The sequence below is a fragment of the Chelonia mydas genome, chromosome 1 (genome assembly GCF_015237465.2).
Source record: "Chelonia mydas isolate rCheMyd1 chromosome 1, rCheMyd1.pri.v2, whole genome shotgun sequence".
NCBI lineage: Eukaryota > Metazoa > Chordata > Testudines > Cheloniidae > Chelonia > Chelonia mydas.
In genome coordinates this window covers 335,379,345-335,451,433 of record NC_057849.1, presented here as the reverse complement: position 1 = coordinate 335,451,433, position 72,089 = coordinate 335,379,345, and the positions used below count along the sequence as shown (strand labels likewise).

The window sequence follows — 72,089 nt, the reverse complement described above, 5'->3', positions numbered from 1 at the left end:
GCAAATTGAAGCTATACTCGGAGGACTGAATCCTGCCACCTTTTCTCAATCCGTACCAAGGCAACGCTGGGAGATGTGCCAGAGGAAGGAAGGTAGTATTTAACCCACCGTGAACATCCATTAACTCTGTAGGGGTCTTGCGGTACATGTGATTTCAGCATGAGGGGCCCACTGTCTGTAGACATGAGCTGGCTATTTATGAGAGCACCTCTCTAGGACATTATCGCTGCGCATGGAGCAGTGATGGCCTCTAATGCAGTGTGACGTGAATGCAAACCTACGCTATCTAATGAAAAAGGGATTGAATTTTGCTAAGCCTCCATCAGTGCCAGGCTTGAAAATATTAAGAGAAATAATGAAATATAATTAAAAATAATTATCTTCTAATGAAACAAAATGAAACGCTAAGCTGGTGCTGCTGTGTGGGAGACTCAAGCGTGAAAGCATCAAAGTGATGATGGTCTAACTCTCTGGGGAGAAATGAAGTTGTTCACTCAACTCGGTAGCACAGGCTTGTCGCCAGGAGCTGCCAGAGAGAGGTGGAGGTGAGCGGTTGAAGAGAGTCTGTTCATGGAACACAGTGTGATGTAGGGGGTAGGGCACTACGCTGGAAATCAAAGGACTTGGGTTCTAGCCTCACCTGTACTGGGGCTATGGCTCTTCCCATGCTGTTTAGACTGTCAACTTTATCTCCCACTATGTGTTTGTACAGCGTTTGGCTCAATGGGTCTCTAATCTCATCTGACACAGATAGATGCCACTGTAATTCAGAGAATAGTAAGTGGGAATTCCAAAGGGAAATAGAGTATGTGGCATTATCATAGTTTCGTGGCCCTGAGCCGAAGATTCTGGTAGACCTGTGTGTCCTCATTCTCTGTACTGCTGGTTTATTTTGTTTGTCCCATTATTTCATAGAAGCAGAGATGGAAAACACCTATTTCCTAATAGCAAGGTCTTCAGGGAAAGAACTGTCTCTTCTCATGTGTTTGTACAGTGCACAGAACAATGGGGCCCTGATCCTGATCAGGACTTCTGGCTACTACTGCAATACAAATAATAAATGATAGTAATACTAATACTTAAGTCATCGAGTCCATTTCGCTTCCAGTCCAGGGCAGGAGTGCTCCCTGCTGCACTAGTTTTAAATGTTCCAAATAAACTACCTTTAGAACAAAACAAACTTTCATCTGACAGATGGCGAACTCAGCAGAGTTGAGGTGCAAGCTCAACCAAACCAAACACAAACTCTTTTCAACATCCTCCTACTTCATGTGTTAAAAAAAAAAAAAAATCTGCATGACTTGGATGGAAGTGTTTCTCTTCCCACACTCCCTTAGATCCTCAACTGCAGGGCCTATGGGACTACTCCAGACTTAGTAAGGATTTAAGTTCCAAAATGCATCACTAAATCACCATTATTTCTACAAACGATACTAATAACACAATCAATTATACCAGTAATGAAAAGGTCAGGCTGTCCAGGGTAAAGCTGTTCAGTGTTGCTTTGTAAGCCATAGCTTGGAGCCATAACTCCTCATGAGACAGCATGTAATACAAACAGAATTACCCTCAAGGCACCACAATACATTTCCATGACATGTTCTCCAGTTCCTAAGTGCTGTATAATTAAGTGACTTAAGGATAGCGTTTCATCCTTAACTGGGAATCTAGTTCCATTTTAGTCAAACGTTACGTTTGTTGGTTTGTTTTTTTAAATAATGTAATTATTGCGAGTTTCAGCTTTCTGTAGCTTTCTTTTTTGTTTTGTATGATGCTTGTTAGCAGAACTCCATTATGTCTGACTGACTCCCTGATGTCCAAGCAAATCGCACTTGTTAAAATATTTAACATAAAAATGAGCCAGCGAATCATTTAAACTGGTTTTATATGACACAGAAACATCAAAGTAAAATATGGTTCAGAAAGTTATTAAAATTATTATGGAAAATGAGTACCAGCCATTCAAACACCGTGCAAAGAAACTGCACACGTGGCATTAATCAAACTAAAGACTATTATAATATGTGGTACTTTGTATTTCCTTCTAATTTTTGTCCAACAAGCCATCTAGATGCATGGTTTACAGCACAAATCAGCTTTAAATGCATGTAATAATTCTAGCGTGGGGTATGATCCAAAGACTATTGAAGTTGATTGGAAGGCTCTCTGACTTCAGTGGGCTTTGGATTATGTTCCAGATGCATGTAATAGAGGTCATTCTCCTGCTTTGTGCTCACTGAAGCCAATCAGAGTTATGCACTAAGCCTTGATCCTGTATCCATTGAAGTTAATGGCAAAGCATCCATGGAATTCAATGCTGCAGGATGAGGTCAAAAGGAACCCTTCCAAACTATGACCATGCACTCCTGTGCAGGTATGGATTTGTCCAACATGAGTGAGGAATGAACTGCTGTTTCCTTTATTCTATTATTAATAGTGATAACAGTGATACTTTTCCATTTACATAGAAGAATCTCCCACATGTTTTACAAACAGTGGGCTAAGTTGACAGAAGTGCTATACTGTTATCTGCCTTGCTCTTGGAACTTCTATCAGGGTTCAAAGTTGCAGCAGTGCAAAGCAGACACAAACTCAGTTTGCGGTCGGGGTTCTATATTGGCAAAAGTCCAATGATTATACACGGACAATGCAAGACTTGCAAGGATCAGTTATTCCAACTTTAATACAAAGAGAACAGAAGGATAGTGCTGTGCAATCATAAAAACGGATACACTCCTGCTCCAGAGAGCTTACAATCTGCATTCTCACCAAGAGTTCAACAGCCTGGTCCTGTATATTAACACATGATTGTTTCTAAGCTACTGATTCCAGTGTGCTTTGGATCAGGCCATATTAGTCCTAGGATTCATTCATTAGAATTTTCTTTTTTTTGCAGCTCTCAAGGTTTTCACTGACAATTATTCAACCGTTTATCATCACATCTACCCCACCACATTAACTTCTGACTTTTTGGAATTTTTAGGCACCAAGATATATAATATGAAAAGTATCTAATTTATGGTTCCCATGACAGCTGTGACAAAAGTGCAGCTTTACTGATGATATACAGCAATATTTCAAATTTGGAGGCAGTTTCTAGTGCGGGGTCACTAGGGATGTGTGACAGAACTGGTCTTATTTTACCATAATTAATGATCGGGAGAAGGGTGAAACAATGCAAAAAGCCCTAGGAAATGGAGAGATATTGCTGGGAAAAGTATGACAGTGAGATTACAGAAACAGAAGCTAATATATGGGGGAGGGATAATAAAAAAATGTAGGTATAAAATAGAGGATAGTGCTCATTAAGTTTGAGAAAAACTTGCATAGTAGCAAAAAATTAGATGTTTCAGAGTAACAGCCGTGTTAGTCTGTATTCGCAAAAAGAAAAGGAGTACTTGTGGCACCTTAGAGACTAACCAATTTATTTGAGCATAAGCTTTCGTGAGCTACAGCTCACTTCATCGGATGCATACTGTGGAAAGTATAGAAGATCTTTTTATACACACAAAGCATGAAAAAATGGGTGTTTACCACTACAAAAGGTTTTCTCTCCCCCCACCCCACTCTCCTGCTGGTAATAGCTTATCTAAAGTGATCACTCTCCTTACAATGTGTATGATAAGCAAGTTGGGCCATTTCCAGCACAAATACAGGTTTTCTTCCCCCCCCCACACACACAAACCCACTCTCCTGTTGGTAATAGCTTATCTAAAGTGATCACTCTCCTTACAATGTGTATGATAATCAAGGTGGGCCATTTCCAGCACAAATCCAGGGTTTAATAAGAACGTCTGGGGGGGGGGCGGGTAGGAAAAAACAAGGGGAAATAGGTTACCTTGCATAATGACTTAGCCACTCCCAGTCTCTATTCAAGCCTAAGTTAATTGTATCCAATTTGCAAATGAATTCCAATTCAACAGTCTCTCGCTGGAGTCTGGTTTTGAAGTTTTTTTGTTGTAATATCGCAACTTTCATGTCTGTAATCACGTGACCAGAGAGACTGAAGTGTTCTCTGACTGGTTTATAAATGTTATAATTCTTGACATCTGATTTGTGTCCATTTATTCTTTTACGTAGAGACTGTCCAGTCTGACCAATGTACATGGCAGAGGGGCATTGCTGGCACATGATGGCATATATCACATTGGTGGATGTGCAGGTGAACGAGCCTCTGATAGTGTGGCTGATGTTATTAGGCCCTGTGATGGTGTCCCCTGAATAGATATGTGGGCACAGTTGGCAACGGGCTTTGTTGCAAGGATAGGTTCCTGGGTTAGTGGTTCTGTTGTGTGGTATGTGGTTGCTGGTGAGTATTTGCTTCAGGTTGGGGGGCTGTCTGTAGGCAAGGACTGGCCTGTCTCCCAAGATTTGTGAGATTGTTGGGTCATCCTTCAGGATAGGTTGTAGATCCTTAATAATGCGTTGGAGGCGTTTTAGTTGGAGGCTGAAGGTGATGGCTAGTGGCGTTCTGTTATTTTCTTTGTTAGGCCTGTCCTGTAGTAGGTGACTTCTGGGAACTCTTCTGGCTCTATCAATCTGTTTCTTCACTTCCGCAGGTAGGTATTGTAGTTGTAAGAATGCTTGATAGAGATCGTGTAGGTGTTTGTCTCTGTCTGAGGGGTTGGAGCAAATTAGATGTGACCTTTGGGCAGCAGAGGCAAAGAAGAGACATCACATTTAGAGATGGGTGACATTTTTCAAACAACTTTTTTTTCCGTGCTAAATGTTGAATCAGCAACACAAAATGTTAAGGAAATTTGTGTCAACTTTGCCAAATTGTTTCAATTGGGAATGAATGTCAAAATATTTTGTGTTGACCTTTTTGAAACAGCCCTTTTCGGTTTTTGGTTTGAAATGGCTTTTTGTTTCCAAACTTTTTTTTTTAAATTGAAACCAATACAGAACATTTGTAAATAGCCAAAATCAAAATGGAATGTTTCAGGTTTGTCAAAACGAAATGTTTAATTCAACACCAAACTATATTTTTTACTTTTTGACTTGCCAAAAAATTCAAAAACATTAGTTTGTGTACCCTAAGCAATTTTTTTCTTTAGATTTTTCAAATTGCCAGCAAACTGAAAAATCTATTATTCAGCCAACTGTAATCACAACAGAGAGAGCTGAGACGTCCTCTTTATATAGTCCAGCCCTTTGAGGCCTGATCTTTACAAATTCTGATAAATAATTTGGGGCATATTGATACTAGAAAGATATAAATTGGAAGAAAGTTCAGGGGAGAGCAGAGATCTGACATAGGTGAGAAAATATAAAACAGGTAATCACGGCTTAGCTAAATACTGTCTATAAGAAGTCCTGGTAACTATTTGAAGGGAATAAGCTATTCCCAGGCAGGAAAGGAGTTGAGTAATGTAGTGTATAATGGTGAGGAACGGAGTGATACAGATAGAGGGAAAATTTAGGACAAATATCAGAAAACCCTTCCTTACATCAAGTTCCAGCAGACTGTAGAATAATTTCCCATGGCTAGAAGCTACATTATTTGAGATATTCTACTTGTTAGTGCCGCTATACTTAACAGTCTGTCAGCATCTGTTATGACTCCCATTTTTAAACTTTATTTGGTATTGTGAACGGCGCTGGATTGATAGCCTTGAAGACCCAGATCCTTTCACAGAATGCAGTGGCAGCATTACCTTTCTATGCTCTGTGGGACTTTTGCCAGGTTAAGGATGGAGTAAGGATGGCAGGATATGGCCCTGTATCAGTAGCCAGGATGCTGAGAGACAGACTCAGCTGTAAAATGCAGCTCTACTCTGCGTAGGGAGTCATTCGGCAAAGGAATTGGACCCTTGGTCTCCTACCTCCTGGGTGAGTGCTCTACCCACCAGGTTACAGAATCATTCTCATATTTGTGGTCTCTCTCTGTCTTGTGCTTTCTCTGGTCCAAGAGTCTTTCACTGTTTAGTCACATTAGAACTGCTTTAACAGGAGAGATGGCGGAAACCCCAGATCAAAACATCCCATTGCCCAGTGGCTGGGGCGTGTACCAGAGACGGGTAGATCCCTCTTGAAATCATTTCTCCCCTCCAGTGGAGTGAGAACTTTAGCGAGAGGTCTCCCATATCCCAGGTGAGTTCCCTATCCACTGGGCTAAAAGTTATGAGGGAGGTCAGCCTCTTTTCCCCCTACATTCCCCCCTTTCCAGCCTCTGTACAAACAGCATAGATACCTAATTCTGAGAGGGTTTGCAGCTGAGAATCCAAGTGGAGGGAGGCACCTACTTGCAGCTTGGCTTTATGAGCTGAACACCCTTACAGGAGCAGGATTTAGGACACCCCCTGAGTCACTCTGGGTTCTTTACTGCGTAGTGAAGATTCTGCAGGCCAAATTAGGCTGTCAGTAAGCCCCTGTCCTGCTGTTAATGGGACCTTCAGATTCTCAGCACGTCTGCTATGCTCAGTACTCCACTAGAATTGATATGTTCAAATTTGGCGGTCAAAAACTAGGGTTACGGACCAAACTGAGTTGCACTCATAATTCATTTCAAACTGAAATTCTACAAAGTTAACAAACAGCCCTGCTTAAATATTTTAAGTCAATTGACTACACAAAAGAAAGGTACCAAAATCCATATGAAGTGGAAACAATACTATCTGTTTTATCTGACCAATGATGACGAAGCACCCCAATCTAGTTTTTAATATTCTCAGTCAGTCCACAGCGTAATACATTTGACAAGAGCGTCATTAAAGAAATTTAAATAAATGATAAATTCAAGAAAATTGTGATCCCCTTGTGGATATTCTGTGAGCAGGAAAACAGGCTACATTTGTCAAATAAATTAGTTATCACAAATTATTTGCTCAGCTCTAGCTCATAATCTGAAACACAGAATAATTTTGTTGTTGTTGTTGAGAACCTTAAACAACCAAAGAACAATATAAGGATATTTGTGTGCCCATAATACCAGTCACATAAAACAGCTTATTCTCTCGAGGTGACTCAGAACACTTGACACAATATACTTAATAATGAATTTGCCTGTTTAAGGATGGAGAGGGGCTGCTGGACAACTGTTGGAAACAGTCCATTTAGGAAATGTACTTATTTTTGAACCAGAAAGCAAGGAAGGATAAATGGAGGTAATTTACCTTAAGTAAGGTTTCTTAGTCACTGCTCAAGTACATAAAACTAGAATTCCATAGGGTGGAATAAAAGCTAACTCATTTACGTAGAATATGTACTAGACTCTGTATATTCCATGAATGAGCTACAAAACCAAGGAGAGGTTTCAGAGTAGCAGCCATGTTAGTCTGTATTCGCAAAAAGAAAAGGAGGACTTGTGTTGTTAGTCTCTAAGGTGCCACAAGTACTCCTTTTCTTAAAACCAAGGATATCACCATCAAATTAAGCAAGAAGTGATAGATGTGAGCAAAACTCCCACTTTTGGATTCATGAATACTTGCTTTTAAAAACAGACATTTTCATTAATTGTTTGAAATCAGACTCGGTTAAAAATACCATTTTATCAGAAATTTTGCTATTTTAGGAGCTAAGGTGGCTTCTGCAGGGAACAAAATAGCTGTATGAATTTTGTATTTGGAAAAAAGCTTAAAGAGAAAATGGAAAATTATTCACAATTCTGTAAATCCATGGAAAAGTGATTGCTAATTTTGACTGGGTAAGAATTATTTTGAATTGCCTTGCCATACTTAATGCCAGTGACAGCTCTTACACCTTGTCACAATTCAGGAATATCCGTCCAAAATCAAGTTTCTGAGTTCCTTTCTTATTATTTTTTTCTGGGCCTGTTAGTAAACTAAATAACTTTTTTAAACATTCATTGCCACTTGGTTAAACAGATTAGTGGAACTGTCTAGAAGAAAGCCATTATCTGAGGCCTTGCAAGAGGAGGAGTATATACTGTACACAGTTTTAAAATATTGTTGGGACAGAGCCTTTTCAATTACATAAAGGGGCAAGGGAATGTGTAACTTATGCCTTAAACCAGAGGTGGGCAAACTTTTTGGGCCAAGGGCCACATCTGGGTGGGGAAATTGTATGCAGGGCCGGGGAGGGAGTTGGGGTGCAGGAGGGAGAGCGGGCTGTGGGAGGGGGTGTGGTGTGCAGGAATGGGCTCAGGGCAAGGGATTGGGGCAGAGGAGGGGTGTGGGGTGTATGAGGGGGCTCAGGACAGGGGTGCAGGGTGCAGCAGGGGGTGCAGGGCAGGGAGTTGGGGTGCACGAAGGGTGTGGGGTGCAGGCAGGGGGCTTAGGGCAGGGAGTTGGAGGCTGGGGTGCAGGAGGGGTTCGGGCTCCAGGGTGGCAGAGCCATGCACCGGGGCCAGGGCAGGCTCTCTGCATGCCTGCCCTGTCCCCACGCGGCGCCGCTCCTGGAAGTGGCCAGCACCACGTCCCTGCGTTGCCCTTGCCACATCTCCAGGTACCTCCCCTGAAGCTCCCATTGGCCGCGGTTCCCTGTTCCCGGCCAATGGGAGCTGCGGGGGGCGATACCTGGAGGCAAGGGCAATGCACGAAGCCCTCTGCCCTCTCCCCCCCTCCCTGAGCCACAGGGACATGGAGCCAGCAGCTTCTGAGAGTGGCGCAGGGTCTGCAGCACCATGGGGAGAACCCCGCAAGCCAGATCCAAAGCCCTGAGGGGCCGGATCCAGCCCACGGGCCATAGTTTGCCCACCCCTGCCTTAAACGGAACACTGGGTCATTGAATGGCCTTAAAAAGATGAATCACCTTTAATGCTTGTGCATTCTTCAGCCACAAGATAGATTATGTACTATCGGATAGAAAGAATTTGACAATAGTAGCACAATGTTTAATTATTAGGAACTAATTTCAATTACCCACAATTGAGCTTGTATCTTGAGAAGAAATAGACGCCAGAACCAAAGTCTAACTGAGAGTCTTTCCATTATCTTCAATTGACTTTGGAATAGGTCCTATATGTTTTGATTAGCTCTCGGATAAGTTGTATGGGACTTTCAGTATTGATTGGTAGGCCATTATAGCAAATACTAGACACTGAATCCTTCCTGGAAGAACCCCACTAATTGCAACATTTTGAAGGATACGCTTGGCCAGAAATTCAGCTATTAAAATGAACTCCAGGGTTCAAAGGAAAAGGAAATCCTTTCCTCATGCTCTGTGCGGTTTAAACAGTGCAGAATGGGTCACCTGTGGATACAGCCGTAGAGCAGTCAATATGCAAAGAATCGCCCCAATGTGTAAAAGCTATTTTCCAAACCCGAACGGTCTGTAATACGGTTTCAAACAATGGTTTCATCTCGCTCAGTTGCTGCAGGCCACCCATTAAACCCTAGAGGAAAATAGAAGAGATTTAATACCTTCCCTGTCTAACTAAATCCAAACTAATGTAGCTGATCTTTATGCAATAAAGAGTCTTTAATTTTTCAGGACTGTTGCCTAAGATTTTACAACCCACATCTGACAGCTAAGCACTCACAGGGTATTTACAATACAATTACCAGAGGGTATGGAGCCATTACTATAGATTAATGTAGTATATCTGCATGAGTGACTAACTGAAATATTTCATTGGGATTAAGCAAGGTGTAACGTCAGCTCAAAATGACAAATTAGCCTTTGTAGGGCTTTACTGCCTGTGATAGGGTGCTCAGAAGGCCAGGTGGACTACTGGTTAGCACACCTGACCTCTACCATCTGTCTCTCTCACAGGGAGCAATATCAGTGCCTGGCAGCTGCCTGGGCTACTTCCTACCTATGCGCTCCTTCAGTGTGGGGTACAGTCCCTATAATACAAACAGTCAATAGTTTCACAAAATGGGCAGGACCCTGCCATGCCTGTTGGTTATCAAAAGGGGGCGTGGTTGGAGAAGGCACTGTCTGGGGGCCTCACCCACTATGTGGTCCCCTCTAAGGTGCCACCTTCTGTCCAGCTTCCCAGAGAAGGATTCTTCGCTCCTGCAGCCTGTTCACCAGCACTTGCCTGGGCTTCTGAAATCCTTTTAACCCATTCCTCCAGCTGGAGCATGCTCCGCAGGCCCAGAGGCATGGGCTACCTGGGCCCAGAATTGTCTTTTAGCCCCTTCAGGCCTAGTATGGGGTTTATATACCCCATCACACACCATCATATAGGCAAGAGATGTGACCATCGAATTTGCAGTCAGGCAGTCTTCCAAATTATTTACCAAAAAATTCATCCCTGCAACAGTAGCAGGCATGATCTTACTAAACCCACTTGAATAAAGACTCTACTTGGGCAGAAATGGTACAGCAGAAACCACAACCAATGAGAGAGGTTGGATCCTGGAACATGTGTACTGGGTGGCCAATGAAGTTACTGTTACCAGTAACCTCACTCTACTAGGGATGCCATTTTGCCTCAACAAAATTAAGATGTAAGAATGAGTCTTGGTGGAAGTTATGAAGCTGCACAGGAGCTGACAAGGTTTCAAAGAGTCCACAAGAGGACTGAAAATATCCCTGTGTGTCCTGTTGCCACAGATTCATGATGCGTTTGATGTGGGGCAGTCCAGTAAGGAGCTGGGATGTACTTAATACAACCTGTATTGATGTGCATTGACATATCAATTGACTATCCCAAATATTGCAGAAGACTCATTAGCTCCAGACAGGAGCAGGATCCATGACATCAGAAACAATTCTTAGCATTGCCGTTAAGCTAATAATTCATAAGGTCGTTGAATTGAATGAATTTCATCCCTTTTTCTGTGTGTGGAAAGTCTGGGAATAGATCACAGTTCTTAAACGTCTTCATTCTTTGACAGTATTTTTGTCAATGTTGTTCATTCTCTGGCTAGTTATTCAAAAATTAAATCTTCCAAAATTTGAGTCGTGTGGCTCAGTTATGATTACATTATGTTCATCATCATCATCCTTCCTGCACCATCAGATGCAGAAGGCACAAGTCGAACAGTTCTAATTTTCCCTATCCTGGAATTGTTTTGCCAGGCATTTTATATTCGGATGTGATGCTGGTGCTTCGGCCATTATTGTGGCTAAACTGTCTCTAGGTTGGCTTTTCTGTCCCCTGCTCTGAGATTGCCCAAAAATGCTTGTTTAGGTAGCCTATTATTAGGCATTCTTAAAAGATGTCCCAGATATGTCCATTTCTTCTTCCATACTATTTGTATTTTTGTAGATACCTTTCTTCAACCTTTTCATTGCTTATTCTATCAGTCCATTTGACTTTGAATATTTTATGCAGATAGATGATTGGATGAGTGTGGCTTTTAAATATAATCAGGTTTCTGAATTAATTCTCATGGGAAGCTAGATTCAAATGAACTTCTCATAAGTATTCAGACACATGGGCTGAAATTTACTTCTTGCGTATGAGTGTTCAGGAGCTTTTTGCGAGCAAAATTCAATCACACAAATGTTCACACAAAGTGAACACACAAGGCTAACAAACGTGGCTGGAGCAAATTCAATTGAAATTTAGAATGAATAGTTGCAGGGAAAATTGCTGTATTCACCACCTTCTGTATAACATCAGCTCCCTTTATGTACTCTATTTGCAGGCGTAGAAAAATACATTGGTTCATATTCTCAGCTTCTTGCCTGTTTTTCTATATGCTCATGAAGATAACGAGGTGCTTGGTGCAGAGAGGATCTCTCACTCTGAAAATGACATCCTGCTCCTCTGGTACAGGTCAAAGCAACTGCTTCTGTTCTTTATTGACTACTTGTCTTCACTTTCAGGGCCCTTCACAGTCTATCCCCATGCTACCTATCATCTCTCATATGCTATTGAGATGTCAGCTCCTGCCTCTGATCTGCCAATGATGTTAGCCTTCACTGTCCACTTGTTAAATTTCCAAACACGTACCTTCATGTTTTCTCCCATTCTGCTCCTCACACATGGGAGGAGCAACCCATAAACATCAACAAAGCCAGCTCGTTGTTTTCATTCAAATCCCTCCTCAATATTCCCCTTTGCTGTGATGCCTACAAGATGTTTGCCAACAGATGTACTGACGTATTGATGTACTGAGACAACTGCCTATCATGCCGACTAATATTGTTTTTTTGTTTCCTAGTGCTCAGACTGTCTGTATCCACCTGTCTTTCATGTTATACTTAGATTGTAAGCTCCTTGAGACAGGGACCATCATTTTGTTCTGTGTTTGTACAGTGCCGAGCACAGAGGAGTCCTGGCCCTTGACTCGGGTTCCTGGATGCTACTGCAATGAAAATAATGAATATTAATAATTTTATCCAACTAGATTTGAGACTCCACTTTTGTCAGGATCTGAACTTCATTGTTCAATCATTTGAATTCAAGCTGGACTTAAAAAAAAAATCCTCCAAAAATAAATTAAAATTAAATCATTATTTTGTAAAATTTAAATCAAATTATTGATTTACATTTTATACGTCTTTACTTTCTTCCCACTTTATAGTCTTAAATTTCTAAAGTGGAAGTTTTGTACTTGGTTCTTTAATTAGTTTCCCAATTGTCAACAGAATTTCAGACTTTACATAGACATTTTTTCTACTAAGAGTTTTCACACTTAACAAGCTCATCCGTGCTGAATAAGACAAGTGCGGGACTTCATTAACATCCTTACTGTGAGAACAACATGAACTCAAACACAGAACTCATAAGCAAACAGCTTATTCTATATTTGTAACCAACATGAACTTCTAATATGTTGAACTTACATAAGTCAAGAAAAATGAAATGCTTCTACCAGACTGTTCTCCTCCATCAGTATTCCCACTCCTAAGTCATTATGGAGCTTTGGCTTTTGGAGCTTTATGCCTACATAGGGGCTTAGGAGCCTATCTTTATGGTCCCTATTTTTGAAACTTCTGTCCTGTGTACATGAAAACGTTCACAATAACTTTGTTAATATATGGAAAGTCTAAATAACTTTCTCTTCTTAACCCTGAATCAACTTTTTAAGTGATACAGATTTTATGCCACTAAGAAATGTTTTGAACAAAAATACTATGGCTGCAAACACTTAGGTGTTTGAAACACAGGAGTAGTCCCACTGACGTCAATTAGATTATTCATGCAATAAAGTTTACATACTGCCTTGTGCGTTGCAGGATCAAGGCCCCAAGTTTTTTGCCTTTAGCAGTTTCATACGTTTCAAATAAGAGACCTCACCAATAGCGTCATTAAAAAGACAGCATTGATCATTGAGTTAATAATACATTTTAATATAAATAATAACTCAATTTTGAAAATTAGTTTTAGAAATCTGATTTACATCAATGATTTTTTTTTTAAATGATGGAAGTCGTTGAATTATTGATTGAATTATTTTACTGGCTTTCCACTGTGCTGCACATCAAAATGAAACTTTTCGTCCTTGCTTTCCAGGGTCCTTTCCTTCAAGCGTCAACAATATGCAGCGCATACCTATATCTCACCATGTTCTCCACTGTGCCAGTGATACCAAACTTGATAGCCACTTCTTTTGCTAATATTTCTGTGCTTTCTTCCATGCTAATCCTTATATCTGGGGGGAGACAGGGGAGGGCAAGTCCCAACCTGTTTGCCAAGTCACCTCATACAAATCTCTCCTAAAACCTGGCTTTTGCTGTAAAGCCCTTGAGCACTTAGGAGAAGGAAAGGCAATGCACACATATACATGAAGAAAGAATTGAGCCATCTTAATATGAACGTGCCAGCCTAAGTAATCTTGTGAGTTTTATTTTTCCCCAATGTTCAAAAAAGTGTGAGGTGCCTCGTAGAACATGTAAAAACCCCCTTCACATTTTCCTAGAGTCGAAGGCCAGAAGGGACCGTTGTGATCATCTAGCCTGACCTCCTGTATAGCACAGGCATAGAGCGTGCCCCCAAACAATTCCTAGTTAAACTAGAGCACATCTTTTAGCAAAACACGCAATACTGATTTGAAGATTGCCAGTGATGGAGAATTCACTGCGCCTCTTCATAAATTATTCCAGTGATTAATTACCCTCACTGTTAAGAATGTGTGCCTTATTTCCGGTTTAAATTTGTCTAGCTTCAACTTCCAGCCTTTGGATCTTGTTTTATCTTTGTTTGCCGGATTGAAGAGCCCATGATCAAATATGTGTTCCTCATTTCAGTACATATAGCCTGTGTTCAAGTCACCCTTTAACCTTCTCTTTGTTAAGCTTTATACATTGAGCTCCTTGAGTCTATCACTATAAGGCAATCACTGTTTTCTTCCCCAAAGCACTTGTAAACTAAATTCAATATGACAAAGCATGTGAGAGCTATAAACACACAAGAGAAGGGTCAGAAAAGAAAAGTAGATGGTGACAATAATTCTGGGACATGATCAAGGAGACAAAAGTGTCTGTGCTGAAGGATGTATATAGTCTGTATAGATGAAGCTGTGCTTATTCTGTGTAGTTGGAATAGCAGTTAGGTAGATGTGATTGATGTGACAGTGGACCCCAGGGAAAACTGTCTTTATGAGTGCCTGGATTTCTCATTGAAACATACCTGAAACTTTTGATTAGAGATCAGCAAGCTAACCTTTGGTGCTATCCAGCATGACAGCAGTTCTGATATTTTCATCAAAATTCTTATATGACATAAAGTCTCATATGCAGCTCCTGGATCAATAAAAACCTGCACCAATCTTCAACTTTGATTGAAAGCCATTCTCTATGTGAGTTTTTAGTGGGAAACCCTGTTCAGTGGTACTGTGCGGTGGGCAGAAAAAAGCTTGCTATAAGAGAAATTGACTATTCATTAAGAGCAGGATTTGACTCATTAATAATCATTCAAGAGGTTGGTGGCTTGAAGACAAAGTGATGCGAGAGAATCGCTGACGTGATAGATTGGCTTTCATCTCCAATTTGGATAGAGCGATTATTAAAGAGCCCCACCATGACTTTGGAATGAACGCTTTTCGCAGGAAAAGTGTCCCCATAGCAAATGCCCCATCACATTACAAAGAACCCTAAAGCGTCTCTCATAAGAATCTTTTCACTTTATGCCATGTCTCTTCCTATGAATGGAATGGCCTTTCCAAACTAGCCCATAAAGCCGCTATCATCTCCTCCTTCACATCCCTCCCCAAGACCCATTTCTTCAACCATGAAGCTTACAGGAATCGCCAACTCCAACAGCTAGGTAGCGGGATCACTGATATTTTCGTTTACTAACTTTAAAAACAATGACTTCCGATTGAGTTAGAATATCTAGTTTTGCACATAGGATCTGATTCACATTCAATTCAGTCAGCAGAAAGATGTCACTGACGTCAATCAATGGAAGGATTTCATTGTCTGAAATGTCTTTTGTATCAGGCCCATGTAAATATGTTTTTTATTTTTGTTACCTTGTCTTGGGTTCTCACCTCATGCAGGCAAAGGGCTAACGAAGCAACTGCCTGCCTGCTCACCAGAGCTGACTGGCACCCCCACAGCAGCTGTGAGGATAAAAGAGCTGCATGACAGGAGGGCAGGGTGGCTACCAGAAAGGCAGAGGGATTACACAGAGAAGATCCCTCCAGCAGACTGGTGAGAAGTAGGGTTGCCAACCCTCCAGGATTGTCCTGGAGTCTCCAGGAATTAAAGATTAATCTTTAGTGAAAGATTATGTCATGTGATGAAACCTCCAGGAATATGTCCAACCAATACTGCTAACCCTAGTGAGATGCTATCAGACAAACTAACACTCCAATGAGGAATAGCAGGACAAGAGGCCCGGGAAGCCAACAGTGGAGGGGAGGTTGGAAGCCATTCAGGGAGCAGCAAGGGACTGAGAAGGTAGGGTGACCAGATGTCCTGATTTTATAGGGACAGTCCCGATATTTGGGGCTTTTTCTTACATAGGCTCCTATTACCCCCCACCCCTGTCCCAATTTTTCACACTTGCTGTCTGGTCACCCTATGAGAAGGACTGGCTCTGATTCTTCCAAACAAGGGCACTGAGTTCTCCTACCTACTCCAGCCAGGGGCTTTTGAAGAAGAAGTTTTTAAACCCAGGGACCTAGGGCTAATTATCCCTTGCTAGAGCCATCGAACTTCTGACTCCCCACTATCCTGAAAGGGACAAAGACTGTTGAGGACCTAGTCACTATGAGCTCAGGGCATAACAAAGACTTGACAACCATAGACTTGGGCATGGGAGATGGACCCAGGTTGGTATAGCTCCACATCTTGCCACAAGGGGTTGTAGATAGACAAAGGCCTCCCGTATGACATAGCCCATCCTTCCTTCCTGACTCCCTCCTACTGTGTCTCACTGTGATTCAAATTTGATTGTAAGCTTTTTGAGGCCAAGGGTCACATCCCCCTATGTTTTTGCACTGCACCGAAAACAGTGGGGCTCTGATGCTGATCCAGCCCTTCGGGGTTTATCACAACATGAATACCAATATGATCATCATCATCATAGTGAATGAAAGGGCTAGTAAAAAGTGTTCACATTTTTGACTCTGCCTCCCAAAAAACCGGGGGGGAGGGATAGCTCAGGGGTTTGATCATTGGCCTGCTAAACCCAGGGTTGTGAGTTCAATCCTTGAGGGGCCCATTTAGGGAGCTGGGGCAAAAATTGGGGATTGGTCCAGCTTTCAGCAGGGGGTTGGACTAGATGACCTCCTGAGGTAATGTCAACCCTATGTTTCACAGGGTTCCCCCCCCGAAAATTGTCTCCATTCTTCCATTGGCTCTAATTAAGAATCTCCGTGCTTACCTGTTTTCTAAGCAGGCACTGTGGATGCTGTACGAAACAGATTAAAATACAGCAAAAAAAAGGGGGAAGTTCAATACAAAGAGAAGGGAGGAAAGGCATTGAAGGAAGATAATAAATATAGGGCCAATAATGGTCATAATACAAAACAAACAAAAAAACCACCTTTGACATGAAAAGTCTTAAAGGATGTTCTGAAAATGGGGAGAGATGGATGTCAAAAATAAGAAACTTCTACACCCTCAGATCCACCACAGTGGAAATACGAGCATCCGGCAGCCTTCCACCATATGCAAAGATAGGATGACTAAGGGTACATCTACACTGCAACTAAACATCTGTGGCTGGCCCATGTCAGCTGACTTGAGCTTGTGGAGCTCAGGCTCTGGGACTGCTTAATTGTGATGTAGACTTTTGGGCTTGTGCTGGAGCTCCCAGGGCAAGGGCTACCAGTCTGAACCCAAACGTCTACACCGCCATTAAGCAGCCCCAGAGCCAGAGCCCTACAAGCCCGAGTCAGCTGACACAGGCCAGCTGCGGATGTTTAGTTGCAATGTAGACATGCCCTAAAAGACCCATGGCATTGGTACAGGCTCATGAGAAGTGCCTCTCCCATGCAGTCATGGCTACACAACAGCTCAAGTAGATCCCTTGCATTACATCTTTCCAAGGAGGAAGGATGGTCCAGTGGTTAGGCTGCCAGCCTGGGTCTTGTGAGACTTGGATTAAATTCCTGGCTCTACCATAGTTTTCCTGTGTGACCTTGGGCAAGTCATTTAGCTTCAAATTTTCAAAAACACTTATTTGATTTTTGAGCCTGAGACCCATTTTTAGAAGTGACTTAGGCTCCTAAATGCCTAATCCCATTGATTTTTCAATTAGACTTAGGCTACTAAATTACTCTTGAAAATGAGACTTAGGCTCCTAAGACATTTAGGGACATATTTTAAAGGTATTCAGTTTTTATAAATGCAGATAAGCACCTAGTATGACCTTTAATTGCAATTTCAATGGGAGACAGGTGCCTAAGAACTTTTGAAAATCTCACTAGGTGCTTAGCTACATAAATACCTTTAAAAATCTGGCCCTAAGGCACTTCTGAAAATTTCCCCTTAATCTCCCTGAGTTCCCCATCTATAAAATGGGGATAATTGCACTGACTACTTCAGAGGGGTGTTGTGAGGAAAAATACATTAAAAGCTGTGAGGTGCTAAAATACTACATTAATGGAGGTCATACCTTACGTAGATCAGTTTTTTGGAATAAACATCTTTTCAAACATTCTCGACCAGTTGTTTTGTAACTAGAATATGATCAAACAAACAAGCATAAGAAGAATTTCCAAATTAGGATTGTAATTATTTTATCATTTATTTTCTACCTTCCAGTTTGTTAAAATGACGAAACTGAGAACTCAGATTTGGTCACAAAATTGTTCATTGGTCACACATGTTAAATGTATACCCCAAATTAAAAAACACAGTAAAGGAACTAAAAAAGAGCCACCGTGGCTTAACAACCATGTAAAAGATGCAGTGAGAGATAAAAAGGCTTTTTTTTATCTTTTAAAAAGTGGAAGTCAAATCCCAGTGAGGTAAATAGAAAGGAGCATAAATACTGCCAAATTAAGTGTAAAAATGTAATAAGAAAAGCCAAAAAGGAGTTTGAAGAACAGCTAGCCAAAAACTCAAAAGGTAATAACAAAATGTTTTTTAAATACATCAGAAGCAGGAAGCCTGCTAAACAACAAGTGGGGCCCCAGGACGATCGAGATACAAAAGGAGCACTTAAATATGATAAAGTCATTGTGGAGAAACTAAATGAATTCTTTGCTTCAGTCTTCATGGCTGAGGATGTTAGGGAGATTCCCAAACCTGAGCCATCTTTTTTAGGTGACAAATCTGAGGAATTGTCACAGATTGAAATGTCACTAGAGGAGGTTTTGGAATTAATTGATAAACTTAACAGTAGCAAGTCACCAGGACCAGATGGCATTCACCCAAGAGTTCTGAAAGAACTCAAATGTGAAATTGCAGAACTATTAACTATGGTTTGTAACCTGTCCTTTAAATCAGTTACTGTACCCAATGACTGGAAGATAGCTAATGTAACGCCAATATTTAAAAAGGCCTCTAGAGGTGATCCCAGCAATTACAGACTGGTAAGTCTAATGTCAGTACTGGGCAAATTAGTTGAAACAATAGTAAAGAATAAAATTGTCAGACACCTAGAAGAACATAAATTGTTGGGCAAAAGTCAACATAGTTTCTGTAAAGGGAAATCATGTCTTACCAATCTATTAGAGTTCTTTGAAAGGATCAACAAACATGTGGACAAGGGGGATCCAGTGGACATAGTGTACTTAGATTTCCAGAAAGTCCCTCACCAGAGGCTCTTACGTAAAGTAAGTTGTCATGGGATAAGAGGGAAGATCCTCTCATGGATTGAGAACTGGTTAAAAGACAGGGGGGAAAGGGTAGGAATAAATGGTAAATTTTCAGAATGGAGAGGGGTAACTAGTGGTGTTCCCCAAGGGTCAGTCCTAGGACAAATCCTATTCAACTTATTCATAAATGATTTGGAGAAAGGGGTAAACAGTGAGGTGGCAAAGTTTGCAGATGATACTAAACTGCTCAAGATAGTTAAGACCAAAACAGACTGTTAAGAACTTCAAAAAGATCTCACAAAACTAAGTGATTGGGCAACAAAATGGCAGATGAAATTTAATGTGGATAAATGTAAAGTAATGCACATTGGAAAAAATAACCCCAACTATACATACAATATGAGGGGGGCTAATTTAGCTACACCTAATCAGGAAAAAGATCTTGGAGTCATCGTGGATAGTTCTCTGAAGATGTCCACGCAGCGGCAGTTAAAAAAGCAAATGGGATGTTAGAAATCATTAAAAAAGGGATAGAGAATAAGACGGACATATCTTATTGTCCTTATATAAATCCTTGGTATTCCCACATCTTGAATACTGCGTACAGATGTGGTCTTCTCATCTCAAAAAAGATATTCTAGAATTAAAAGAGGTTCAGAGAAGAGCACCTAAAATGATTAGAGGTTTGGAAAGGGGCCCATATGAGGAGAGATTAAAGAGGCTAGGACTTTTTGGCTTGGAAAAGAGGTATATAAAATCATGAGTGGTGTGGAGAAAGTGAATAAGGAAAAGTTATTTACTTGTTCCCATAATATAAGAACTAGGGGCCACCAAATGAAATTAATGGGCAGCAGGTTTAAAACAAATAAAAGGAAGTTCTTCTTCACACAGCGCACAGTCAACCTGTGGAACTCCTTGCCTGAGGAGGTTGTGAAGGCTAGGACTATAACAGGGTTTAAAAGAGAACTAGATAAATTCATGGAGGTTAAGTCCATTAATGGATATTAGCCAGGATGGGTAAGGAATGGTGTCCCTAGCCTCTGTTTGTCAGAGGGTGGAGATGGATGGCAGGAGAGAGATCATTTAGAATCATAGAATCATAGACTATCAGGGTTGGAAGGGACCGCAGGAGGTCATCTAGTCCAACCCCCTGCTCAAAGCTGGACCAATCCCCAACTAAATCATCCCAGCCAGGGCTTTGTCAAGCCTGACCTTAAAAACTTCAAAGGAAGGAGATTCCACCATCTCCCTAGGTAATGCATTCCAGTGCTTCACCACCCTCCTAGTGAAATAGTGTTTCCTAATATCCAACCTAAACCTCCCCCACTGCAACTTGAGACCATTACTCCTCATTCTGTCATCTACTACCACTGAGAACAGTCAAGATCCATCCTCTTTGGAACCCCCTTTCAGGTAGTTGAAAGCAGCTATCAAATCACCCCTCATTCTTCTCTTCTGCAGGCTAAACAATCCCAGTTCCCTCAGCCTCTCCTCATAAGTCTTGTGTTCCAGGCCCCTAATTATTTTTGTTGCCCTCCGCTGGACTCTCTCCAATTTTTCCACATCCTTCTTGTAGTGTGGGGCCCAAAACTGGACACAGTACTCCAGATGAGGCCTCACCAATGTCAAATAGAGGGGAACGATCACGTCCCTCGATCTGCTGGCAATTCCCCTACTTATACAGCCCAAAATGCCATTGGCCTTCTTGGCAACAAGGGCACACTGTTGACTCATATCCAGCTTCTCGTCCACTGTAACCCCTAGGTCTTTTTCTACAGAACTTCTGCTTTGCCATTCGGTCCCTAGTCTGTAGCGGTGAATGGGATTCTTCCATCCTAAGTGCAGGACTCTGCACTTGTCCTTGTTGAACCTCGTCAGATTTCTTTTGGCCCAATCCTTTAATTTGTCTAGGTCCCTCTGTATCCTATCCCCACCCTCCAGTGTATCTACCTCTCCTCCCAGTTTAGTGTCATCTGCAAACTTGCTGAGGGTGCAGTCCACGCCATCCTCCAGATCATTGATGAAGTTATTGAACAAAACACTTGATCGTTACCTGTTAGGTTCTCTCCCTCTGGGGCCCCAGGCATTGGCCACTGTCGGTAGACAGGATACTGGGCTGGATGGACCTTTGGTCTGACCCAGTATGGCCATTCTTATGTTCTTATGGCAAATTTGAAGCTGTAAACTCTTACATATTATGGCAGCACCTGGAGTTCCCAGATGAGATCAGGGTCTCATGGTGTCAGATGTTATACTTACCCGGGGCAAGACAGACCCTGCCACGAAGATTTTACAATCTAAATAGAGATTGAGAAATGCTGGGAGGAGCAACAGAGGCACAGAGAGGTGAACTGACTTGTCTAAGACATCCAGCGGGGATTTTAGAAGGGGAGAGGTGACTAAAATCAAGCTTATGATGGAAAGTGGGTCTCACCCTTACCTCTGCAGCAGTTGCTGCTGCTCCAGAATGTTTTGATTCACTGCTGAGCTGTTGCTGTGAGCAGTTTACCCCGAACGGGATTTAAGCAAAGGCTCAAGAGGTATTTAAAAGAACATACCATGCAACAGGGCGTCCTTTCAATCAATCTACCAAACTGCTCCCTTTGTCCAATGAAAAGCAGATAAGCAAAAATAAATATTAAGCAAAAATCATTTTATTTGTACCCAGAATGTTTTTATTACATCACTTAACAAGCAAATGGACCCAGCCCCATTGGATGCTCTTTTCTAGTGTTTTTCCTTTTTATTTTTTTCCTGTGCTGAACCACAAATGCTCTTTTGAGTCGCATTATATTGTGGACAATAAGAGCTCCTATTGTTATCAGAGGATCAGAGTAGTTAGATCATCAAATCTATTCCCCCTCCAAGGAAAGGATATAGTCTCCCAAGGAGGATATATCCAATATTAAACTGAGACTATATAATGATCTTAGCAAAAACTGCCCCCTGGTGATATTGTAGGAGGTCATCTATGTACTTCACAACCTGCTTTACCTCAGTGAAAGACTTGCTATATCACCTCCTTGGAAAAGTTTTCTTCTAGACAATAACACAAACAGAAAGAACTTTTTTTTTTTTACTTTAGAACCTAGAAGACAAAAAGGGGACCTTTTACTTATACCCTCAACAGACTGGCCTTCTAGAAGTAATTTTCCAATATTAACCCTTTTCTCTGTTAGCAGGTAAGACAGACAAAATGCATCTCCCTTGAAGTATTAGCACTTCAGAGAAGGCCACTTCATTTTACTGATGCATGGCAGCTACAGGGTGATATTTCCTATTGTCTAAGAGAATTAGGCTCCTAATTCTCTTAGGCCCTTGGAAGCATTCACCCTTAAAGACCAAAGGCCATGCCTTCAGTGGGGCTACCTAAGAAATGAGCTACTATTCAGCATCATTAAGCATGGTAGGATCTGGCTTCAAGATAGACTGTTCCATTATCTCTTTAACAAGACCCTATTATAGATAGATCACTAAAAACATATTCTCAACGCTGGCAAAGCAAGTGGGAGAAATGATATTTTTGAAGATTCATGAAAAGTTACATTGCAAGGCTTCTATTTTAAAAAGTAAATTGTTATGTTAGACTGGACTTGAGAGAGTTCTTGCATTTTGGTCATATTTTGCAGCCTGGAACTGACATGACACAGCATTAGACCAGTTCCGTTCTGAAAGTGCACACAACCTTTAACAGCATATATTCTGCAAACCAGATTCCTGTTGCAAATCAGTCCGGTTTGCAGCATACATTCACTGCAGCTGTGAAATGGCCTCTGAGGGCCTAATTCTTAGTAACATAAGGCCAATTTATAGCACTCTGGCATCATAAAGATGTCTTAAAGTAAATTACAAGCTACAGTCACTGTGAGGCCCCTTTACACTGCCAGCACCTTAGCGTGAATGTGAATCAGGTCTTGAATATGGAGACATGACCTGTGTTTTGATGTCACATATTGAACTGGGTGAAAAATTCTGACTGAACCTTTTTTTTTATGAAAAATGCAGATTTGGTAACAACAAAATGTTTGACAAATTCATGTCGGTTTCACCAAATTGTTCACGTTGAAAAAACAAACAAACAAAAACTCTATCAAAAGTCAAAATGTTCCATTTCAGCATTTTTAGAATGAAACTTTGGGGGTTTTGTTTGGTTGGTTTTGGTTTGGAATGAGATTTCATTTAGAAATTTTGTTCAAATTATTTAAGAAAAAACAGTAAGTGCTCAAAACCAAAAGCAAATGTTTCAGGTTAGGTCAAACAAAGTGTTTTGTGTAACTCCAAACAATTTTTTTCAACTTTTCAATTCACTAAAACTTTTGAAGAATTTCATTTTCAGTTCAACCTTAAATGATTTGTATGATTATTATTTTGAATTGCCAGTGAAACAAAAATCCATTATTTGCACAGCTCAACTCATGTATGCTGCAATGCAGGATCCCAAGTCATCTTCTACTGAAGCCAATGATTAAATTCCCATTGAGTTCAATGGGAGTAGGACTGATCCTCAGAAGGAAATGATGAAATCTATGTCAGAAATAGAAACGAAGATTAAAGATGACATACTCCATCAGCTGGGAAGATCTTCTCTGATCTGTGAATACCAGGGCAAGGTTAGTAATCGGTCTAGTAGCTGTGCTCAACAATTGTAAGTTATTGGTCAGTAAAGGATAACAGAGATGTTATTAGTTTTCAGCATGCTTGCTGGATAACATGGCTACAATAGATTCTAGAACTTGTGTTCATTAGCTACTCTCCCCACATTTACTCTTTCAAGGGAGTTAGGGCGACAGACTCTATCTGTGAACTCTTAGAAGATAATCTGTCACTCTGCTGTGTTCTCTGCTTAAATTATCACAAAGCATAGAGACATCGTTAAAGTCTCATGCTTTTTGTCGATATCAATAGTCTGGTCTGATTTTTCTCATCACTCTAGGACCAATAAATGTTGGGAAACATTATCAGTCATGTCTGCAAGGAAGGGATATGGTAACTGTCACTGTACCCTACAGCCTGGAGAGCTTTCTGACACACTAGAAACAATGGCACTCACTGGCAGTTTGACAAGCCTCGTCCTTTAAGTTAGGAGAAAAATAATCAAAAGACCAATTGGGATTATAAGCAACATGAGTTTTATGGAAATGGAAGGACTTTTTGTGTCAATCAACCTACTGCTGAAGGTGGAGCTTTGGCCAGGGTTTGTATGGCCATACAGTAAGGTCATAAGGTATGGCCTTATGAGTTAGGGGCAAATGCACCAGTGCCCAGAGACATTCTGCCTATTAGGGGAACAAGATGACTGGATGCTTCCATTGGCACAAGGGTAGAGTGCTCAGAGGCAGCTCCTACACCTCTTTTTGGCTTCACTGGTTTCAGCCTCTCATTTGGTGAGAAAAGCCATGAAAAGCTATGGTCACAGCCCTGACCCTTTCTATGTGTCCAGTATGGATGGCACTGTTAAACTCCCCCATCCCTCAGGTTCAGGGAGTGCAACGACTGTAACTGTGATCACCGGACAAGGTGAGAAGAGAAGCTGCTTACTATTAGTCAGAGGTATTATAGTGGCGTCGAGACTTGAGGTGGCTGGCAATTGAGGTACCAAAGCCAAAGAAACCAACAGAAGTCAGATCTACCTAACCTTGGGTTTGGAAAAGGTAGACAATGCAGTAGAAATCAAAGGGCTAGATTTATAGAGGAACTTAGGGGTGGTGATGCTGAGCCAGGGTATCACTGGTATTCACAAAGTCTATGTTAGGTGCCTCAGCTCCCTGTGCAATAAATGGGGAGAGATAGGTGCCTCAGAATGGGATTTACAAAAACAAACATGCTAGGCGGATCCTTCCCTAATATAGCCAACAGGAGATGCCAAGGCGAGGGGTGTGAGCTAAGCCCCATCCCCCTCTGGAAGGTTAGCATCTACGTTCAGGCTGGAGGAGGTGCCTCCCTCTGCTTGGCATTCTCAGATGCAAGATCTCTCTTGGCATTAGGCACCTATAATGTTTTTGCAAGAAGCTGGTGGGAAGGGGAGACCTCCCTTATAACTTTGCCCATTGGTTAGGGTACTCACCTGGAATATGGGAGACCCCTGGTTCAAGTCCCCCCTCTAGACTACCTGTTAAGCACATACCTGAATACTCGATAAGGGACAGATTGCTCAGCAGACTAGAACCCTAAATGAGTTAGAAATTGCAACAAAATAGGCAAGAGATTATAGCAGATGGGAGAGTAGAGAAGTGGAGGAGATGACTGGTACTGGTTGGGAAATCATTTTTTCCTGAGGAAAAATGTAGCCCGTTAACATTTTTCATCAAAAAATTTGGGGCTTTCATCAAAAAAATGATTTTTTAAATAAAAACCTATTTAGTTCCAAAATTTCCATTTTGTTTAAACAGCTATTTTCCAATAAAAAGCTGTTTTGATGGAAACATCAAAAGAAAAATCGTGTTCCTCAAAACATTTTGTATTGATAAAATAGAACTGTTTGATTTTGACTTTAACCTTTTACAATTTTTGTTTTATTGTATCTTATGCTGTTGTGTTTATATTTTATGCATGGTGTTGTATTTGTTATATTTGATTTATATATTTTGGATTTTATTTAATATTTTATAAACATATAAAATAAAATGAGTATAGACAGAAAATATAACGTAAAATAAACATTTCTAATAGAAAATTAAAGTAAAAATAAGCACAGTGCTGCCACCTGGTTTTACGTCAGGCATTCTCAACCAGGGAATCACAAACAGGGGTCATAGTCACAGCCATCTTGCCCTTCCCATATTGAGAAATAGAAAAGGGATCCCAGTGAGATGTGTAAGGGGGGCAAGGACATTTCTGGTATGGAAAAGGGGGTCCTCGTAGGGGAGAAGTTAGCAACTCCTTCAGGTAATTAAAAAGGACAATATTTAGCTCATGATATGATGGTTAAAATGTTCATATAGTTGAGCATTAATTTTATTTGATTATTCAGAAACATAATCCCTTCCAGTCTTAAAGAGCACCTCAGAACAGCAGGAATACTTAGCATTTACCCTTGTTGAACTTAAAAAACTTGTCAGTTGCCTTAAGTCAGCGTGGGGTCTGCACGCCCAGCATGTCCGATGGGAGTTTACAAAGGCCTAGCCAGGGAAATGGCGGAGTGGGGGAGAGAGATGTTTCAGTTGTTCCCCAAACTGTGAGGGGGAGTATAACTGGTCTGTTCATACTGATGGGTGCTAACTGATGTGCCTGTCATGAGACTTTAAGTTACTGTTTTTATTATTTGTATTGTAGCAATGTCAAGGAGTCAAGTTATGGCCTGGGACCCCATTGTCCTAGGCATTGTACAAACACAGAACAAAAAGATGGTCTCTTCCCCCAAAAAACTTACAATGTAAGTAAAACACTACAGCAGTGGTTGCTTTAAAAATATCTTAGATGCATAACTTAGTTGGGTGATTGGGCAACAAAATGGTAGATGAAATTCAATGCTGATAAATGCAAAGCGATGCATATTTGGAAAACATAATCCCAACTATGCATACAAAATGAAGAGGTCTAAATTAGCTGTTACCACTCATGAAAGAGATCTTGGAGTCATTGTGGATAGTTCTCTTTAAAATATCCACGCAATGTGCAATGATAGTTAGAAAAGCGAACTATATTCAGAACCATTAGGAAAGGGATAGATAATAAGACAGAAAATATCATAATGCCACTCCAAGTTATACTGACACATTGAATACCACATGTATTACCGGGCACCCCATCTCAAAAAAGATATATTAGAAATGGAAAAAATACAGAGAAGAGCAAGAACAATGATTAAGGGTATGGAACAGCTTCCCTATGAGGAGAGATTTAAAAAGACCGGGACTTTCAGCTTGGAAAAAAGATGACTAAGAGGGGATATAATAAAAGTCTATAAAATCATGACTGGTGTGGAGAAAGTAATTAAGGAAGTGTTATTTACTCCTTCTCATAACACAAGAACCAGGGGGTCACCTAATGAAATTAATAGGCAGCATGTTTAAAACAAATAGAAGGAAGTACTTTATCACACAATGCAGTCAACCTGTAGAACTAATTGCCAGGGGATGTTGTGAAGGCCAAAACTATAACAGGGTTCAAAATAGAATTAGATAAGTTCATGGAGGATAGGTCCATCAATGGCTTTTAGCCAGGATGGGCAGGGATGCATGCAACTTATGCTCTGAGTGTCCCTAGCCTCTGATTCCCAGAAAGCGTGAGCAGACAACAGGGGATGGATCCCTTGACAATTCCCTGTTCTGTTCATTCCTTCTGAAGCACCTTGCATTGGCCACTGTCAGAGGAGAAGATACTATGCTAGATAGACTATTGGTCAGATCCAATATGGCCATTCTTATGTTCTTATAACTTTATCTTAGTATTTGCAGTAAGCACCAGATGGTCTCTTAACTTCCTTGAATATTACCTCAGAAATGGGGAATACCAGAGAATATGAATATCTATGGCACACCCTCTCTGTGACAAAATTCACAGGGTCAGTGCACTGCTTGAATTCCACTTAAGACCTGTTTTGAGGACCCTCTGCACATGGGGTGAAGTTCACCTCTACTCAGGGAAAGTGATCTAGTTATCAAAGGCAAAACTGCAACTTTTTAAGCATGACCAGTGTATATAAAATGTGCATCTTCAAAGCACTAGTACCAACATTAATTAATTAATCCTCACAGCACTCCTGTAAATATTATGATTGGTTAAAAATTAACAAAATCAGGCAACGGTATCTTTTGTGGTTTTACTTTGCATATTTATTTTTTTTCCTGAGAAACACTCGAAAGTTATTGTGCTTCTTCAATATTTGGCACAAATTTCTTTCCAGTTTTTTGCATTCCTAAATTCTAGTGGTACAAGAAATTGCATTGAAAGATGTTTTATTTTGTTTTTGATTTGAAATAATAACAAAGTAGTCACAATAGTAAAAATATCGGGGGGCGGAAGTATTATCTACCTTTCACAGATAGGAAACAGAGCAGTGAACAGTTGCTGACCAGCTTGCAGTGTTGCTAACTCTTGTACTTTTATCATTGGTCTCACATTATTTGGTGTTTTACTTGAAGCCCTAGACCCTGAAGTCATGTGATTGCATCAGAATTTCAGCTTTAATTAACGAAAAAAAGATTAATTTTCTAGCCCTCACAGTTGCAGAGGGAAGCTCGAAAACGTGAGTCCTAAAGGTTCAAACGTCAAAAGGCAAAAAAAAAACCAACTTCAGATGGATTATTTTTAAAACCTCATGATTTTAAATCCAACCATATGATTTTGGGGGCTTGACTCAAGTTTTTGAATACTTGGAGTTCGCAATACTGGACTTGTCTTAGGGAGTCAGTTTCAGAGCCAGAACGAGAGTTTGGTGCTAGTAGCTGTGTAACTGTTACGTCTTTCTTTACTTTCTACTGAACCTTCAGATGTCTAATGGCGGCTGTCAGTAGACCCAATCGACCGTTTTGGGTGCATTTCAGCGCAGACTGCCACAAAGGAGACACACACACAGTTCCTTGAGACTTTGCTTTTGTTTTGTCATGTTTTTTTTTTTACTTTAATCTAATCTTACTAACGGTATTTGTTCACCCTTTGTGTATGGAAAAACATAAGACTCAGTATTTTACTTTAATCTAATCTTACTAACGGTATTTGTTCACCCTTTGTGTATGGACAAACATAAGACTCAGTAATTCATAGCTACTACTTACAGAATGTTGGAGGATTATTTCTAGAGTGTGGCACGTCTCCATTATTCTCAATTGCAAGTGTGTGCCTTTTGTTTAGATTATCTAAAAGGTTTTAGGATTTTTAGATTTCAACTGAGACAACTAGGACAGGAGCCACCAAGCAGCTGTGCTCCCTAAAGCTGCGAACAGACATTTAGACTGTCTGTTGCTGAATTTCAACAGTCATGCTTTTCCACAGCCATGAACTCTTGGAATTTCTAAATTAGCATTTCCATCTTTCCACCACCTGAGGATGCCATCTGCTGTTTTTCTCTCATACACCCAACTTTTCAGGGTGTTTCTTTGGCTGTTCACAAATTCCATTTTGGTGGGACTTTGATTTTTTGTTGTTTTATTTTTGGCATTTATTTATTTATTTGGCAATATAACTCCTTAAAATGCAAGGGAGATGTGGCATTTTTTTGCTTTCTTCTTTCCCCAATGCATTCTATCACCGAGTAAATCATCTTTTCGTTTGAGATGTCTGTTGAAGTGCACCGGTCAGGTATTAAAACCTATCGAGTCAAGATCTGTGTTTGCCCCTAAGTCATGGCGCACCTGGGGGTTGCTACCAATTACTGTGTCACAAACAACGTTTGGTAAATGCAATCTTCCAGAGATCCAGAGGGAGTAAGGATTACTCCAGCTTAACTGGCCAGTCAGACAGGGTTCTTGGTTGCTTTCCATCACAAAGGACATATTGGTGAATCTGGTCCTACACAGTTTTATAGCCAACGTCCCCTCAACCTGGCCATTGCTAGTTTGTAGTGACTGCACATCATTGGTATCTGAAAAATATTTAGAAACTCATGTGAGACGAAACTCATGTTCTTCTTGAACAGCTGCTCATATGACCAAAAACCTCATCACAGTTCTCACTAACTGGTATTTGTAACAAGAATACTGATTTAAATGTATATATGCCCTCTATAATGTATAAAGTACCAAACTAACTTCAGATATGCTTGTCCTAGTTCTGCATTCTTTGTGCAGTGGAGGTTTTAGAGGCATAAGGAATGCAAGTTGGGGCCATTAATCACCTCAGGGTGGGATTTTCTAAAGCATTCCTCTTGGCCTACCTCTGCTCCCATGGACTCAGTGAATAAAATTCCTGCTGATGTCAATGGTTAGGCCAACACAAGCACTAAGTGCTTCCGAAAATCCCATCCTGCAAGCTTGCAATATCAACAGGTTCAGAAAAGGGCAACAAAAATTATTAGGGGTATGGACCGGCTTCCATATGAGGAGAGTTTAATAAGACTGGGACTTTTCAGCTTGGAAAAGAGATGGCTAAGGGGAGATAGGATGGAGGTCTATAAAATCATGACTAGTATAGAGAAAGTAGATAAGGAAGTGTTGTTTACTACTTCTCATAACACATGAAATAGGAGTCACCAAATGAAATTAATAGGCAGCAGGTTTAAAACAAACAAAAGGGAGTATTTCTTCACACAACACACAGTCAACCTGTGGAACTCCTTGCCAGAGGATATTGTGAAGTCAAAGACCATAAAAAGGTTCAAAAAAGAACTAGATAAATTCATGGAGGCTAGGTCCATCAATGGCTGTTATCCAGGATGGGCAGGAATGGTGTCCCTAGCCTCTGTTTGCCAGAAGCTGGGAATGAGCCACAGGGGATGGATCACTTGATGATTACCTGTTCTGTTCATTCCCTCTGGGGCACCTGGCATTGGCTACTGTTGGAAGATATTGGGCTAGATGGACCCTGGATCTGACCATTCTTATGTTCACAGGGATCTGGCATTCAAGACCCTGGCTTAAGGAGGTCCTTTCAGCTGAGTGTGTCCCCCTCATTTGGGACAGTTCTGCTCCCCTTTACTCAGACAATAAAGACAACAACATTGATAACAACATTTCACTACCCCTGCTTTCAGTAATAAAGTGATTTGTAACCCAACACCAGTCAAAGCTGATCACTTGGTGCTACACAGCTCTTGTCTGCTAGATACCTATACAGAGCAGGTGTGTTCATGTAAATACAGTTTGCTCCTGAAGTCTCTCTCCCTCCCCAACTAGCTGGCAGGGGAGAGTTCATTCAGATCCTGCTTACACCTACCTTACAGGGATTGGTGGGCATAAATAAATTAAAGATTGTGAGGTCTTCAGATACTATGGAAGTGGTGGTCATATAAGTACCTTAGACAAGGAAGATACTGATCTCTGTTGTACCAGCATAACTCCTTTGCAGCCAGTGTAGCTGCTCTGTTTTTACACTAGTGTAACAGATGGGAATTGTGGCTCCCCCAGAACAAAGGTGATATACATTGACGAGACAAAAAGAAAAGGAGTACTTGTGGCACCTTAGAGACTAACCAATTTATTTGAGCATAAGCTTTCGTGAGCTACAGCTCACTTCATCGGATGCATGCTGTGGAAAGTGTAGAAGATCTTTTATACACACAAAGCATGAAAAAATACCTCCCCCCACCCCACTCTCCTGCTGGCAATAGCTTATCTAAAGTGATCACTCTGCTTACAATGTGTATGATAATCAAGTTGGGCCATTTCCAGCACAAATCCAGGTTTTCTCACCCCCCCCCGCCCCCCAACACACACACACAAACCCACTCTCCTGTTGGTAATAGCTTATCTAAAGTGACCACTCTCCTTATAATGTGTATGATAATCAAGGTGGGCCATTTCCAGCACAAGTCCAGGGTTTAACGAGAACATCTGAGGAGGGGTGGGGGGGTTAGGGTAAAACAAGGGGAAATAGGTTACCTTGCATAATGACTTAGCCACTCCCAGTAAGTTTGCACTGTTAGCATCTGCTTTTGGGGTGAAATATCACCCTTTTCAAAGCACCGAGCACAATATCTATGCACTGATTAAGTCCCACTTAAGTCTTATTTTAAGTGTTTAAGAGGTTCATAGGCCACATGCTGGCTCTCAGCAGAGGAGGTGAAAGTTAGCCAAAATTAATAGACGACTTCAGTTTCTTGTCCCATCAATCTAGTAACTTTCACCAGCCCTGAAAAGCCCCCAGAGAGCTCAAATCGAGATTTCTGGCCTAATTTGTTCATGTTAATGAACGAGTGGCTTTTCCCTAATTGATAGTTTGGAGTAGAAGTGTGGACTTTTTTGTTCGTTGATTGCCTTGGCCATTGTTAGAGCTGTATTTAAATTGGTAGGCTGGCACTTCACTTCCACATTTTTTTCACGCTGCAATTTCCAGAGTCAGTTAAGTCATCTGATGATGTTGTTTAATTCACTTATAAATAACAGGGTTCGTAGAACAAGGGAACCGCCACGAAGAAATTATAGCCCCGCCAGAACATTTCTACGGGTGACACATGCACACTTTTTATTTCAAAATTATTATTGTGGTGCTTTTATTTATTTATATATTTATTTATTTAACGATATGTTAAAGGGAAAAGTTAGTTTTAACCAACAACCACAACAAAAAAAAAGAGATATAAATGGCAAAACTCCCACCTATTTTCAACAGCAGCAAGATCTGGTCCTATATATTTCTGCTTCAGCAAAACTGATTTTTCTTCAGACTTTAGGGAAAAAAGAGAAGAAATTAAATGAGCGTTCAGATGGGAAAACATTTTTTGTGACAACATCAAACTCCCTCCGGAAAGGCTATTGTCAAGTCCTCATGTACTAGCACATGCATTTTGGAAGGGATATAAACTCACTTGTTTCATGGCACAAGCCAATCTCTAACGATGGGGATTATCCCTTAATGTACTGCTGGGTTTATTGCACCTCCTCAGAAGCATCTAGTATGGGCTGGGGTGCTGTTGGTGGCAGATTGCTGTGTTAGTTGGACTGCTGATCTGATCAGCTACGGCAGTTGCTATGTACCTACAATGCAGTCCTGTAAATGGCCTCCTAGTTCTCCCAATGGTAAAGCCACTCCACCATTTTATATTTGTGATGCATAAATTAAAGGGGCTTGTGTATTCATGGAAGTAGCCAAAGGAAACACAGGCAGCAAGGGCAAGCTATTTGAAAGGGCACTTACGAATGCTGGGATGCTTTTCCCAGCTCAAACCACCTAAAATTCATGTGGCTCCACTGTGAGTTTCTTCACAATGCCCAGCAGCCAGTTACTTTGGATTGGTTTCTGAGGCTGAGATCCTGAAAGGGATTTAGGCACCTAACTCATTGATGCCAATGAGACCTACATGCTTATATCCATCTGAGGATCTGGGCCTGAGAGGCTAACCTCTCTAGGGGAGACTACAGTACTTTACATATTGGGGATTGGCACTGGTCCTTAAGCCTAGTGCAAGGGCCAGTCACAATTTCAGTCCCTGTGTTCAAGGGCGTGGCTTCCTCCACATCACTCCAAAAGCTGGTGGAGAAGAATGGGAAGAGCTTTCCTCTGTACCAGCTGCAGAGGAGACTAGACACATCAGGCAGAATGCATTATTATCCTAAAGGATGGTTCCGCCCGTGACCCCTGTATGTACTAGGAACATCTGGGAAGGGTGGTACCATTTTGATGAACATTCACCTCCCAAAATGTCCCTGGGGTGTGGAGATTGTGGACAGCCCCATATCTGCTCTCGGGGGTAGAAATATAATTTTTCTGGTCATTTTTCCACCATACAAACAATGAGAATTCACTGAAGTAGAGCTGAGAGTATTAGGGATATTATCTATTATGGTTTAGTGTTTTTAAATTTCTGTACCCTTATCATTTTGGTACAAAGGCCTTTCTTTCATTCGGGGAAAGTGGTGCAAAAATAGCCATCAGGATGTTTATACACAGGGACATTAAGGTGCACGGCCAGATTCTCAGGTTGTGTAAACTGGTATAGCTCCTGGTCTCTTTTAGCCTTTGGTGGTCCCAGCTGGGACTGGAAATCAGGACTTCTGACATTTGCTCCCAGCTCCAACACTGACTACTGTATGTCGACTTTTGCATGTCACTTATACTTCCAGCACCTCAGTTTATCCAGCTTCTAAAGAGGGGACAATTATTAGCTGAACACTTTCCCTCAAAACTGTTTCTTATGGAAAACTGGGTTTTCAGGTAAACAATTTATTTTCTTTTCTGACAAAATTCATCTGCTTTCAATGGAAAATTTTGAGTTTTCATTGGAAAACAAAATTTTTTGGCTGAAAACCAAAAGTTTTCAGGTTTCAGTTAAAAATTTTCAGATTTGGGGTTGTTTGATGAAAATCAAAATTTTCAATGAGGGGAAAGGGAAAAACAAATTTTTCTAACAACTCTATTAATAGTATTTATAATATCTCCCATTCTCATTTGAAAAATACTTTGAGATCCTCAGACAAAAAGTGCAAGGAATTGTAATTCATAATTCATTTGTCCCCTGAATTTCTTCTACACAAAGGAGATCAAAACCTACTTCCTGAAAGTGTCAGCAATAACTAGATGCACACAATACAAAACTGTTTGAAACTGTTCATTTCCTTTACTGGCAAAAGACTTTGAACTTCCTGTAACTATAGCAACATAACCACAAGCTGCTCAATTTTAGACACTTTTCATACATTATCTATTTTTTTTCCAGAGTATAAAAAGCTATCAGGACACACCTTGTAGTTTGTTTGTCTTGTTAAGCTAAATTGAATAATAGGTGATTAATGGAATGAATAAAATATAAGTCCTTTTCCTAGATCCTGGTATATTTAATTTTAAGATTTAGGATTCTTTATAAATGTGTGAAAATGGTCCTCATACCTGATAAGTATCAGCAAGATAAGTAATCACCTCTTTAACTTGAAGCACGTGAGTAGTCCCAGGGAGAAGACACCATCATCCCTGCAGTGTCACCAGCTCTCAAGATTTTATCGTGGTCTTGCCATATTATGTGTTTTTCCTAAAAGCCACAGCTCCAGGAGTCATTTAATTATTGGAGAAGCTCAGATTTTTTTAAATAAAAGTAAGTTCCTAGCCCTCAGAGTTGTGGCACAAAGCTGGATAACATGAACCTCAAAGGCTCAGAAACCAGAAGGCAAAGGAAAAGACCCCTACCACCTAATTATTATTTTTTAAAAATCTCAAGGATTTTGAACAAATTTTATAATTTCTTGGGGACCTGACTCATTATTTTTTAATGCTTGGGGTTGGCAATACTACTTCTGTCAGTAAGATGTCAGTATCACCATTTCATTTAGGCCTCATTTCATAACTCTTCATGGTGGAGGTATTGATCGGCTGAACTCAATGGGAAAATATGGGTAGGAAGGATTAGGGCAGGGACTGTCTTTTGGTTCTGTTTGTACTGCACCTAGCAAAATGGTGTCCTTGCCTATGACTGAAAAACATGGCTAAATAATATGGGGAAAGGAGGAGCTGGGGAACTATAGACCAGTCAGCCTGACCTCAATACCTGAGAAGCTACTGGGGCAATGTATAAAACATTCAATCTGAAAATACCTGAAGGACAAAGGGGTGATCACTAGCAGCCAGAATGGATTTACTAAGAACAAATCATGCCCAAACCAGCTTGATTTCCTTCTTTGAAAAGGTAAGTGGTTTGTTGAATGGGGGAATGCAGTGGACATAATATACATATGCCATTCTCATCAGTAAGCTGGAGAAATGCAGGCTCGGTAGAACCGCCATTCAGTGGATATATAATTTGTTAAACAACTGAAAACAAAGAGTAACTATTAATGGAATGATGTCACACTGGAAGGAGGTCTCAAGGGGGGGAGGGATAGCTCAGTGGTTTGAGCATTGGCCTGCTAAACCCAGGGTTGTGAGTTCAATCCTTGAGGGGGCCATTTAGGGATGGGGCAAAAATTGGGGATTGGTCCTGCTTTCAGCAGGGGGTTGGACTAGATAACCTCCTGAAGTGCCTTCCAACCCTGATATTCTATGATTCTAAGTCTGGTTCCACAGGGATGTGTTCTGGGTCCAGTGTTATTTAACATCTTTATTAATGACCTGGATGTTGGAATAGAGAGCATACTGATCAGATTTGCATATGACACAAAGCTAAGGGGGGATTGCAAACATTTTGGAGGACAGAGCTCAAATTCAGAGGAATCTTGAAAAATTGGAGAACTGGGCTGTAGACAACAAAATGAAATTCAACAAAGACAAATGTAAGGTGCTACATTCAGGAAAGAAAAACCAAATGCACAAATACAGAATGGAGCATAACTGGCTTGGCAGCAGCACTGCTGAGAAGGAGCTTGTGGTGGATCAAACCTCAACATGAGTCAACAGTGCGATGCTGTTGCAACAAAAAAGCAAATACAATTCTGGGGTACATTAACGGAAGGGGTGATAATACCGCTCTACTTGGCACTGGTTAGGCCTCAGCTTCAATACTATGTCCAATTTTGGTCACTGCTATATAGAAAGGATGTAGAGTAACTGGAAAGGATCCAGAGGCAAGTGACAAAGATGAGCAAAAGGATGGAATGCAAGCCATAGGGGCAAAGGCTGAAGAAGCTAGGTATGTTTAATGTGAAAAAGAGGAGCTCAAGAGGGGAAATGATAGCGGTTTTCAAATACTGGAAAGGCTGCCATAAAAAAAGGGAGAAAAATGTTCTCTCTTACCACAGATGGCCGGACAAGAGGCAATGGGTTCAAACTACAATGTAGCAGATTTAGATTAAATCTCAGGAAAAATTTCCTAACTGTCAGAAAAGTAGGACAATGAAACAGAGGCCGAGGGAAGTCGTAGAATCTCTTTCACTGGAGGTTTTCAAAAAAAGGCTGGATAGCCATCTCTTTTGGATGGTTTAGTCACAACAAACCCTGCATCTTGGCAGGGGTTCGACTAAATAACCCTTCCGGTCCCTCTTAATCCCACGGCTCTGTGATTCTATGATTCTAATAACATTTCACTCTTTGTCACAAATATCCCAAATGGTGAAAATCTGTTAGCACCAGTGTTAGCACTGGCTCGTATCAAATACACAAATTCATTAAAATAAAATCTGTTCACAGATAATTCACATAAAGAATAAAGACTAAATACGCCCCACTTCTAAAGAGGAATACACACAATAAGATCAATAGCCGTGACCAGCTTCAGGTAAGCAGTTTAAGTCTCTTTGCTATTATTATTTGTATTACATAGCACCTACCAGCCCCACAACCATGACCCTACTATGCGAGCAAGTACACACAGTAAGAAACAATAGCTGCCTCCTAGAGGCATGCAATCTAAATAAATGAAAGAAGTATTATTATGCTCATCTTTGTAGATGGGGAACTGATGCACATCAGATTAAGTAATTTGCCCAAGGTCACACAGGAATCCTGTAGCAAAGCCAGGACTTAAACCCAGATGTTCTGAGTTCTAGTCTAGTACCTTAGCCATAAAAGCCACCCTTCTTCCTCCCCCATTTCAACAAAGCTTCCATTTAAATGTGTGCGTTCTTAAATCAAGTCCGAGCTGCCCTTGGTTGTTGTAACTAGAGCTGTGTGTTGAGGACCCTTACCCTAATTACCACAATTCCTCTGAGGGGGGAGGCTTCCATTAGAAATACTTTGCCCTCCATTTTGAATTCCTTCTCCAAACAGATGGCTCCAGGTGCAGAGAGCAGCCAGAGGCAGGTACGTTTTAAAAACAAATGAAAGAGAATAGGAATAGGGAAAAGAAGAGAGAGAGAGGAAATACTGGGAAACAGCCCATATCCCTCTGTCCTGCCTGCCCCATTTTTAGATTTGAAAGAATATAGGGGAAAAAGGAAAGAAATAACCTTTGGTCACAATTGTCTGCAATGGGGACCATTTAGATTCAACAATATCAGCAGCCAGAGCTGATGAAAGCAGATTAAAATTCTGAGAGCTGTACTGGGGCGATGATAACAGATTTTGTGGGGGAGGGATTGGGAAGGTGGATAACTGACTGGATGGTTAGCAAATGGGCTGAGAAGTAGGTACTGAACAATTGAAAGCATGGAATGTAGTTAACAGGCTAAAGACAAAAAGTAGGAGGACACATAATGTTAAGCCGCTTAGAATAGGTATCGAGTACAAACAAAATGTGTGGATAATAAACCTGAATTAATGTGTAACTTCATTACAGTAACCTATTTCCTCCCTCCCTCAGTCATATAGTCCATGCAATAAATTATGATTTATGTAGCATGCTCAGTGGAACTGTAAAAACTGAGACTCAAGTGACTGGGAAGGCATGTAAGGTAGTAGAACCAGGTGTTCCAGACTGAAGTCTGGGGACAAGAAAGGAAGAACTTACATACAGGAAAGGAATTCAGAGCTGTACTAGCAGAGCCAGGCTGGGTGACCACGTTTTAAAATCAGAACATTGGGACAACATTGTTAATATCACCAGGAACAGAGTAGTGTGAAAGTTTTGGTATCTAGAGGAGTGTCATATGGAACAAGATTGGCATGGGATGGGGAGCTGGTTAGGAGGATTTTGGTAACTAGGTTGGGTGCTGGATATGTATCAAAATTGGGACAAAACCCCAGTTTCATTTTAATTGGCTGGGACAGTCCAGGAAGGGATACTCCTGGGAAAACCAGGATGTTTGGTGAAGTCAGGTCCCTTAAAAAAGATCTTATCCTACAACCCAAACTTACAAGGGACTCCACATAGGGGAGAGCCCCTTTGATTCCCATAGGGTTCAAACGCTTGCAAGCAGTTGATATTGGTTTAGATTATCATGGCTAACTCTACAAGGAAAACAGTTAGAAAAATATTTACCTTTTAGAATGACATATAATTTTTGCCTTTGATTAGAGTACAGAGCAGTGCATTAAGCTTATATTATTCTGGCCTTCCTAAAGTAATTACCAATAACTAGTAGGAAAAAAACATAATTGCTCATTCAGTGGCATTAAGTATTGCAAGGAATCCCTTTTCAGCATTAGTCTTTTTCTTATAAACTATTCGGAATATGTTGGAAAATCCTGGCTAATCCAGAGTGAAATCATATTTACTGTAAAAACTACTGCACATGAAGAAATTCATCCTGGCAGTGTTATTAACCGGCCTTTCTACATTGCAGATATAGAATAATCACCTGGGCTGATTTACTTAAACCAAGAATTCACTGCAGTTCCTTTTAGCTCCATGAAAAAGGCTTTGACAAAGTTTTTGTATCTAGCCACAATGTTTAGCAGATCCAGGGAAAGAGGATCAGAAATTCTTATCCTTAATATCCAATTTTTGTTTATGTAATGTTATATTTCCTTTAAGCTTTAACAGATTCACTAACGGTTTTGAAAAAAAAATGCAGTATAAAACTCCTGAATATAAAATAAATGATACTTATGTTAGCAACAGGAAGAAAGTCAAAGAAAGTGTGGGCCCCTTACTGAATGAGGGAGGCAACGTAGTGACAGAGGATGTGGAAAAAGCTGATGTACTCAATGCTTTTTTTGCCTCTGTCTTTACGAACAAGATCAGCTCCCAGACTACTACACTGGGCAGCACAGCATGGGGAGAAGGTGATCAGCCCTCTGTGGAGAAAGAAGTGGTTTGGGACTATTTAGAAAAGCTGGACGAGCACAAGTCCATGGGGCCGGATGTGCTGCATCCAAGAGTGCTAAAGGAGTTGGCAGATGTGATTGCAGAGCCATTGGCCATTATCTTGAAAACTCATGGTGATCAGGGGAGGTCCCGGATGACTGAAAAAGGCTAATGTAGTGCCCATCTTTAAAAAAGGGAAGAAGGAGGATCCGGGGAACTACAGGCCAGTCAGCCTCACCTCAGTCCCTGGAAAGATCATGGAGCAGGTCCTCAAGGAATCAATTCTGAAGCACTTAGAGGAGAGGAAAGTGATCAGGAACAGCCAGCATGGATTCACCAAGGGAAAGGCATGGCAAGGCATGCCTGACTAATGTAATTGCCTTCTATGATGAGATAACTGGCTCTGTGAATGAGAGGAAAGCAGTGAACGTGTTATTCCTTAACTTTAGCAAAGCTTTTGATGCAGTCTCCCACAGTATTCTTGCCAGCAAGTTAAAGAAGAATGGGCTCGATGAATGGACTATAAGGTGGATAGAAAGCTGGCTAGATCGTCAGGCTCAATGGGTAGTGATCAATGGCTCCATGTCTAGTTGGCAGCCGATATCAAGCGGAGTGCCCCAAGGGTCAGTCCTGGGGCCGGTTTTGTTCAATATCTTCATTAATGATCTGGAGGATGGCGTGGACTGCACCCTCAGCAAGTTTGCAGATGACACTAAACTGGGAGGAGAGGTAGATACACTGGAGGGTGGGGATAGGATACAGAGGGACCTAGACAAGTTAGAGTATTGGGCCAAAAGAAATCTGATGAGGTTCAACAAGGACAAGTGCAGAGTCCTGCACTTAGGATGGAAGAATCCCATGCACCACTACAGACTAGGGGCCGAATGGCTAGGCAGCAGTTCTGCAGAAAAGGACCTAGGGGTTACAGTGGATGAGAAGCTGGATATGAGTCAACAGTGTGCCCTTGTTGCCAAGAAGGATAACTTCATCTTGGGCTGTATAAGTAGGGGCATTGCCAGCAGATTGAGAGACGTGATCGTTCCCCTCTATTCGACATTGGTGAGGCCTCATCTGGAGTACTGTGTCCAGTTTTGGGCCCCACACAACAAGAAGGATGTTGAAAAATTGGAAAGCGTCCAGCAGAGGGCAACAAAAATGATTAGGGGACTGGAACACATGAGTTATGAGGAGAGGCTGAGGGAAATGGGATTGTTTAGTCTGCGGAAGAGAAGAATGAGGGGGGATTTGATAGCTGCTTTCAACTACCTGAAAGCAAAGAGGATGTATCCAGACTGTTCTCAGTGGTAGCAGATGACAGAACAAGGAGTAATGGTCTCAAGTTGCAGTGGGGGAGGTTTAGGTTGGATATTAGGAAAAACTTGTTCACTAGGAGGGTGGTGAAGCACTGGCATGCGTTACCTAGGGAGGTGGTGGAATCTCCTTCCTTTGAAGTTTTTAAGGTCAGGCTTGACAAAGCCCTGGCTGGGATGATTTAGTTGGGAATTGGTCCTGCTTTGAGCAGGGGGTTGGACTAGATGACCTCCTGAGGTCCCTTCCAACCCTGATATTCTATGATTCCCTGATATTCTATGATACTTTTGCATTCAATACAAAGCAAAAAGGTTACCTTTCATGTTCAAATAGCCTTTGAAATAAATGTTGTACATGGCCTATACAGTCCTGCACTAAAAGCTATAAAAATTCAGTTTAGGTCAATTCATACTGGTCTTCCTCACACAGTGCAAGATAGTAAGGATGTGGTATTACCTGTTTTTAGGTGTCCCATTGGGTTCAACCAATATCTGTGTTGTGGGCATCCAGTTTGGAGCTAGCTTGTCCTTTTACCGATCTAGAAAAAAGAACCATTATTAATGGATAAGTAAGTATCTGTGTCATAGGAAGATGGGCAGCAATTAAGCCAAGATACAAAGGCAGTTAGAGGGACCAAACCATACGTGTTTTGATCTCTGGTGTTTGATTTATTGTTCATAGCTGTGGGAGGAAAAAGCAATTACTTGGGTGGTTAGATGAACTTCTGCATTATTCCATCAATTTTTCAGGTTTATATTTAGCTGGATATACAGCTTTTTTGCTATTTAAGTTCTATTAATGTATAATGGGATAAGAGTTTCTCCTTGGTATGCCAAGTATTTTGTTTCTTAGGAAACTGAACCCAGAAGCAAGTAGGAAACCAGTGACATAGATGGAGGATTAGTGTAATGTGCTGCCTCTAGCCAATTGTGCTTAGCTGCAAGGGCACTGCATTTGGCAGCTTCTAAGCAGTCTTCAAGGGTAACCACAGGTTTTGTGCAGGAGGATTATCTATTCTTAAGGCCAAAAAATCGTGGGTGGCAGTTCCACATAAATTGAAAAACAGATGAGTTCACAGGAGTTCAAAGGCACTTTTGGACCTCAAAGCCACCTAAGACTCCAAGATCAAATGGAGACCTAAAAGTACCCCAAAACTGACCATGGGTAAAGTTCTCAGTTGTGGGAGCAAACACCATCCCTGCCATACTCTACCCTGCTTTCCTCAATCAATCATCTTACAAAAAAAAAAATTTTCAGCCAGCTGGTTCCTGTTTGGGTCCCAGCCACACATTGGGAAAGCTGTGATACCACACTGTCTGCGCCAATGAAAATCCAATTTAGGGTTGTGTGTCACTAGCACACTGATACACTTCAGCCCAAACTGCCTTATTATCTGACCTGGAGAGATGATAGAAAGGAACCCTACAGGACCATACCAGAGAGGACTTTTAAGCAGGGAACAACTTAAGAGCCATCCTGTCTACTCCTGCCAGCCTGTGCAGTCAAGTAATCAATTCTGCGTAGTCATCCATAAGAAAGGGTGCTGACAGTATGATATACCAAAAAAAAAAAAAATCAGATCAGGCCATCTGACTGTTATCCATTGCTAGGAGATCAACAGTCACTAAGACCTGTGTAGTCTCTAAGCCATACGTGGACCCCATACCAGACTGAGATGGATGGAGGACCATACACTCTGGTTTTTGCCAGTGACTTTTCCATCATCTTCTCAATAACCTCTCTCAGAAAGGGCAAGTTAGACAAAGGGCAACAATGAACTTGCTAGGGCTGGTCAAAATTTTTCCATAAACTTTTTGTGTCTGAATATTGGATTTTCGACTAAACTGTTTTTTTTTTTTTTAACAGAAAGTTTCTGCTTTCCTCCAGTTTGGGGAGGGGAGGGGGGATTTTTGTCAGAAATCTGAAAAAAAATTGTGTTAATCAAAAAGGCAAACATTTTCCCTAGAATTCAATTTTCTGGCCAGTTCTAGAAACTACTAATCTCAAGAGATAATGTATTGAGCTACCGTCTAGCAAACACCCATCTGAGCTAAACCAATACTCGGTCCTCACTTAAGAATGAACAGCCTTCACCAACAAGAAACCCAATATTTCATCATTAATATTTGCCATCCATGGGATGAATGGGCCCAACTAACATTTATCAGCCCAAAGCTGTCTTTAGCTCTTTCTAAAAAGCCTGATCCTCCTAATCTACACTGGTGTGTAAGAATTGACACTCAAAAAACACCCAATCCCACACTCTTCAGCATTGCACAATTGGCTAGGTGCATTATAAAGTAAATTCAAATTCTACTCAAGCATCAGTTAGCACAGACACTGTAGGGACAGGATATCAACCTAGATGGATCAATGGTATGATCTGGACTAGCAAAGCAGATAGCTCCTTGACTGTGAAACCACATCATATACCGGAAATGTTTCAGTTTATCCTGCGATTATTAAACACAACTAAGGTGCCTGTTTGTTTGAGAGTTTTCTGTGAACGCCTTCTCATATTCAGCAATGCACTTTCTCCATTCTCTTCTCAGATGTCAGCATTCAACCACAAGTGGTTTGAAAATGAAGGCAGGAGCTGAAACAGTGTGGAAAGTTAACTTGAATAATCAACCCTTAAAGGTAATTGTAATAAAAAAGCTGTTCAGTTCCTGCTTTAATTCTAAAATTTTAATGCACATTAACCTTCTAATTGATCATCTTGCGGGGCAAGAATACGTCCCATAAAGCTTTGTACCTTTGCATTGTTACAAGATGAACACAGAAAAAGAGAGGGTGGAATGGACCATCTCTGTTTGTCTTTGAGTTTCATTTTAATCTTTATTGGTTTGATACCACTAGCTTTTCTGCATGGCTGAAGGCAGCGCTGGAATCTTGTAAAGCAGGTACTTTTTTCATTTCTTCTCTGTTTTAAACTGTAATAAAAGAACCTTCTCAATTTTCGTATAATCTGCTTCATGTCAATTCCCTCAGGTTGCTAGGTTCAATCTAATTCTATTTTTAAACAAGGGTATTTGTTTCTTGTTCTTCTTAGCTACCCTTTGTTTAACCCCTAATTTGAATCTGCCAGTCTTTCCTGTTTGTCACTTAGAAGAAATGCACTAGGAAGTAAGAAACTTGTTCACTGTACAGAGTAACATGTAATTCTATATATTGCTGTACATTTTCACTTTGTTGCTGTATCTTTCCATGTAATAATTCCACCAAAAAGCAGTATATGCCAAAAAAAAAAAAGGAATGAAAAACATTTCCTAACTTTTCTCCATCGGCTATGTCAGATTTTTTACTGAAATAATTTAAATATATCTACAATATATGAGTATGAGAATAGGATGAATTATTCAAAGCAAAAAAATGTATCCAGTGACTTTGGCCTCCTCTCTGGCATGGGAGTTATCCCTTATGAGATTTCATTTTTTTATAAGTTTGTTATTCAAAATTAGTATACATCAAAAATGGGTGGTGGGGGGAATCACAAAAAAGTCATGAGATTTTTTTCTGATTTGTTCCAAAATTTAAAAATGTGAGCAGTCTTGACCAGCTGCACTGACAGTGATTTATGCAAACCCATATTTAGGTGGTCAGTTGCCCATGAGTTGTTTGATATGATTATTGTTCTGAATATTGAGCATTCATAATTCAATATTTATGCTGTGTAATTAGCCACCTAAATCTCATAGGATTGCTTCCGCTGTCCTATTTGCCAAACACTTCTGACGTGAACGCTGATGTTATTACATAGCTGTGTGATTATTCATAATGTTCTTTCTCATGCAAAATTTTGTAGGATTATATCTACTGTACAAGCAAATTTATGGTTTTCACTGGAATTAATGCAATCCTGGCAAATATTACTTATGCCATATTCATCTATGTCTACTGATTGTCCCAAGTGTTGCCATCTCTCATGATATATGGTGTTTTTCTTAAAGGCCCCACTCTTGGACTCCTGGTGATTACATGAGAATCTCTGTTTTCAATTTTTTTAAAATAATTTTCTGGCCTCTGTGGTTAAGAAAAAAATCTTGAAAATATGAAACTTAAAACCAGAACACAAATAAAAATAACACAAATTCACTATTTTTTAAAATCTTATGATTTTTAAGCCAGTCTCCTGGATTTGGGGGAGCTGATTCATGATTTTTGAATGCTTGAAGTTGGCAATACTGTGTCTCTCTCCCTTAAAAACGGTAGGCCTGTTCACTACATGTGTGTACACACACTTATATATTCTGGAGAAATGTCATGATATGATGTGACAAAATAATTACATATCTTAAAGCTATATAATTAGCTATTCCAATTCTCCCCAAACTCTGGGCATTTTATTATTAGTGGCACTCTACTTTCCAGTGATACCCTGTTTTTTTTCCCGATAATGTGTGAGCAGAAACTTTCACTCTATATTTAAGAAAATATTTCATAATCAGGAACTAAGGACAGAAAAACAGAGATGTGTACTGATTAGAAGGAAGGATGGTTCTTTCGTTAAGTTAGTGCATGGGGACTCAAAACGACCCAGGGTTCACTGCCCGCTCTGTGACAGGCTTCTGTAGGCAAGTCATTTGACTCTTCTGTGGCTCAATTCCCGATCTTCTTATCATTGTAGCTCTCCTCCTACCCTTTGTCTGCCTTGTCTATTTAGAATGTAAGTTGTTCAGGGTAGGGACTGTATCTTACTATGTGCAGCACCTTACACATTGGGGCTGTAATCTTGAGTCCTCTTGGTACCTTTGGAAGATTAATGATAATTTATTTTAAAAAATGTAATATTTAGAAGTCTGCACATTTCTGTGCAGCACCAACAAAGCTCATTTTTAGTGAAATTAACGTGTACATAGACAGTACAAGGGCCTGATTCTGATCTCATTTACATTAGCGTACAGGAGAAGTCAATGTAGTTAAACTGGTGCAAGTGACCTCAGTGTCAGTATCTACATCACGCAGAGGCAGTAGGAACAACCAGCTCTGAGCCAAATTTGCATATCATAGCTGGAAACAAGACCAGCCCAGTTATGTGAGATAAAGCATCGGAAGAAAAAAGAGCTATTTTGGTTGACATGCATGTGGTATTTTGAAGATGACACAAAATGAGATTTCATGGATATATAACTCAACTTTTCATCTCAGAATTACATTACACAATGACCTACATGGTTCCCTTCCATCCACAACATGGAGGCAAGCACAGAAGGAAGAAAGCCCAGATAGGCTCTGAATATGCAGAAGGAGGAAAGAGAGTCAGTACAGCATGTTAACACCTTCCTTCTCTTCAGAGAATCCATTGACTTTCAAGGAGTTGAGTCTCCATGAGTCTACAGTGGCCTATATCAAAGTAGGAAGGGGGAGGCGCTAGCTGTCTTCTAAAGCATCTGGCCCTTTAAACTGAAGGAGTAATGTTGCAAGATCAAGTCCAAAGGCAACTTGTCATGTGAACTTTGGTTTCCATGGGGACCACCAATAACCTCATCTGTGTTGTCCATCTGTTTCAGCCTGCGGGGCTGGTGACTGAACAGAACAATGAGTGCTATCTAAATTAAGTATCTGGTGTCAGGGAATGCCTTAGTAGAACTGTATTTGTTATATGTATAATGTTTTCCATCTTATTCTCTGTTCAGACTGCATAGGCATGCAGCAGGAATCAGAGAACCCTGTGAAAAGCGAATGTTAATGCAACCAGATGTCAGAACAATGTACAAGAGAGTGAAACTTGCAAGGCACTTCTAGTAAACCAAGAGAAAGAGAGTACCACCATTCCATGTGGATAATATGTGCAATCTGTATTTCTGTAGTATCTGTGGATCTTGATGCAATTTGAAAACCTTAAATGAACCTCACAACAGGTCTGCGAGGCAAGTGTTATTAAAACCATTTTACAAAGGGGTAAAGTGAAGCACAAAGGTATTCACATTCTTATACCATGCCCATCTAGTCCAACCCTCATGATCATGGTATGGGAGCATTTTCTGCTTGTGCATTATGTGACGTGTCTGGCATCTGTCATATACATGCCCAGGTTAGGTAGCAAGTCACTAGCAGACACAGATTAATAATAATTTGTCAAAAATGTAATTTTTAGAAAGTCAACTAAAAATCAATCGGTCATCCTGAGTAGTACAGCTCAAGAGGTACACCCCAAGGTAGTGGCTTGTCACCTTTGTGACCTCCAAATTCTGGGCCCATCCCTAGCACAATTTCTAAGGGCCCAAAGGGCTTCTCTAAGTTATGGACTCTACTCCAGCCCAGAATGAAACTCTGGCTGCGTATTCTCCTGTCTTCGATGACTCCTGTGCCACATTTTTGTCAGGGACTGAGGTGAGCTGATTTACCAGCGTTCACACTCACTGAGTAACTCTTTATATGGGGGACTCTTCAGTGCAGAAAGACTTCAGAGTTCTAGCTCCTTTATGTTATCAGTGAGGCATGAAAGGGCTAGAATACTTCCCAAAACTAGGGCCTAGGAGTCATCCTGACTTCCAGCTTCTAACCATTTCTCCATAATATACACAGTGCACACTATTAACATGGAATTGGAAAATCTGAATGCAAGGGATCAGAAAATGTAAAAATCAAGTCACTACAGCTTCCCACGATAGAAAAGCCCATTAAAAATAAATTGGGAATGGCTAACACCAGGGGAAAAATCGAGAAACAGCCAACAAGGAAAATCATGGAGAACCTCTACATCTAAGCTAATGGGCAAAACCAGGCAACCAAAAAGAAATAATAATGTGGAGCTGTGTTTAGAGCTGAGGCCCGTGTTGTTTCTTCAGAATCCTGCCTCCTTCCATACTCACACTCAGAGATCATATTCCACACCCACCTGCATGTTGAGAGCTAGATCACGGATGTGATGACGTTCAGCTCCATAGGACCTGTGCAGAACTGCTTCACCCTGAGAGAAACGCTGGAGAGATTGTTCCTGCCTGAGAGACCACCTCTCCAAAGGTGTCTCCATCTGGATGGCTTGCTAGATGACTCTCCTAAAGCATCAGCTGCCTTCTGCAGGCTCGCGTGGGTGGGTTAAAGGGGGTGGGTCAATTAAGGCCCGTTCTTCCAGGCCATCTCTCACCTCCAATCTGCTGTAGTTACATTGGGCCATAATCATGTCACTGGCTTCAAAGCAGAACTTCCCAAGTGGACCTGAGCTAATTGCAAACAAAAGCTAGCTTGGGAAACCGCTTTCCGCCAGAAAATTGGTGGAAATATTAACTGGCATTGGTGATGGCTGTACTACAGAGCCAGAACAGCATCCAAATTAGCCTGGGTCCCCACTGTACTAGCACGCTTGGAAATGTGTTACTTGTGCTATTTACATATGGGCACCATGGCAGTATGGTTTCATTACCTTTCTGGGTGTGCATGATGACAAAGGTACAGGTTTATAAGCAAGGTGAGCAGTAATAGCAGTGGGTGAACTCTCAAAAAGCAAAGTTATTGAGCCAGACGCCGAGCTTAGCATGGGCTTAAGTAAAACCTGCATCTAGTCTCGTTTTCTTCTGAAGGTGTGAACAATAGATCACCTGATAAGGAGCCTAAATCTGATCTTGGCTACATGGCCTAAAGCCAGAGAAAAACAATTGCGCACTCTGGATATGCACAAATGTGAAGGAGAGCAGATTTGCCCCACTAGATATAGGATGCAGTGAGAAAAACAGTGTGATCACCTATTGTTTAGAGCACGGAACTGGGAATTAGGACTCCCGGAGACTAGCACTGCTCATATCTAAATCAACTCCATTGAATCAATGTTATTCTGGATTTACACTACAATAAAGGTGATCAGCATTTGGCCCCAGGTCTTTACACCTGCCCAAAACCAATTTTCCTTTCTGTGCCTCATCATACCCATTTGTACAGTACCTGCTTTACAGGGCTGTCCTGAGGCTCTAATTAATAGCCCTTTGTCAAATCTTTGCATGAAAGGGATTATGCAAATGCAATTACTATTATTATAAGCAGACAGTTTCTAAATGGAATGTTTTCCAAAGTTTTCTTTAAGCTCAGCATACTTCAGTTCATTCTCCTCGCTGCATGCTTCATGGCAAGCTGCCCTTCCAGTTTTTTTTTAAATGATTACCTTGGCCAGAAATGAGAGTGCTTTTTTATTACAATGGTTTAACATCTCCACTGTCTGTGCAAAATGGAGCACACAGCCGGAAGAGAGGAATATGTGCCAGTGCTTTTGAAAGATATCTATATATTGTTAGGGCTCCACTCCAAGATGAATGAACCTCTAAAAGTGATGTGCCTGTTTCTTTAAAAGTGCGCATGAACTAACTAAATTACTGATCTTTTCTTGTAGCATGAGATGAGATACATCTGTATTGTGATCCTTAGTCAAAAAAAAAAAAAAAGGAAAATAAACACACCCGGGTAGAGCACCCTGCTGCAAAGTTAAGCAAATGTGTGGCTGAATGTAGCAATCAAATATTGGCAAAGGGAAAACATCCCTTACCCATAGAAAGAATTACACGACCGTAGCTAAATCAGTGCAGGACCTTATTTAATAAACCAGAAGCAATTGCTCGGCTGCATTGACATGCCAGCAGCAAAAGGGTAATAGCACACAAGTGAAAGGCAGTGCGCCTTGCTTGCTCAAATGTTCTCTCACTCCTCTCTTAAAATGCCATAAATTATGCAGACGGGGAAAATATATATTATAACCTTCCCCACAAGACATCTGGTGTTTCTCAGGTGCTGGATTCACATGACATGCCAGTGAATTTGTGTAGTAGAAAATTTGTTTTGTATCCAGGAGTGTTATATTAAAAAAGGCATCAAATGTGAGACTTGCTAAGTAACCACTCTTCTTTCATCAGACATCACAGTTAATAGTAAAATCTGGCTAGCATTTAGTTCCACACAAAGTGTACTTCTAGGCTAGCTGATCCAATGAAATTATCATCACATGGGATAATGTTGGTATTTGTTTGTTTTTAGGATTAAAGCAAGAGGGGGGAAAAGTCATCTGGCTTCTATTCTCAGCCATGCCACAGACTTCCTGCCTGATATTGGACAGGTCACCTAACTGCTCCTGCAAAAGAGAGATAATACCTAGCTCACAGGCTTAATTCACTAATGTTTGACTTAACATAAAAGTTAATCAGGACAGGGACGATCTAGTCAGTATCCTACAGCATTCATTCTCAATTCTGATTAATATCATATAAAATTATTGTATTAACAGTAAAAATAACCATTGTTCATTTTAAAGTGCTTTTGAGATCTGGTGTCAGAAGTGCTATATTAAGGTATAGATACTACCGGAGTTGATACAGTAGTTATAAGCTTGGTTGGGCAGATAAGTACAAAGTATTTGTTATTACTGTGTGATTTGCATATTTGTGAGATCTGCTGCTTGCTCTTATGGTACAGGACCAGCTTTGTGTTCTTTTGGTTAGAGGTAATTTTTCACTTGTGAGCTTGATCAGTAGTCAGGCAAAACCCCTGTAACTTAAGTGGGAGTATTGCGGCAGGAAGGACTACAAGATAGAACCTAGTGTGAAGATTAGACATGGGCAAAAATTATACAGTTAATAGTTTATTCACCAAAAAAGGCAATTTCACTTGACCCAGAAATGTTCATGAATTTGTGTTGTTTGCCAAATAGTTTTGACCAAACCAAAAAAAAAAAAATGTTTTGGAAATGTCAAAATGATTCAGAATTTTGCATTTTAATTAAAAATCAAAGGGAGGACTAGAGTTACAAAATGGCTGGAGCAAGTCATAATAATTTGTAATGACAATGAATACTGTGTGGACCAGGGAACATACAGGAGTGTGATGTTATAGCCTGGTGGGTAAGGCACTTACCTGGAAGACACAGGTTCAAGGACATCCTCCCCTAGGTACTTATTAAAAATGGAACACCCTTAGCTTGAGAGAGCCTCCACCAGATTCTCAGCACTGCCCTTCTGCCTGTATGCCTGTACTAAGTGGGTGTGAACTGGAAACATTCTTATTTGGCAATTTTACCCCCACTTTGCACTCCTTTTGCAGAAGTGTACTTGACTACAAAAGGTGCAAGGCAGTGGAGAATCGGGCCCATCTTATTGTGCATCATGGACATTGCTGGAAGCATTGAGTTACGCCCAGCTGATGCTCAATATTTGTAAGAGGAGCTGAATGCTTTTAGAAAAGCATTAGAAGAGATCTGTGGATAATTTGTACCCAGGTAGTGGGCTCTCACTTGGTTCGTTGTGTAACACCGGCAGACTCTAGTTATCAGTGGGTGGGATCGAACCTGTGACCTTGGGAACTAAATGCACGAGCCTTTACTACCATGAGCTAAAAGCCATATGGCGCCTAGTGAAGGCAGTAGCAGACTCATTTATTTCTAAGTGGTCTCGGTGCCACTAGAAGGGACAGATCACCATACTCAGGAGGTGTGTGGGTTACATATTTCCCCTAGCTGAGGAAGCATGTCCTGAGCTTCAAAGACTTCCCAATTGAGATCCCGGACAAGCCCCCCACTTGTAACACCGATAGACCCTAGTTGTCAGCAGACGGGCTCAAACCTAGGACCTCTAGAGGTAAATGCATGAGCGTCTACTGCATGAACTAAAAGCCACATGACCCTTAGCTAAGGCAGTAGCAGACTCATTAATCTCTAAGAGATCTTGGTGCCACTAGAGGGGACAGAGCACCACACCCAAGAGATATGTGATTTACACTTGGTAACTTCTCCAAGGAAAACATATTATAGATTGTTCAGTGTCTGTCCAAATGGGCTGGATAGCTGGGGTTTTTGATTACTGTCAAATTATTTTTCCTTCTGAAGCTAATTAAAAATATAAATCCAAAAGGCCTTAGGTCATCAGAGATGATCAATAATCATATTCAACCTCCTAGACAAAGACACTGATAGCCAAGAAGTTAAGAGAAGGATTTTTTGTTTGGTAACGGCACCCTACACGGAAGTGCTTGGCATTACATTCAGTACGATAGCATTGGAAAATCTCTTCCTGACACCAGATGGAGTGTTCAGTTTATGCTCTGAAGCAAGAATATTGATTGATAGCCTTTAAAATCTTCAGCCTAACTAACGTACAGTGACTATACAGATGCTCTTTCATATTCACATGCGTCTAATCCTTAAAAAAAAAATCTTACTAAATTTTCCTCAAAAATATCCTGCAGCAGCGGGCTTCTCACTGGTAGGTTAATTATACATTGTACATCAATATATATTTTAGTATCCATTCTTAATTTAATCTCTGGGGTAGGTAGAGGAAGAGAGGATTGAGCATCCTCTCAAGCCATCCCATCCGTTTCAACTGAACTTCAGCTTTATTTTTTTAAAACCAAGTTTCTGACTTGATGTGATCACAAAGAAAATCTTCTGAATGAGACCAGACGTCTCACCCAAGCTGGAAGACAGACAGCCCCCATCTACAGTTTACTCCCCTGTTTGGCATTGGTTGTTAAACCCATCAATCCACTGACTGTCAGATGGTTCTACAGCTGGCATTGATATGACCAACTGACACCAGAATATAGGCATGAGCCTGCAAAAATATGGACAGAGTCTTCTAGAAAAATGTTTTCGGGGCACTTAAATTAGAAAAGTATTTTAATGTTTTTGAATTAAAAAGGGAAAGTTTTCAGCCCATTAGTTGCTTTCAAGCTACCAAATTGTATACCATCAAACAACCCCAGTCTCTTGATCTGCACCTGCTTCCAATTTAAACTCCTAGATCTTCAATGGAACAAGGGGCAGGGTATATATGAGATCCATTCTGATCTTCTCTTTGCTACTATTTTATATAACTTTGTCATGTCCCCCATTACTCTTCTTTCCAAATGAAATAATCAATCTAGTCTATTTAATCTCTCATTGATGGAAGCATCCCCATGCCTCTAATCATTTTTGTTGCGCTTCTCCGGACTGATTTTATTTCTGTTACTCTACTTTATTTTTTAAGATGAAATGATCAAACCTGAATGCCATATTCAGAGTGAGTGAATGCAATTGATTGCTATAATAGCCTAATAATATTTTGCAAATATTATTTTCCATCCGCTTCTTAACTCAGCCTTCAATTTCACAGCTAAACACTGAGGAGACGTCTTCACTGATTTCTTCACTGAGTCTCCTAAGATCTGATTCTTCACTCTAAGACACTAGTTTCACAGCAGCACATCCCCATTGACTTCAACATAAAACTCTTGTTTGGGAGCAGAGAGAATAATGGGTGGAAAAGATCTATTAGGTCATCCAGTCCACTTCCCTACCGTTGCAGGATTGTGTATGTGTAACACCAACAAATCCCCATCGTCATCGAACCTGGGGCCTCTGCAGCTTAGTGCATGAGCCTCTACTGCAGGGGTGGGCAAACTTATTGGCCTGAGGGCCACATCGGGGAACAGAAATTGTATGGCGGACCATGAATGCTCACAGAATTAGTGTTGGGGTGCAGGAGGGGGTGAGGGCTCTGGTTGGGGGTGCAGGCTGTGGGGTGGGGCTGGGGATGAGGAGTTTGGGGTGTAGGAGGGTGATCTGGACTGGGACCGAGAGGTTCAGAGGGCAAGAAGGGGATCGGAGCTGGGGCAGGGGTGCAGGAAGGGGTGCAAGTTCCAGCTGGGGGTGCGGGCTCTGGGGTGGGGCTGGGGATGAGAAGCTTGGGGTACAGGAGAGTGCTCTGGGCTGGGATCAAGGGGTTTGGAGAGCAGGAAGGGATCAGGGCTGGGGCAGAGGGTTGGGGCGTGGGGAGAGGCTCAGCGGTGCAGACTCTGAGCAGCACTTACCTCAAGCAGCTCCCAGAAGCAGTGGCATGTCCCTTCTCCGGCTCCTACGCAGAGGCGCGGCCAGGCAGCTCTGCACACTGCCCCCTCTGCAGGCACTGCCCCTGCAGCTCCCATTGGAGCGCTGGAGGGGGCCATTGGAGCATGTAGTAACATCAACAGACCCCGGTCATCGGGAGGCATGATCCAACCTGGGACCTCTGAAGCTTAGTGCATGAGCCTCTACTGCATGAACTAAAACCCACATGATTTTTAGCTAAAGCTGTAGAGCAGATTCATTAATCTCTCTCTCTAAATAGTCTCAGTGCCACTAAATAGGACAGAACACCACACCCAGGAGGTGTGTGGAATACATATTCAAGCAGATGAAATTGTTACCACCATCTGCTTGACCTTGCTCTTACTTAAAAACAAATATTTTATTTCCATAGTTCTTAGAGATGGTGAATCTTGACGGGAGAAAAAAACAGAAACAAACTTTGTAATTTTTGAGATTCTTCCTCCCCATCCTATTGTCCCCCGTAACGTCTTCTGGAGCTCCTCCTAATCTTCCCTTAGATACCCAGAGTAATTTTTTCTCATCAGAAAAGTGTTGCCCCTGACTTTTAGTGATGAGTAAAACAAACCACAGAACCTTTGTAAATCTCTCTTGACTTAGAGAAGCATCCAACATTCTGTACACTTTTCCATGCCAGCCAGTCCCATCTGGGAGCGGGGTGGCCAGGACAGATGCTCTTCCCTACAAGTCCGTTCAGAAAGTGGCCTCCTTCCTATTCCAGGAAAAGATCCAATTCAGGACTCTGCTGTGTGGTCCACAACCCATTCTGAAGCAGCATGTAGCAAGTGCCTTCCACTCCCTTTGCCTTCAGCTACCTTGGATGTAACTGAGATTTGATTTAATTCATATATCTGAGTGGAAGATACTCAGCACCATGCAGGGTTGGGCCCTAAATTAGACTAAGGAAGTGATAGCAGACAAAGGGTTGTAGACTGTACTATTTAGGCAAAGCCCTTCATCGGAGATCACATGGATTTGTAGCACCTAAGAGTGTAATTCCTCCTGTTCATTCCGCCTCCTGGAATTCCCCAGTACACAAGGAAAACATACATGCTGCTTCTGCCCTTTAAGGCGTGCCCCTTGTGCAGATGGCTAGATCTGAGTAGGGGTGGGGAAGCAGACCTGTGGTTCCACCTATTCTCTCCCTCTCCATGAGGGTAGCCGGGGAGCAGACGCTGAGTGCAGCAACTATACTTCCTGCCCAGCCCTTATGTGAACCATTCAAGACGAGATTCTCCTTTCACCCTCCTCTATCACTGAATACCTGGACAAGGGCTAACAACATTTAGTTGCCATTGGTCCTGCTTTGAGGGACCTCCTGAGGTCCCTTCCAACCCTGATATTCTATGATTCTATGAACGTCATAGCCCCAAATGAGGAAGATTAGAAGGACGGGCTCAAAGTCTTTAATAAAGAAAACATTTTAGGCCAGAGCCTGAGCTAGTGTAAATCAGTGTAGCTCCGTTTACTTCAATAGAGCTGCATCCACTTTCACTGGCCAAGGATATGGCCCACAGATTCACATGGGAGCTATCTGTGTGCAGCTTGCAAATTCAGATTTTTGTTTCCTGAACATAGTCAGGGAAAGAGGAGCAGCAGAAGATACTTTAGTGCAAAGCACCACATGGCAGCAAGCAGTGAAATTCATCAGCATCACCATTCACCTGTCCGGGCAGTGGGGAGCATGCATTGGACTTTGCACCCTTTTGGGCAAGGTCCGCAGCTGGTGTAAATCTTCGTGGTTCCATTTAGCTCCACTGCTTCACCCCAGCCGAGGATCTGGTCCATTGCATTTTGCTTATTAAATAAGCTGCTCTGCAGATTAATTCTAACCCTGAGTATGTTAATGATTGAACAGAATTGTCTGCATGTTATTAATATTGGTCCAACATTAATACGCAGGGAGGATGCCTGGACCCTTTGCAATTTTGGAATATTTAAGAATTTTACTTGTATGCCTCCTGATTCCTTCACCAGTTCTTCCCCATTTCCTTTAGAAGGATAACTCACTCTGCTTTATGTATCCATAAATGTCCTTTAGGGCTTTGTTTATTTCTTTTTGAAGTCATATAGAAAATAATGAGGTCCCCAAAGAAAGCCTTAAGGGCCCCTAAATAACCAGAAAGGAACAACTAGCTGTCTTATGAGCCCTTGTGAAAATAGCAATTTGTTCATTAATCGAAGTAAAGCTTCATTGTTGGAGAATTAAACCACCCGCAGCCGGTAGATCACAACAGGAGCACCCTGAGTATAAGAAAGGATCATGCCAAGTCGGTAAATGCCATAGAACAGCAGAGCATTAACCCTTTATCTTTCCATTCCATTAATACTTTGCTTGATGCAGTAGTTACCGCCGATCAACCAAAAAAAAAAAATATGAGGGAAGCTAGCACTTGATAAAATTGACTAGCAAATGTCAAGTGAATCAATTTGATGTAACCTGCACAGTGCCTGACTTCCCCCTCTTCCCGCAAGGGATTCTGAGCTCCAAAGTTTACCCTTATCTTCAGCAGGAGCTGCAGTGGCTCAATGATTCTGGATCTGATGCCCACCCTAAATTGTTGACCTGTGGAATGCAGCACCATAGGTGGTTGAGTCAAATGCTGTATGATGTTGATGTATGAGGCTGCATTTCTCAAACGTTTGAAAGCTGAGCCAACACTTCAAGACAACTCCCCAAGCTGCACCCTCTTTCATCCTTGCCATGGGTTGTTTAAGGGCATCCAACATGATCCATCACTTTGAGTAGATTGTGCCACTCTTAATAATATCTTATTTCCTCTCCTGTCTCACAAGCTAAATTGTTAGCTGCTGCCATTTAGGCATCATCACTGGCACCTTAGTAAGCACCTACTCAAATGAATGGTGAAATTCATACCTCTCACAGCTATTGTTTCAGGCTGTCTGCAAACTCAGGAGGTCATAGCTGCAAATTACACCTGAGTCACATTTTCAAGGTTTTCTTCAAAGCCTTAACATCTAGAGACATCGGGTTTTTTTACAATCAAAGCTGAGACTTTGGAAAACAATTGAAGTCTGCCCTTTGCACCTTTCAGAGGGGGAATGTCCCATGCTTTTTACTATCTGTTCTATGTAAATTCTTATATCATGCTCATCACTATGGTATCTAACCTCTTCCAGTAGAGCATTAAGTGTCATGTGGTTTGTTCTCTCATCAAGTGTCATGTGGTTTGTTCTCTCATCCTCTCCCCAGGAGGAGAAGGGAGAAGTGTGTGCAGTCGTAGGGGGAGACTTTGAAAAAACAGTAAAGTGCCTGAAACCACTATGGCTTATTGCTAAAAGCAGCCAAGTCAGCAGGCTGTAAATTGGCCATTCAGCAGTCTCAGTTTAAGCAAGGTAGGAGGGGAGGGGTTTTTTTGGGTGCCACAGAGAGGGCAGCTTGACCCCGCGTTCTTCCTGATAAGAACTGTGTTGAAGTTGTTGATACATGCATTTTAGAAGAGCAGGATATGCCCCAGGAATGTCTATTGAGGCCTCAAGGCTGCAAACTCTGAAAAAACCCACACCTGGTTAATGGATAATCAGAAGGAACCTCTTGCTTGACGATTGAAACTGCTTATTTAACAAGTTTGCTTTAAGGGACATGTCATTCTATTACCTATATAAATAAGGGGGAAAAGTTTGCGGTGGTGGGACTCTTCAGGACCGTACTCTCCCTCTGGATGCATCTTGTGTTCCCCACCGGCAGATGGGCTGCCGCTATGCCACTCGAGAGTCACACTCCGCTTTTGTAATTATCAAGGGTTGGGGGTGTTTTACTAACCTGTTGCAGACGTGTATATAAGTGCTTGAGACTAAGTAAAGTTTAACTTTAAGTGAAAGCACTCTTGTGTTGTCCTGTTTGTGCCAGCCATCTATTGGTCAGACAGCCGTGTCTCCCCTGATTTATTTCCTGACACCACCTCGCACAGAGTAAAAGTTACCAAGAGCTTTGGGTTGAAAGAACCCCGTGGCATGTCTTGTTTGTAGGGTTTTTAAAATATATAATATATACAGAGATTGCTCTGTATTTATATTAAAGAAGGCAGGTCAAAGAAATGTGAATAGCTGGTGTTACTGAGGACCTGTTCTGTATTAGTTGGAGTTTCCCAAGTGCTGAAAACTTCACGCCCAGTTTTATTGCATTGCGGTAGTCCATCCGAGACATGATGAAAGTATGAATAACTGATACCAGATCATGGTTCAGTAGCTTGAGAGGGGGTCTCCTAGCCAACAGGAAACAATCAAACATATTTCTTATCAATGCTGCTGTGTCAGATCTTAGTATCAGTGAGGAATCCAAGTGCACTACAAAATACTCACTGAATTGACCAATTGTGGGTGCATGCCTTCAATTCAGGGACACTGCACCATGGCTACAAGCTCTTCAGAATGCTTTCCTCTGACAACAAGCATAACCTCCATCTTGTTCAGGTTTAGCTTCATCCAGTTGTTCTTCATCCATCAGCCAATGTTGTTCAAGAAGTGAGCCATCTTGGTGGTTAGTGTTAGGTCATATGGTAGAACATAAGCAGAGCTGTCTCTCATCTGCATATTGCTAGCACTTGAGAAAGACTGAGCTTTGGGTAGCAAATTTCATGCATCAGGAGAATAATCTGATTGTTGAAAGAGATCAAGAAGGATTACCTTTCCTGCCCCCCTTCTACCCTCATTGCCTAGATGGATGAAGTGAGGGTATTCTCTTTTGTCACCCGGTCAGGCATTTGCTGCCTGACACCAGAACAGAGGGACAAAGATGCCTAGGTGACAAATCTTACCCTCCTAAATGTTATTACTTCAGTTTTTATCTCTGTGCATGGATGTCTGTGTGATGTCAATGTTGCCATAAACATTTGTTTTCCTAATGAAATATTTGTCAGCCTCTTTTAATTCTTGTGTGTGATCCTCTTATCATTTTTGCCCTGGGGAAAACGTGTGTAACAGACAGGTTGGATCAGCAAGTTTTGGCTGACAGCTTGACTGTTGTAGGGAGTGTTATTGTAGCCATGTTGGTTCCAGGATATTGTCTCTCTAGTTTGATTGTTGGACAGATCCTCAAACATTGTGACACTTTTTGCTTCTGTATGTAATGTTGTGGATTCTGTTTTATTTACATATAGAAATATGGACTCGAAAACTCAAAAGGTGTCACATCCAACCTGAGAGAATCTTATCTTGACAGAAAAAGAGGAACTGATCACACAACTACAAATTAATGGTATTTTAGGTACAAGTGATCATCACTTGATCACATTTATAACATGTAAATATCATAAAACCCAGACCAGTAATACCTATACTTGGTACTTTAAAAGGGCCAATTTTATAAAGCTGAAACCAGTTATGAGCTAAATCATCTGGGAGGAAGAATTTAATCAGAAAAATGGGATGATAATTGGAAATTGCTTAAGAACACTTTACAAGATGCACAAAAAGTCGCAATCCCACAATTGAGGAAGAATGCCATATTGGTTAAAAAAATCAACCTGGTTTACAGATGAAGTGAGGGCAACCATAAAAATAATAATAATATATAAGAAATGGAAGAATGGGGAAGTTATAGTAATGAATATATATCAGAAGCTAGGAATTATGAAAATGTATAAGGGAAGCAAAGGGACACAAGGAGAAATCTATGGCCAGCAGAGTTAAGGACAATAGTTTTTAAAAGTATATTGGAACAAAAATCATCCTAACATGGGATTGGTTCATTACTAAATGGAAATGATAGAACTGCCAATAATAATGCAGAAAAGGCAGAAGTATTCAACAAATATTTCTGTGCTGTATTTGGGAAAGAAACTGATGAAATAATCATATTTTATGATGATAACACTCTTTCCATTTCACTAGTATCTCAGGAAGATGTTAAACAACTGCCACTGATGTTAGACATTTTTAGATCAACAAGTCCAGATAACTTGTATGTAAGAGTTTTAAAAGAGCTGGCAGAGGAGCTTGCTGGACCCTTACCGCTGATTTTCAATACTGGGAAAGTTCCAGAAGACTGGAAGAAATCTAATGTTGTGCCAATATTTAGAAAGGGTAGATGGGATGACCCTGGTAATTATAAACCTGTCATTCTGACACCAGTCTCAATTTTAGTAAAATAGAGCGGTTGAAAAGAGATTCAACTATATAGAGTTAAAGGAGGTTAATGTGATTAATGCAAATCAACATAGATAATTATATTTTTTAATGAGATTACAAGTTTGGTTGATAAAGGTAATAGCATTGGTGAATATACTTTCATTTAGTATCACATGACATTTTGACTAAAATAAAGTAGGATGAAACTAACATGACACATTACATGGATAGTTCACAATGTAGTTGAAGACAGGGAAACATCGTTGATTAGGTGTGTTTCTAGTGGGTTCCACAGGGATCGGTCCTTGGCCCTAAGCTATTTAACATTTTAATTAATGGCCTGGAAGAAAACATAAAATCATCACTGATAAAGTTTGCAGACAGCACTAAGATTGGTAGAGTGGTAAATAATGAAGAGGATGGGTCACTGATATAGAACGATCTGGATCACTTGGTAAACTGGGCACAAGCAAACAATATGTGTTTTAATATGGCTAAATGTAAATATATACCTCTAGGAACAAAGCCTGTAGTCCATACTTACAAGATGGGGGACTCTATCCTGGGAATCAGTGACTCTGAAAAAGATTTGGGCGTCCTGGTGGATAATCAGATGAATATGATCTTCTAGTGTGACACTTGGCCAAAAGGGCTAATGCAATCCTTGGATACATAAGCAGGGAATCTCAAGTAGTAGTAGAGAGGTTATTTTGCATGGTATTTGTCACTGGTGGGACCACTTCTGCCATCCTGTGTCCAGTTCTGGTGTCCACAATTCAAGAAAAATGTTGTTGGTGAGGATTCAGGGAAGAGAATGACTAAAGGATTAGGAAACATTCATTATAGTGACTGAGCTCCTTGAGTCTATCTATTTTGCATAACAATAAGAATGTTAAGGGGTGACTTGATTACAGTCTACAGATACCTACATAGGGAACAAATATTTGATAATGGGCTCTTCAGTCTAGCAGACAAAGGTATCCTGATCCGATGGCTGGAAATTCAGACAGGAAATAAGGAGTACATTTTTAAACAGTGAAGTAATTAATGATTGGAACAATTTACCAAGAGTCGTGGTGGATTCTCTATCACTGGACATTTTTAAATCAAGATTAGATTTTTTTAAAAAAAATATGCTTTAATTCAAAAGAAATTACTTGGGGGAAGTTCTGTGGCCTGTGTTGTATGGGCATTTCAAGAAGTCTGTAGTGGAATAAGGAACTGATCCTGCATCTTTACAGTCCCAGCCAGCACCCTAACCACCAGACCAGCTTTCCTCTCGTCAATAGTGAGGTGATATTTGAGGACTAAAGGAGAAATTGCCCCCCCATACAGCCCATTCTAAGGAGAGCAGAGTGAGCACAGGTGGGATTCAAACCCATGCCCGTCAGACAACATCCCCGATACATAAACCCAGACTTTAAAACTAGAAACACAAACAAAACTTCTCTTATTACAGAAACTGCTCTGCCAATGCCTGCATAATGAGTGTATGGTTTGTTCTACCCCTTCAACAGTAATCTGTCCGCATATTGGTGTATTAGGGAGGAATGAATTTATTCCAGTCAGGGCATCCCATGGCACTAAAATGAAATAGATAAAGTTGAAAGAAGACCATAAAGGTCTTCTCTTATCCAAAATCAGCACTCATGTTAGGTGAATAGGTCAGTGAAACTATTTAGCCAATACCACTTAGAGTGGATTTAATGAAAAACCACATCTAGGCTCAACATATTTGACACTGATATTTTTAGTGTAGGAATAATTCCATATTCCATGTCTGTCTCTTAATCCTCTGACTTATGGGAATGTGCAGCTAAAGCTCTCCATTCTTAAAAATGAGAGACGCCAGTGGCAAGGTTAAATCAATATATTTAAAGTCCAAATTTCATGTTGAAAAACAATATCAGCTCGGCTGAATTCCATTTTTCCCCTTGCAATGGCTTCATATTATTTTGCTAACCTGTCTCCTGGTTAGTTATGGAAGCATCAAAATGGTGGCCTTTTTGTTCACAATATGAAGTGCTCCAACAAAATGAGAGAATGTTTCTGTAAAACTTGTTTTAAAGGAAGTGTGAAGATTCTGCAGCTGCATTGCCTTGTTGGAATAATTGCTGTTGAAGATGGCGACAGGGGAAACCCAGTTAACCAGAAGCCTGAAAGTAAACACAAAGCTTGGCTTGCCATGCACAGCCTTCTACTGGAGTGCTCACAGCTGCAGAGTTCCCAGCAGTATGGAAGTTGTTCTGAGGCAAGACGAAGGAAAGATAATACAAGCCCTGGGGGAGTTGTTGTTTGGCACTTCAACATAGAAGTACTTGTACTTCCATCTGGGTTGTATGCAAAATTATAGACACAAGAGCTATATCCTTCTCCTTGGGTTGTTGACAGGAGTTTGGCTGCTGATTCAATGTAGCTTTGACATGTTTGCCAGGAGGTTAGCACCACAGACCTGTGCTGAACTGGTAACCTATACAGTACATATGGGCACTTCATGGCAGATGGAGGATAGAAAGTCCAACCAGCTCTTTCATGTCCTTTGAGTTTTGTAGTTATACCCTGTGGTATTTTTCCAAACACTTGCCATCCTTCTTCAATGCTGTTTATATTAGCTCCTTCTGCTGTTGCCCTTATTAGTTAATTGTGCGTAACTGGTCTCTGGCTAAAATTCTGCCCAAGCTCCTTGTGTGTCCAACTCTTTCCTTTGCTTCCGTCTTTGCATCTGGCAATGTTTTAAAAATCCATGGAACATCAATCCCCATTTTTCCCTCTTCAGAAGTTCATATACATCATTAAGGGCTGCTTCTTATGTTAAAATCGTGCTCTGTGCTGCTGAGTGCCGAGTGGTAGAAGTAAAACCTCTTTATTGGAGGTATAAATTAATGAAGCTCCATTGACTTCAATGGAGTTTTGCTGATTTACATCAGTTGAGGATCTGCCCCCTAATTCTTCATAATGAAGGAGCATTTGTTAAGTAGTTCAAGGAGGGAGATGGCACTTTATGAAAAGAGGTGTCCCTGCCTCTGGCAGAGGAATTGTAAAATCTAGATCTGGAGATCTAGGCATTTTTAACTTACCCATCACCAAGTGCTATCTGGGCACTGGTAAGGGTAACTTCTGGTGTTGCAATGTTCCCAAATGAATTGGTAAATGCTGTTATTTATTGGGGGGAAGAGGGGTGGGACTTGCTGCAGTAAGGGTTTAAGCATCCTTAATTAGAATATTGTGAAAGACATCACCTGAGTTTTAATCAGTGTCTTTACCTACATGTTAATCTCCACACCCTTTGCATTGCACTTTGCATGGTACAATGGGAGAAGAGCCAGATGTGACTCTGAAAATTAAAAAGGTAAAAATCAGCCTAGCTGGCACAAAGGATCCAAAGCACAATGTTGCATCAGGTCTTAGATGTTAAGGCCTGAAGAGACCAATGTCATCATTTGTATTATGCAAGAGGTCAGATAAGACCAGAGAATTACCCCCAGTAATTCCCATACCAAACCATTGTGGGTGTGTTTTTTCACTATTAGCTGTGAATTTCACTTCAGAGGTGGCAGCATGTCAGTGGTGGGAGAGGTGATAGCTGTGTACGTATAGCTTCTAAAACAGTCTGTGGTTATTCTGAATTAAAGATCCCTGGTAAAGACAGCGGTATTACAGTGACATAAGCCAACTGAGGATCTAGCCCAATATAATTACTCATATATCATTAAAATATTATCCTGTAACTCATCCATTACCTCTACCTGGAAACTGGATTGCTTTTTTAATTGCTTCTCCTTACTGAGTCAGATGTTTCAGAATTTTATCCAAATTGTAAATATAGATATTATGGAACTACGTTGAACTCATGGGCAATCTATTTTTTTCTTTTCCATAATTTTCTGTTATGTCTGCCAAAAAAGCACTGTTTCCTATGAGATAATTCAAAGTGTACTTCAGAAAACAGTTTTTAAGGCATTGAATTTTTTAAGGGCTGATTTTTTATTTATAACTTAGGAAGCAACATTATTTTGGGGGTTTCAATATTCGCCTGTCTCCATAGGAAGAAAAATGTATGATTTAAAAATGTAATTTAAACCAATGTTATGTTTATAAAATTAAACTGCCTGACTTTAATGTTACAAATGAGTTGGGAACGCCAACAAGAAAGTCCCTGCATTAGTCAGTACCATGTTTGATAATAAAAGATCTGATTCTGTCTTTCATGTGTAGTTTTGACAGCCACCATCCCACACCAAGGACTGAACCATGGACATTCTGAACTAAAAGTGGGAGCTGCCATAGCTTGATCTCAAGAGTCAAGTCCTGCTAGGGACGGCTGAGATATACGCTTATCTTCAGGGGATTGGGCACAGTGCAGGCCCTGTAACACACACAGACTAGTGTGTTACACCTGTGCAATAGTTCAGGAGAAAAGATTGAAAACATGACCCAGGTGCATCTTAGAGGCTCAAAAACCAGAGGACAAACAGATAGAACCTGACACTTATGATCTCTTTTAAAGTTTCATGATCTCTCGAAGCCTAGCTCTGAATGTTTGCTGTTACACTTCCCAGGGTACCCTGGGTTGTAAGGCAACTCACTGCCACCTGCTCTTAGTGGAAGACAGCCTCCTGTGTGCTCGCTGTGGGGCAGTTCCCCAACACCATCTGCCTATGCCAACATAAGCACTGTCCTCCAGGCCTACACAGGATCTGCTCTCTCTTTACAGGTGTAACCCTTCTGCCAGGTGAAGTCAGCAGCAACAAGGGCCACGTTCAATATCTAGGGATGCCTTTGGACAACACAACACAGAACCCCCACCCAGTAATCTGGAAAAATTACACACTGCCCCGGGCGCCTCTAAGAGACAATACTTCCCCTCTCACAGGTATTGAGTCTGTGTAGGGAAAAGAAAACTTTTAGTAAAAGGGGAAAGGAACCCAGCATTTATTTGGGAAAACACCACAAGCATGATTCAAAAACATATGACCATGAATAAAACACCCACCCCAGAGTACCCTGGGCAGCGTCCTTTTCCTCAGTCTCTCACCTGGCAGTATGAAAGTCCGACAAGCAAATGTCCCTTTAACATGCCACTCCCCTCATCCTCCGCCACACCCCACTCACAGTGTTGTCCTTCATCAGCAAAGACCAGAGTCCAGAGGTTGTATTCGCATGAGTTCACCTCCCACCCGAGTGTGTGGGGGGAGGTACTGAGCAATGCCTCAGCTGATGCTCTGCCGCAGGTTGCTCGCTCTGCCGCCGGCCGCTCGCTCCACTGTCAGCTGCTCCATCAGTCACTTGCTCCACCATTGCCCTGTCTACGGCAACCTCTGGAATCTCTTGAGGTCCCACCGCTTACTGCAGCTCTCAGTCATTTCAGCAGTTAGTGAGGGAACCTCACTGCTAGGGCAGGCAGGGCAGCCTTTTCACCGGCAACGCTGTCCCATAGCAGATCTAATGCTTAGACCCAGCAATCAGTGATTTCAGCTCTACTGATCCACAACAAAAATACTCTCACTTGAGTCTTAATCAGCTCTGTCATTAAACAGTGCAGAGGGGGAGGGTCACATGGTATCTAGGAGTCTTAGGCAGGGACCACCCCACCAGGTAGAAACACCTGTCATCGTCCCCCTCTGTGTCTCTCCACTGGGCTTTGGTGCCCCTACCCCCTGCTTAGTGAGTGCAGTTCAGCTGAGGGTGAAGGAAGCACAGTTCTGCTGCCCTAGAGACTTTGCAATCCTTTTATTAACATTTTGCTCAGACTGTAAACAGGCATTCATTGTGAAATACTCAGTTTACCGCTAGACAGACTTGATGGACATTCCTGGCCTGAAAGAAACCTGTTTCTCACCTTTTGGTGACCAGCCCCAAGAACATAATTTTCAATATATATACAGACCTCCTTACATATTATCCAGACATACACTGCACAATGATTGAGGACCAGCTTTCAGTAAAGACTTTATGAGACACTCTTTCAAACTAAGATGTAGAAAGCAGACGTAGGAAATCCCAGTAACTCTTACACACCAGTTTTTTTCCTGTTGATAATAGCTCATCTGAATTAATTAGCCTCTTCCACCTTCTCTGTATGTATATATATCTTAATTAATTAGCCTCTTCCACCTTCTCTGTATGTGTATATATCTTCTTACTATATGTTCCATTCTATGCATCCGATGAAGTGGGCTGCAGCCCACGAAAGCTTATGCTCAAATAAATTTGTTAGTCTCTAAAGTGCCACAAGTCCTCCTGTTCTTTTTGCGGATACAGACTAACACAGCTGCTACTCTGAAACCTTACACACCCCTGTGCCCTCTGCCAGTTGGCAACACTTAGAACTGAACCAAGAGACCTCTAGCTACAGACACACAGTACACTACAGATTGAGTTAAAGAGCCATGTTTTTTAGCTATCACCTGTAATAGATTCACATCCTTTATGGATCAAACACAGTGCGAGATACATACACCCATTTCTATAGCTGATCCACTGAGAATTGAGAACCGCTGCTATGATTTGGCCTGTCTTAAAAACTGAATCTGTGCTCTCTCTGCTAATCGGCTCGGTTCTTTAGCTTACGTTTTAGACGGTGGTGCAGTGTAAAAGGGTCCCAGTTCCTAGCTGTCAACCAGTGGTATGGGACACTACACACTTCTGGAGGCTGAATGGCACACTACATTTTAGAAACACTAGATAGATGCATCCGATGAAGTGATCTGTAGCTCACGAAAGCTTATGCTCGAATAAATTTGTTAGTCTCTAAAGTGCCACAAGTACTTTTTCTTTTTGCAGATACAGACTAACATGGCTGCTACTCTGAAACCTAGATAAATATAGGTTACTCACTGCAGCAATGCACATTAATCTGATTCCTCCACTGACCACTGCCAAGGCCTGCAATATTTCCTTATTTGTTCATTTGGTATTACATTTCCTGTTATATTATAACGGTTAATAAAACTTAATGCCTAGGAATCATTCTAGCTAAAGGAATGGTGGCATGATTCCATGTCTACACTCTAATGGTCTTTTTACACACCCCCACACCCCTGCCTTCCCTTTCAAAGGTCTGTTTTGTATAAAGAAGCCAAAAGAAAGGTTAGATGGCTAAGCACAGAAAGACAGGAAAGTGTGCTTGGTAGCAAGTCTTTTACATGGTTACTTGGAAACCATTAAAATATTTAAAATGTCTACAAAAGCAATAAAATGATCACAGGAGTATGTGGTGATATTTAATTTTCTCACAAGTTAAATATCACTGATAATTAACTGTTAGAAGTTTATTTTGAAATGACATTTCACTGGAATACCAGACCTTTACAACATAATTAAAGGGTTTCTCATTGTAATGGTGCCCTATTCCTGGAATGAACGCTTTTAAAAAATCATTTGTGAAACAGACAGATAATTTTTAAAACTCCTCCCCCCCCATTTAATTTTGGCCATTTCTTGTTTTGCCTGCTTCTTTTTTAAACAGCGACCACAGCAGTGTCAGATAATTTGGTTCCCTGTGTAAGATGCTAAAACGACTGGCTTATGTTAAAAAAAAAAGTGTTTTGGTATTTTAATTGGACTAGGTGTTTGGTTCCCAGTTCAGGAAAGCATTCCTTATCAGGAAGAACACATAGGAGCAAATTTTTAACTTCCATTAAAGCCAGTAGGACTTACCTTGTGCCTCAGTTTCCCTAACTGTAAAATGGAGATCAAAATACTTAGTTCCTTAGTAAAGTGCTTTGAGATCTACTGATAAAAAGCTCTATATAAGAGCTAAGAATTATTAATTTACTATGTACATGCTTAAAGTTAAGCACTGTGCATGACTATATGACATAGGCACTGCCATACTGGATTGGACGAGTATTTTATTTCAGTTCCCTGTCTCTGACAATGGATCGCACTAGCCAGTTCAGAAGAAGGTGCAAGAAAACTCACAGCAGGTATTTATGGAATAACTTGCCCACAGAGAAAGCTTCTTCCTGACCCCCATAGTTGGAAGTCTGCTTATGCCCTGATGCATGAGGGTCTCTATCCATATCAATACAGCTTTTTAAAGAAATCATTGCCACTGTAACTCTGTCTTCATCTTCTTCAGATATAGCACTTGATAATAGAAGTGAGATGTTTGAGCTGGTAGCTTGAGCATTGGCTCTGAGGTTTTAAAAACTCCTGAGTTCTAATCCCAGTATTGACATGCCTTCCTCTATGAGCTGAGCTCCAAAAATTCGAGGCCACCCTTTAAATTTGGGTGCCTGAGGATAACACTTTCAGTCTTGCATATTTCTAATTGGGCATCTAAATCCCTCTTTAGGCACCTAAGCAGCTAGTTTTTCCAGAAGCTGCAAGTGCTTAACACACATGAAAATTAGGCCATTTGTTTAGATAGCTAAATATACATAAAAGTGCCTTTATTTTGGGCATCCAAAATTTGAAGATTTTAGCCTATGCGTTCAGAGTTGGAGACTCAAAAAATGGAGGCACGACAATTAAGAGGACACTTAAGAACAGTTCATCATCATCATGGCAAACCCCTACCTAGGTCCTTAAAATAGTCTTGGATGTTATCGGTTGGATGTTCGATCTATGTTTGTCATTGATGATCTTGTCATGCCAGCAAACCTTTTGGCAACTGCCTGATTGCTGATGGTGGAGTGGCATTTTTTGATAAACACGCTTCTTAATTCATTGGTCTTTCATCCTAATAATATTTGGCCTATAACATTTCTGACTTGCTTTCCCCGATGTGTAAAATGGCAATACTAATACTTGCCCATCTCACCGAGCTGTTGTTAGGATTAAGGAGATGTTATGTACCACTTAGAACATTAAATATGCTATGCTAGTGCAAGTATACTCTTTTTTACAAACTGTCTGATGTCCTGGTTAATTAAGTTTTTTGGAACAATTTCCTTCCTTCCTGATACATGAGATTAGCTCATTCTTCCAGGCAATTGTCTGAGCCAGACCATGACCCAGAGTACGCTGAAGTTCTTTTGGCTTTCTCAAGGATGTTGAACTTCCATTGATGTGCTGCGAAACAAGTTTATTATTTTTTTAAAGGGAACTTATTGCGACTGATCTGAGCCACAGTGACACCCCTGGAAACCAAAGTCTCTTTGTCCCAAGAGCAGGTAGAATGTAGGGAGCAGCAGTGCAAACTTGCCTCGGATATCCTACCAATGTTCTTCAACACTGACCTGAAAGAAACACATCATGGGACCAGAAAGGAATTCAGTCTCTTTGTGTGGTCTCTGTGGTGTCAACGGTGACCTCGCAGGCATAAGATGTGGTGATCTTTGTTATATAGTGCAGAGATCAAGTAGCATGGTACGTACGCATGGATGGATACCGAATTCATTTCACGAAGGTCATTGAGCAGTCGTTAATGAGAACAGATTTCAGGCTACACCAACTGTAATAATGGAGACTGATTCCAGTGGCTACTAATTCCTTCTCACGTGGCAGAGGCATACCTGTAAGATGTCCTCATTTTGACAAACATCACTCATGTTAGTCCCAAAGCTATGTGTGTTCCACACAAGTTTGCTGTCCCTCACTTTAATTGCTGAACATTATTTACACCAGAGAATGAGATGAATGAAACACAGATTATAGAAGGTTACTGAAACAAGGAAGCTCACCGAATTTCAGGTTTCCTGCCTGACTCTTTTTAATTTTTAATCTTATTTTTTATGCACCTTATTTTGGGTCTTTGTCAAGCATTTGGACATAGGCAGGTTGTGAGGGATGGAGAGAGGTGTTATCCTTCCATATCCCTGTCCCTTATCAGGTAACCGGGGCCAGGAAATTAAAAAAACAAACTGTAGAAGGGTTCGGCCAGAGCTCGTCCCTCTCCAGGGCGGCGGAGAACCACACCGCCTAGCAACGTCCGTCTGGTTACATCCAGGGAACTAGTCTGGCCGCGGGGTCTCACGCCACAGCAGCGGTAGAGGCAAAACAACAGTTACTCAGGCCTGGTTGGTGGGCAGTAGCGAGTCCCATGCTCCGGTCCTTGGACAGGGACGGGGCAAACCATTAAGCAATAAGCCCAGGCCCTGTGTTAGGGTGGACAGCAAAGAGTCCATGGCTCAGGCCCTCAGTCAGGGGCTGAACAAACAAATAAGCAACCAGCCCAGGCGCTGGGTCAGGGCGGGGCAGTGCAGCGTTTGGGACTCAGGCCCTCAGGCAGGGGCTGAGCAAACAGGTAAGTTCAACAAGCCCTGGTCCTGGCACCGAAGGGCCTGGGAGAGGGGGAGACGGCCACCCACAGGTTGGGAGGCGGGGGGACGCTGGCCCACCCACTCCACCGCGTCCCAGCCTGGGGCCCTAGCAGCGGCAGAAGGCCTGCTGCTGTGTCAGTGGGGATCCTGGCCGCAACCCACTGACATCGGCTCTGGGTGTGCTGCAGCCAGACTAGGGGCGGCTGCCCCCGGGCTACTTCCTACCTCCCCCTCCAGAGGTACCTGCGTCGAGACGGTGTCCTCCAAGGAATCAAGCACCACGGGCTCCTCAGGGTACTCAGCCAGCGCTAGGCTTGGCAGCTCCTCTGGGTAACTTGCCACAGGCAGGCTTAATAGCTTCTCGGGGTCTGGTCGGCATCAGGCCTCGGCTGGTCTGGCCATTCCTCGGCTTGGTCACCAACTGCAGGAGTCTCCCAACCGGGAGCTAGGCCACAGGTGTCTGGCTTCACCGGCAGCTAGGTCTCTAGTGAGCTCTGGGGTTGGGCTTTTGTACTTCCTGTCCTGCGCCTTGACCTCCGGGGGCGGGCCCAGGCTCCACTGGCTCCGCCCACTTTGGCATCCGGAGGGGCTCGTCCCTCTCCGGGACGGCGGGGAACCACACTGCCTCGCTACGCAAATGTTCTCCATTGAGTGCTCCTGTGTGTTCCGCCTTTGTCATGTGGCATCAGAAACAAATTCAGTCTGCTGGCAAAAATGAAGCAAATGAAGCCGCATGAATCACTGTTTTTGGAAGGGGACTGGTAGAGGTAGCTACAGCACTTCCAAATTCTCCTGGAAACAAGTGGGATTAGGAGAGGGACAAAAACCCTTTATGTCAGCAGCTAACATGCTTCGCCCTTTCAAAAAGAGCTATCTTCCAAGAAACCAGAACATGGCATTCTTGTCATAGTCAGTCATGCCCATTGTATGGGGGATGGAATGTTGTATTCCAAACAGAAAGCAGCTGGAAAGCTTCCAGGATCTGCACCAAGGCCCTATGTCAGAATCGCCCACAAGAGTCAGTCCCACAGGAGGAATAGCAGCCATCTGTACAAAACCAAAGGAGGACACCGGGGCTCTGTTTCTTAAGCACACTCAGAATGCTGCTTACTGATAGTACTCCTGTGCTGATAGAAGTAACTCATACCTACCCAGGCACTGACTGTGATACACATTAGCAGCAACAGACTCCAAGTGGGTATGTCGACTTCAATCGACCACTGTGAAAGGAGGCATGTATGTGCCTGTCCCCACCTGTAGGGTGCTCTCTCATACAGTACCTGGATGCGGTGCTGCAGGGGAATTTGCCTCTCATGCTCCCTTCCCTGGTGGCCAAATCCTTGGCCAAAATGGCCAGTCCCAGCCAGTGGCTTCTCCTGACTCCCTCTTCGGGTTTTATGTGGCTCAGCCCCCTGGTCAAGTCACGTAACAGTTCACTCCCCATCCTGGGGTTACAAAAGTCCAACTTAAAGTCCAAATCAAAATGTGCAAACTAATAGTCCTTTTGCCTCTCACAGGCTCCACTGAAGTACTCTGTTTTTTGGCCCACTTCTCCTGGCTCCTACAGAGTGACTTTTAACTTGCTTCTTCCCCAGCGGAATTTCCCTATTACCTCCCTTCTCCATGGACTGCAGCAGTTCACCTTTGAGCATGACATTTCTCCTTTTAGGCCCAATGAGAGCCTCCCCACTGACAAAAGCATACTCTTCTCCCTGTAGATCTGTTTCTCCTGTTGCTGGTCTAACTCAGGGCTCTCCCACAAGAAGCCTATGCTGCTTCCTGTGGGTTACTCAGCCTGACTACCTCAGGGTCTTCCCAGAGGCAAAATCCCTGCCTTCCTCCCTCTAGAGAGTTCCCAGCTCTCCCTGCTCTACCACCACAACTGAGATAAGTCTTTCTCTTTAAGCCCCATTACACGTAACTGGGATCACTAATTGGCCCCTATGTTACCAGTGCATAAGCAAGGCAGAGGGATAGTTGCTAATTCCTTGGCAAGGCAATTCCTCAAAAGGCCAGCCAGCCCGTGATGAGGTATTTTAACATCAAGACAAGGTTGTATGATTGGAAAGTCATAGAAGTTTAGGGATGGTAATAATCTCTAATGTTTATAATATCTGATTCACTTTTTCATCAGTAGATCTCAACGCAATTTACAAAGGAGGTCAGTTTCTTTATCACCATTTTATGGATGGCGAAACTCAGGCAGAATAAGATCCAGGGCTAGATGGCGGTCAGACTAGAAAGCAGGAATGTATTTTTTAACAGTGAGGGTAACTAACCACTGGAACAACTTATGTAATGAGGTCGTGGATTCACCATCATTTGAAGTCTTTAAATGAAGGCTGGCTATCTTTTTAAACAATACGCTGTAACTCAAACAGAAGTAATGGGCTTGATGTGGAAATTACTGGCTGAGGTTCTGTGGCCTACGCTATCCCTGAGGTCAGACTAGATGATCCCAGTTGGTCCCGGCTGGTTATAAAAGTCTATGAGCA

General features: G+C 41.5%; 1 long non-coding RNA gene across 1 annotated transcript; it reads left to right on the top strand.

The window, feature by feature from the left end:
- Positions 1-19,561: 19,561 nt before the first annotated feature.
- Positions 19,562-35,714, top strand: LOC122462370. Its single transcript, XR_006284878.1, has 3 exons — positions 19,562-19,766; positions 29,999-30,002; positions 35,703-35,714. It is a non-coding gene; the product is annotated as an uncharacterized LOC122462370 (long non-coding RNA).
- The last annotated feature ends 36,375 nt before the right edge of the window (positions 35,715-72,089 follow it).